We start from the raw sequence: 60,948 nt of genomic DNA on the forward strand, positions 1-60,948 counted from the left end.
GCGGTGGTACAGCCCCAGAACCTGGCATTGACCCTCCGGGCATACTTCAAGGTTCTTGATAATGTTCAATAAAGTTCTTTTCTGTTCAAACTAATTACATCATTGACTGATACACATTTTGCTTTTCAGAAGTAAAGAATAGGGGAAGAACTCATAAGTCCTTTGAAAACTGTAAGACTGTACCGATCTACGGTAGCAACTACAGTGCTTGGCTTTTAAAGGCAAGAAGCAGCAACCTAAGCTTGCAAATAAATAGACCACTCACAAGCTTGTTGAATGTTTAGAATTCTACAAAGTAAAACATGGGTCATGGGATTAATGTTGTAGATGTCCCCTCATAGCCAGATGGATGATGAGTTGGGTTTTCAGAAGTTTCCAAAGCTACTCTTAGTGTAGGAACTAACTGAGGCTATTTCTGTCCCCATGCTCTGACACTGGACACTTGTCCTTTGGGGGGCAGATAGCAGGAAACCCCAAGTTGGTGGGACGATGCAGGTTTTCAGTCTGGGCCTGGCTTAGGCCCCAGCCAAGAGCCAGCATGGCCCACCAGGGACATCACCCACACTCCTTCCTTTGTTAAGATGAATAATCTTCTATTGTAATTTATTCATTTATTGCATTGCAATTTTATTTATTTATTTATTTATTTATTGCATTTCATTTTGATATAATAATATAACATTGTGATAATATTTCATATATTATATGTAGTATATCATATCATTGGCTCTCTCCCGTCTCTTCCCATAAGGGCACTAATCTCATTGTTAGGGCCCTACCACCATGACCTAATAGTCTCCTAAAGGCCTTATCTGTAAATGTCATTACACTTGGATTAGGGTTCCAACATATGACTTTTTTTTAAGATTTTATTTATTTATTTGACAGACAGAGATCACAAGTAGTCAGAGAGGCAGGCAGAGAGAGGGAGGGAAGCAGACTCCCTACTGAGCAAAAAGCCCAATGCAGAGCTCGATCCCAGGACCCTGGGATCATGACCTGAGCCAAAGGCAGAGGCTTAGCCCACTGAGCCACCCAGGCGTCCCTCCAACATATGACTTTTGAGAGGGGACACAAACATTCGGACTATAGAAGAGCTATATTTTTTTAAATTATTTTTTAAGAAACAGGAAAAATTAACTAAAAACCATTAATGTAAAAAAATGATAAAAGTACATTGTATTACTGTAGATTTATTTTGTAACTGCTAATATTCACTTAATATAATCAATCACCTGGGATGATTAAAAAATGTGGACTCAACAGCCCTGGCTGACAATTTGAGTCGGCATCTAAACTGTATCTGTGTTTTATTTTGTGTGTACGTATATGTTGTGTCTTGAGAAAAATCTGTTTACAGAGATAAGTAACTGTAGATAAAGGCTGACTCGTGACAATTTGCCTTAAAATCTCAGAGCACCCCTTAATTTAACCCAAAGTCTTGAAGAAAAGATGAAAAAAGTCTTTGCTTCAAAGTTGAATCACTAAGAAGGTCAAATACGTGTTCAGATTCCTAAACAGAAACATGCACAGGGGCGCCTGGGTGGCTCAGTGGGTTAAGCTGCTGCCTTCGGCTCGGGTCATGATCTCAGGGTCCTGGGATCGAGTCCCGCATCGGGCTCTCTGCTCAGCGGGGAGCCTGCTTCCTCCTCTCTCTGCCTGCCTCTCGGCCTACTTGTGATCTCTCTCTGTAAAATAAATAAATAAAATCTTTAAAAAAAAAAAGAAAGAAACATGCACATTTTATTATGGCAGCAGAAATTTACACAGCGATGGGTTAGTCCCTCACTTGCTATTATATAACACTATCAGGTCCCGGAGGAAATCCCAGGGAGGAACATGAATCGAGCTACACCCATTGGGGCAAAATAGTGCACATTCAGCATCTTCGCCTGACGTTTTAAGGGTTACCAGAAGGAGACACTTTGGGCTAAAAACCAACCTGTGCTTTGCTCCCCAAGCAGTCTCCACAGCACACAGCTGCAACCATGCAAAGGAAGGTGCTTCTTTTCCTAATCCACACCCAGGCACCATACAAAGATAATAAGGCACCATACATTCAGCAGTGGGAGGGGTCCTTGTGTAATCAGGCATATTGTTTTGATTTTCGATGCACGGATATTTACAAGCCTGAATTTCTTAAAAGAGCAGTCAGAGTTTAAATTTTCCTGGTTAATTGTGTATTTGGAAGGTCGAAGATAGGCACAATAATGCAGAGAAAAAAACATATTCAATAATCAGTATGAGGATGAATGAACAATGGCTCTATAAGTGAATGTGATGGTGGAAATTCAGGATATATAGCACACCTCGAGTTTTGTTGTCATCATTTTAATAAAAAATATGAATAAAAATATTTTTAAGACACGTGAGTAAAGACTAGAAGTGCAGTCTTACAGGCTACCCACATCAAATGGGGTCACACATCCATTACATCGAAATTAAAATGGCTTCAAGTTCTCACCCTCTTCCCTCAAAGGAATCTGAAGGTTGAACATTGCTATGCTGTCACTTGGGATGCCATTGTTGGCGCTGTCATCTTGCAAGGACAGAAATATGCACTGGTTATATGGGATCAGAAGGAAGAGTCCCAGAAACCTGATTTAGGGGAAGAGGGTGAAAAAAATATCAGGGAAGAATAATTGAACTCTGCATTAGAAACTATTGATACACTTTACGTTATCTAATTGAATTTAAATAAAAGAAGTTTAAAAAGAAAAAAAAATCAGGGAAGACGAGTAACCGTCCTTTATTTTCCATATTTTGATACTTTGACCATCATGAGTGCTTGCTGAAGCTGGAAGGACTGCCCCTCCAGGATTGGTCAGCTCCTAGAGAGAGTTACCCCTCAGCTGGGAGTGAGGTTTTTAAATGCAAAGCAATGAATCTAGAGTCTGAATTCCTGACCACCTTCTCTGTGAAACTGTTACTCAGGGTCCGAATCACCCCAGGGCCAAGTACCAGACAACCAGGGACAGCCGTTATACCCCAGCTCCTGCTGAAAGTGTCCAAATCAGCCAGTCCCAACCTATCATCCCTACTTCCCCCATTCCTTCCTACAGAAACCACAATAAAGGCTCTTATGCTCAGTCCCATCCTGACGGAACCCGGTGCTCCCCTTTGTCCTCCCTCACCCCTCCCTGGTGGCTGCGCCAGCCCCATCCTTCTGGGATCTGTGAGTAACCAATTGTCTTTTCAACGGCAGTGATCTCCTGGTCTGTTGGCCTTACTATCCCTAAATGACAATAAAACCCCTAAGTCCAAACAAAGACTTCCTGGAGGAGGTGATGTATGAGGTGTACAATGCGTGAAGAATGTCTGGAAGTATTATCTTTGTATAACAAGCCTGAAAATAGGGTTTTAGGCACAGAGAGCAGCAGGTGTGGCCAGATGCAGGTAAGAGAAAGCCAAAGCCATCCACGAATTCACAGGGGTTCACTGTGGTTCAAGCACAGAACCTGCGGAAGGAGCAGGGCAAAGTGGAATCGAAGAGATCATGTAAATGGTGGAAACTGTGGGCTATGTGTTGTGCCTGACCGCTGTACTTTCTCATCTTCCTCTTTCTGGGTACACAACGCCGTTCACTCTGGATAATTTCCCCTGTGCTTCACAGTATGAAGGTTCCTCAAAGAGGAAAATAGAGTTACCCTAGGACCCAGCAATCCCACTACTGGGTATTTACCTAAAGATACAAATGTAGTGATCCAAAGGGGCATGTGAACCTGAATGTTTACAGCAGCAATGTCCACAATAGCCAAACTATGGAAAGAACCTAGATGTTCATCAACAGAGGAATGGATAAAGAAGATGTAATAAACACACACACACACACACACACACACACACACACACACACAGGAATACTATGCAGCGATCAAAAATGAAATCTTGCCATTTGCAATGACTTGGATGGAACTAGAGGGTATTATGCTACGTGAAGTAAGTCAATCAGAGAAAGGCAATTATCATATGATCTCTCTGATATGAGGAATTTGAAAGGCAGGGTAGGGCTCATGGGAGGTAGGGAGGGAAAAATGAAACAAGATGGGATGGGGAGAGAGACAAACCATAACAGACTTAATCTCACAAAACAAACTGAGGTTTGCGGGGATGGAGGGGGTATGGAGAGGGTGGCTGGGTTATGAACATTGGGGAGGGTATGTGATATGGTGAGTTCTGTGAAATGTGTAACACAGATGAATCACAGACCTGCACCCTTGGGGCAAATAATACATTATATGTTAATTTAAAAAAATTTCACCTGTGCTTTATGCAGTCTCGGGGAGGATGGGCACACATATAAACCCATATAGTGATTGGTCCACCTGACACCAATAGGACCAATCAGAGATTGGGATTGATATGTAAATGACAGGAAGACAAGGTTCTCTCTTTAGGCGAGTGACTGGCCTTGCTGGATGGGATGCAGGAGCTGGCAATGGCCATCTTCCTGGACACTTGAAGAGTCTGACCAGAGAAGAAAACAGCCATATGGAGACGAGTAAACATGAGACATGGACAAAGAGAAAAGTGTTTTGCCGGTTTCCAGGCCCTAGTTCTTGATTCTGAAATTTTAGTTCTGCAGCTCTTCTTTTGATTTTTTAAAAAGATTTTTTCTTTATTTATCTGACAGAGATCACAAGTAGGCAGAGAGGCAGGCAGAGAGAGAGGAGGAAGCTGGCTCCCTACAGAGCAGAAAGCCCAATGTGGGGCTCGATCCCAGGACCCTGGGATCATGACCTGAGCCGAAGGCAGAGACTTAACCCACTGAGCCACCCAGGTGCCCCGTCTTCTTTTGGATTTTTATGAACTTCTGTGGTATCCACCCCTACAGGAACCTGGACATTCCTTTGTTTTTTGTTTGTTTGCTTGCTTTTCCCTTTTGGTTCCTCCAGTATTCTTTGGATTGTGGCCACTTGCAAGCAAAGTGTCTTGTAAAAATACCATACCAAGGAAATTCACATGTCCTTAGGAGCTATTGAGTAAGTTCCTGTAGGGGAAGAACACAATGAGATGCAAATTTTAGAGTGATCATCTTAGAATAAGTTAAGAGGATGAATTGGTGTGAGGAGGGGAGGGAAAGGGGCATATTCCTGAAGATGAGATGACAGGTTGGAAGGCCGTTATGGTCATTCTGGCAAAGTATGGTGAGTGCCTGAAACAGAAGAGAAAAGGAGGCCGAGGAAAGATTAAACTTACATAAGGTGAGAAGACTAATGAGACTTTATGAAATCTGAGTTTGTGAAATAGGATATTGCTAGGCTTTTAGCACACTTACTTTGGGATCTAATCTTCAAAAATATTTAAATATCTCTGGTGGTGACAACACCATCGTCTTTCCAGTGATTAAGAACTCTGAAATCTTAATCTGGCCTGGGCTGTAGAATGTCAGCTGCGGCTTGAACACAACGAAAAGCCGTTGAAGGGTTTTACACTGGTGGGTGGAGGGTGGTCATGGGATTCCTTTTGCATTTTTAAAATGTGATTTTTGGCTGCTGTGTAAAGAATGGACAGAGAAAAGTCAAAAATAGAAACAAATCATTCTCCAATATTTACGGAACATCTAATATGTGTCAGGTACTGTTCTAAACCCTAAAGACAGAATAGTTAACAAGAAACAAAATGAATTTGATGTCCTCCTGGAGTTTTCATTTTAGTTGTTGAGTGAGAAATGAAGCAAATAAATATACATACATATCAGGGGTTGATGTGGGGTAGGAAGGAAACTAAGCTGAGTGAGTGGGCATGGGGTGTGGGGGTTTAGGGGAGCAGGTTGGTATTTTCTATGGGACTGTGTCAGGGAAGTCTCCCTCATTTGAGGAAAGACCTGGAGGAAATTAAGGAACGAGCAGTTGTGCTGTTTGGAGAAGAGCATCCCACACAAAGCAAACAGTAAGCCCAAGGTGGCAGCACATCTGGTGTGTTAAAAGAATGACATGGCGACCAATAATGCTGGGCAAAAAATGAGCAAGACGGCAAGTGGTAGGAGGTAGGTAAGGAAGGTAGTGGGGTCAGATCACATAAAGTCTTGAAGGCCATTGTAAAGATTTGCCTTTAACTTTGTGCCAGATGAGAAGAGCTTGGGTGGTTTTGAAGAGGCTTGACTTGATTTAGATTAGAAAAGGATCAGGGCGCCTGGGTGGCTCAGTGGGTTAAGCCTCTGCCTTCAGCTCAGGTCATGGTCTCGGGTCCTGGCATCGAGCCCTGCATTGGGATCTCTGCTCATCAGGGAGCCTGATTCTCCCTTTCCCACTGCCTGCCTCTCTGCCTACATGGATCTCTCTCTCGCTCTGTCAAATAAATAAATAAAATCTTAAAGAGAAAAGAAAAGAATCCCTCAGGCTGCTGTGTGCAGAACAGACATGTGGGGTTGTGGGGTGGGGATGCTACTTACATTAATGTAGACTGAGATTTCTATACTGCTGGCATTTGGGGCCACATTAATTTTTGCTATGGGGAGCTGTCCTGTGCACTGACCACTAGATCGCAGGAGCGCCCTTTCCCACTCCCAAGTTGTGACAACGAAAAGTGTGTCCAGACCCTGTCAAAATCCCCGGGGGGGGAGCAGGTGCACAAAACTCTCCTGGTTGAGGACCACTGATCTGGGTGAGAGGGGGTATTGGCCCAGACCAGAGCAGTAGATGCAGGGGTAGGGAGAAGGGGGGAGATTCTGGGTGTATATTGAAGACAGAACACGCAGGATTTGTAAATATATTAAGTGTGGAGTGTGCGGAAAAGACAAGAGTTGGGATGATTTTACAATTTTGAGGGCCCAAGGCCCTGGAACAGTGACGTTACCACTTGCTAAGATGGGAAAGACGGCGGGAGAAGCAAGTTTGATGGGCAACAAGTGTTTGGTTCTGGAGATGATGGCTGAATCCACATGGGGATGCCCAACCAGCAGCTAAACACACGAGTCTGGCATTCATGGGTGAGGTCCAGGCTGGAGGCACAAATATGAGCACCGTTAGGACATAGGGTTCAAGCTCTGAGAAGAAGTGGGCTTACCTACGCAGTGAGTATGGACAGAGGTGTGTTTGGCAACATGATAAGGCAGCTTCATGGTATCTGTCCCCTGGTATTTGTCCTGTGAGTATGGATGGGAGTGTGTATGGGACTTAGGACTTGCTTTTAACCAGTAGAATTTGGCAAGGTAAGAAGATGTCACTATTATGATCTCATTATATTAATTCAGACTGCTTTACTGATTGGAGTGAGAGGCTGTCCTGTACTTGAAGAAGCAAAGAGCCAAGTTCAGAATCACCTGTGGAGAGGTTATATGGCAGGAAACCGCAAGCAGCCTCTGGGTGCTGAGGATGGTTTCCAGTTAACAGCCTGGAGAATCTCCCTGGCCCACCCCAGCATGGGCTGCCCCCAAAATCATACAGCTACAAGGAAATGAGTTCTGCCAACAACCCGAGTGAGTTTGGAAGCAGAGCCTTCCCTAGTGGAACCTGCAGGTGAGAACACAGCTTGGTGGGCGCCTTCTCTCCTCCTTTGAGTGAGACCCTGAGCCGAGGACCCTGGTTAAGCTGTGTCTGGCCTCATGACAGCTAGAGATGGTAGGATAGTAAACTGAGCTGTTTAAAGTTACTAAACTTGTTATTATTTGTTATGAAGTAACTATTAAAAAGAAAACAAGAGGCCCAAAATGGAGTTGCTTATGCTAAGCCCCATGTCCCCTAAACCAGACTTAATTATGATTTCAGCTGTCCCAGAAATGGAATCTGAGCCCAGGCAAGCAGACACCACCTGATCCCCACTCCCTCGGACCCCTGCCATCCCCAGAAGCCAAGTCACCTGGCCATAACCAACCTGCCTTGTTTGCCTGACGTGACTTCCTTGCTCCTCCTCTCTTCTGCCTATAAAAGTCTTTCATTTTGTATTGCTCCTCTGAGCTCCTTTCAGTCTGCAAGCAGGATGCTGCCCATTTCGTGAATCATTGAATAAAACCAATAGGTTCTTTAAAATGTACTCAGCTGAATTTTTTTTTTTTTAACACAACAGAAAACTCAAACAGAAGGTCCGAGTCCCAGAGCACAGGACTGATGTCTAAAGGTCAGGAAACTCAAAAAAACCCAGCCAGGAAAGGAGCCATCATCACTGACCAGTGTGGAAGAGGAAGGGAGAGCCAATATCACGATGAAAAAGATAGAATATTTCCAGAGAAGTGGAGGGACTTCTATGTCTATAGGACTGACAGGTTGAGCCATTTGGATCTGAGGGTTAATCATTGGATTTGGCAACTTGGCGGTGATTAGCGATCTTGTAAAATATCTCTGTAGGTGTAGTCGTGGGACCAATTACTGTTAACAGTGTCCGAAGTGCAAAAAAAATTTCAGGGTTTGGATTCAAATGGGAGCAGTGGATATAAAGAGCAGTGAGCAAGTCTGACTTCTGTTTTGGAGGTCAAATCAGTTGGTTTTGCTGATGGATTAGATACAAGAAAAGGGAAAGGGGGAATTTATCCCAGGGGCTGAGGCTTTAGCCAGTAGGAGGTGGGGATGCTGTTTACTAAGATGGGGAGACTGGGACAGGAGCAGGTTGAGGAGGGAGCAGGATAGAAGTCATGGTGAAAATAAGACTCCTGTTACATATTCATGGAGAAATATGCTGCAGGCAGCTGGCCATGTAATTCTCAGCTCAAAGGGCGGGTTAGGATTAAAGACGTTAACTTCAGAGCCTTCAGCTTCTACAAAGAGCTTAAATCAATGATGCTGAATGGAATCGGCTAAAGCAGTGGTTTTTAAACTGGGGCTGGGAGGCAAGGAGTTTTGCTCCCAGGGCCGATTGAACAGTATCTGGCGACATTTTTGGTGGTCACCACTTGGCGGGGGGGGGGGGGGAGTGCTGCTGGCATCTAGTGGCTAGAGACCAGAGATGCTGCTAACTGTCCTGCAGGGTACAGGACAGCCCCACAGCAGAGAATCAGCCACCAGGTATCAATAGTGCTAGGTTGCGAAAGCCTGATCGAGGGAGAGAGAGTAAGAGAGCAAACGCATAGCTACAGAAGACCCAGAATCAAGCTCTTCAAAGGGGCGGAGATGAAATAGAGAAGCAAATTGAGAATACAGGTCCAGGATGGTAGGAAGAGAAACAATGTGATTAAGAGGGCACTAAGGAAGCGGGAACCTAGAGACACCGAGTACATCCACGTTTGCTAGTGATAGGCGTGTATGGTGCATGGTCCACCTATTAGAATTCACACACCTTGCACATTTTTAAGTGGGCATCTGAAACTTTTTAATCATAAACTTTTCATCACAATATATGTATATTTTATTAACTAGGTGTTGAAAATATTAAACATTTAAAAAATGAGATAGAGGGAACCTGGGTGGCTCAGTCACTAAGCAGCTGCCTTTGGCTCAGGTCATGATCCCAGGGGCCTGGGTGAAGGCCCACATTCCTGATCAGCAGGAAGCCTGCTTCTCCATCCCCCACTCTCCCTACTTGTGTTCTGTGTGTGTGTCTCTACCAAATAAATAAATCTTTAAGAAGAAAATGAGGAAGGAAAGGATTGACTTCATTGGAATAACATTTGCCTGCTACAAGTTGATTTTTTTTTAAGCAGAACAGTCTCATTTTCTGTTATTTTATTTCCCAAACCACACCGGAATGGAATGAAACCATTAAAACCCTTACTTGTGCTTTTTCCTATTATGTCCCTAAATATGGGTAGTTTAATTTAAATATGAAGGAATGAGTGTCACTAACCAAAACTGATTGTTATTCTGATGTCAGAGCACTTCCAACATCTGCCCAAATCCCCTTTCCAATGTTAACCTTTACCCTAATAAGGAGAGGAAGCCCTAAAGGCGGAGCCCCAGGACTGCCCACAGAAGGGCATTATTTGAAACAAAACTGGTATTTCAACTTTGGTATCAGCCCAAATCCTACACTCTAATAAGATCTGAGAGGAGTGTCTTGATCTTCCAGGAAGGAGAGGAGTATCCTGATATCAGACCCAAGAATGGGCATATCACCTATCCTACAGAGCACACATGGAGTTTGGATCTGGAAATGGACTCCCTTAAAATGATCTGCACATAAGGATTCTTTATAGAGCTTTTTCAACTACCCTTGGGGACATGGTACCCTACACCCACAGATGTAAACAAATATTTTACAAGCTATGCTGGGAATGAGGTGGGGAGAGAAATATGGAGGTTGTTATAGGAAGATAGAAGGTTAAAGGAAGTCTTTGTTTTGGGTTTTTTCCTTTTGTTTTTAAGAAAAAGGTCATTTGTCTTCTGACTGGAAGGATCCATTGGAACGAGAACTTGATATTGACCCTGGGAGTGGAGTCCTGGAGAGGGCTGGAGGGAGCAAATCCCAGGCACAAGGAAGAACAAAACCCAGCTGGGGATGTCTGCTCTTCTCAATAAACCTGCTCTGTCTTCAACTCTTTCTGTGTTTCTTGTACATTTCTCCAATTACCATGTAAATTCCATGATGCCAGGGACTTTTCTGTGTCGTTCGCCACAGATTTACAAACACTCAGGGCAGTGTGTAGCCCACAGTAGGTACTGACTAAATATTTGTTGAGTAAATGTCTAAAAACAAATTAAAAATGGATACAAATGTAGGTATAGATTTGATTGGGTGGTGGTAAGATAAGGGAATTCCTGCACAAGGGGCTTTTATTTTCTTGAAGTGTGACACTAGTGATGAAGTTTTGGAACACAGGTGAGGTTTGGTGGGGTGATGTCCAGAGCCAATGACCAAGAAAGGATTCTTGAGACGTCTTAGGTGCAAATGGTGGTTTTATTAAAACACAGGGACAGGACCCAGGGGCAGAAAGAGCTGCTCAGACAGAGGCATGGTTGACTGGGAGCTGAGGAAGGTGAGGACAAATGGGGTGTCCAGAAGGACTGTCATATGCTAAAGAAGAATTTCAGGATAAGGGAGACCTGGTTATTGTCAAGTCAAGGCTGTTTTTGCCTCTAATGAGGAAAAGCATGAAGATAGTCGGGAGTTTCCTGGAGATATGTTACATTCCTCCTATCACACATCCTTGTCAGTGGGCTTTGGGCTTAGAAGAAATTCAGTTTTATTACACTTCCCTCCCCCTTAGCCTCCCTCAATTTTATGGAGGGGAGGGTGATGTTAGGGCTTCCGGAAACTGAGGTATGGGTCTCTGGAAGTCAGGCTATTGATGAGAAAGCTTCTTCCTTCCTTGTAAGTCGCTAGGACATTTGTAGATGGAGGGAGACTCCTGTCCTGCAGGACTGGGATCTCTTATCAGTTAAGCATCGTTTTTCCTTTAGGGCAGCCGGGAGTGCACGAGGAATGTTACACATATGGCATGGGGAGAGGGTGTAGGGCGCCAGATTCTGCTTTGTCCTCAGCTTGCCTTCTGCTCCCTCATCCCTAGGACAGGAGCTGGGAGTGAGGTGACATAGTTCAGAAGAGGTGGGGGTAGGTATTGTTGAGGCAAGTCTTGAAGGTGTGAAACGGTCATCCATTAGAGGGAAAGCAAACTCACCGGAGAGACAAGGGAGTTTGAAGCCAGGGTTGAGTATCCACTGGAGAATTGTGGTCAAGTGTTTTAAAGTACAGCAGGTTGGCTCAGCTGTATGATTCCTTCCTGGTTTCTGGTGCATGCCGCTGGCATTGGTAGAATCATTTCTAAAGAAACAAAACAAAAGAGGATAAGCCATTCTTTCAGAAACGATGATGAATCAAGTTTTGAACATGCTGGGTTTTGAGGCACAGGTGGGACATCAGTGAAATAGCATGAGTAGGTAGTCAGTTACACGGGCCTGGTGGGTAGGAAAGAAACAGATGGTCGTGTATCAGTGGCAGAGATGTTGGCTAGGGTATGGGAGCTGAAACCAAGGGCACAGTTGATATCACTACAAGAGAGGGTAGCTTGGAAGAGAAAGGTTAACTGAACCCCTGGGGAAACCCTGATGGGAAAGTCACATGCATTTCTCAGGCATGCCAATGTTGACACAGATTACTGTAACTCCTGAGGGCCAGAAGCCATGTCTTTGAGATTCATTCATTCTCTGCCTCTGGCATAGCGTGGACCACATTGAAGGTAATTCTAAAATTCATTACTATTTGATTTCATTGCACTTTTCATTTACCAGAATCTTGTCATGGTTTGCTAGTGTATCATTTTCTCAAAAAGATTAAATAAGGACCGTTTTACAAATATGAGATGAATGCCTGAAGGGATTTTGTTTAATTCATTCATTAGCTCGGCACCCACTAAGATGTTACCACCACTTCAAGCAAGAATCTCAAGGCAGACACATATACAATCAGTAATACTTAAACGAATTTGATTTGATAGATGCAAATAGATATGCAAATAGAATGCAAATGGATGCAAAACTGCCTTCTACCAAAGGAAAGGGGGGCCAACTGTACTTCCAGTGGACAAGATTCATTTACATATAGCTAGACAAGTTCATCTGCATCCACATCAATTATGTACAATCTATCGAGTTGCAAAATAGCTCAAAGACAAGAAAGGCACAGAATATCCCATAGAATTGGTCAGCCCAGAAGGGTACATGAGACAACACTTGTTTTCCCTTGGAAGACACTATAATCTTTTAGGTTCATTTCAATGTCTTTCATGATTTTGCCTATGCTTTAAAAAAAAAAAAGTTACCCTTATCATTCTTATTAGTTTGAAAAAAAAAACTAATAAAATACTAATCTGTTATAAAATACACATGGAAGAATGTTCTGGCACTATCGTACCCAATTTGGGGTACTAACTGATTAGGAAGATGAGGCAGAATTTGGGAGCCCCTAGGATGAGTCTGTTTCTGGTTGGAATGGGAAACATTTAAGAATCAAATTAAATGATCTCAAATCCACTCTGGAATGAAACAGGTTATAAGGAAAATACAGAAGATGTTGAAATGGACCTGTTGGCTCATTGTGAGCTTTCCTGGTTGAATAGAGACATCTACCATGATGCTTGTCCTCCATGTCCCACCCGTCCCATACCTGCTATCCTGGCACCAAAGGGCCACCAAATTTTAGGCTCATTCTGCAGTTCCAAATGGAAACCCTCTGTTCCCACAGAAGTAGACAGAATGACTTTGGTTGCTGGAAGCGTCAGCTGCTTTAGTCCAACAGTTCAAGAGAGGATCAGAAGAGCTTAAGGACGATATTGGAAAAAAATGCTCGGACGAATTTCCAGAACACAATATTTCTCTTTGCAATTTTTGAGTGTTCTGTAGCCAACCTGCCCCCCAAAATTGAAAACTATAAATAGAGAGGAGTGGGAAGGATAAATGAGAACCTGTCACAGTGCCAGCAAAAATAGGGAACTGAGAATTTTCCAGAGATTCAGAGTCAAAGGGGGTTAATATTTACTTAGAAAAGAAGTAGTGGGCACAAGCTCTAGGATGAAATGAAGGCAAGAGAGGCAAGTTAGGGAATGGAGAGAGAGACTTGAAGATAAAAAAAAAAGTCAACTTAAAGTCTCATTCTTCATTAAGGAAAGTACAGATCAGAGAAGAGGGGAGAGACTAGGATATAGTTGATCACCGATTGTGTCTGGCTCTGATTAGAAGCTTTGTATCCACTTTTTAATTTCATCTTCCAGCCTGTTTCCTGGATTCCATCTTCTATTTCCTAATGAAATAGGTACCATCACCAAAGACGAGAGTCAAACATGTAACAGTAGTCAAATCTTTAACAGCGCGGACAACTAACTAACCAAAAGCTGGCCCGGGGACCCCTGCAGAGTCAAGTGTTACATGCCCAGTGCCTGGATCGCGAGGCCATGGTAGGGATCTTGGGAAGGGTTCAGGGTAGGGAGACACACAGCAGGTTCTGGCCAGAGGCTAGTCACCAAACTTTGTGTGGCTGAAGGGGTGTGTACCAGCTGAATGTCAGCTCCCAGATGAAACTGAGGGAAATGTCCTTTGGGAAGGTTTCCGCTGACTCTCTGCCTTTCCTTTGTCCTCCCCAGGGTGTTCCATTAGCATTTGGGGTCTGGTGTCTTGCCTGTTGCTCCTGGCTTTGGTGGGCCATGCCACTGCCACAGCCAGGGCTCCAAGTGGCAGTGCACTGTATGGGGTCTTGACTATTCCCTCCTGATTCTCGGAAGGAGAACAGGCAGTAGGGATTTTCATTCTTTATTGGCACCTGCTCTCTTCAGCAACCCCAAGATCAGTACCCCAGGCTGCACAAGCTCAGGTTCATGTCTTTACCAAAGGCTGGCAATAATTTCAGAAAGGAATGACAATGAAGGTAAAAAACAGTTCAACTACTCGCTCATCTGGACTTCTAGGGCAGGTGGGTTTCCCAGACAACTTTGTTCCGTTGGTCTGGCACCCTTGCCCCCCCTCTCAGTGCCTTGGTGATGAGTGTGGGCCTTGCTGTTTGCGCTGCCTGAATTTGCCCTTGTTGCTTATTAGCACTGTGGCCCTGGGCTAAAAGTCATGCCTCTCAGAGCCAATCGGAATAGCTTATTAGACCTATTGCTTCTGGCATAGTTGGCCTGTGCAGAAATCTCTCTTCTTTATCCCTCCTCCTTCTCAGTCTTCCCCTCCTCCACCTCTTCCTCCTCCTTCTTTGATGTGTAAACCAAGGTATTTGGGGAGCAGGGAATGATGTGATGTTTGGGATTTACTTTAAGATATATTCCAGACCTCCCCCCTCCCCAAAAAACAAAAATACAGGCACTTTGGGGGCAGTAGAAGGAGGAGGGCCTATACAACAGTTGGGGAAGCAGAGTGATAAGTACTCGGAAGGGCCGGGATCCTTCTGCTCTACACACTTTGGTGTATGCTTGAGAATTTTCATAATAAGAGTAAACAACAAAGACCAAATAATGAGGCTTTCATTCCCTATATCCAAATGACCACAACAGGGCATAGAATGCACTTTCATAGTTGCTCCCCTGGCAATTTATTCTGATTCTCCAAATAAGATTCCAGCTCTCATCCTTCCTGTCATGGTCTCTGGATATTGACTGGGAACGTTTTCCTCAAGAAGGCCTTGCCAGGCCCACTTCTTTCAGATTCTGTACTCACGTTTTAAAGATTTTTTTAAATTTATTTATCAGAGAGAGAGGGGGGGGGAGAGAGCGAGCACAGGCAGACAGAATGGCAGGCAGAGGCAGAGGGAGAAACAGGCTCCCTGCTGAGCAAGGAGTCAGATGTGGGACTGGATCTGAGGACGTTGGTATCATGACCTGAACCAAAGGCAGCTGCTTAACCAAGTGAGCCACCCAGGCGTCCCTGTACTCACGTTTAAAAAAAAAAAAAAAGTGACCAGTTTCCCGTTTGGAGTGACTGGAATGCAACTCACTGTAAGCCATTGTCTTGCTGTGTCCCATCCCTTTCTAAGGACTGCTCCTGCTATCTCTGGGAGATCACAGCATTGGGAGGGGCAGCCCAGGCCTGGGCTATTACAGCAAAGCTGCAGCCTGAAGGGCACGCCTGAGGTCTGTGGTTTGAGCTGTCAGAGTCTCACCGAGCAAAAAAAAGAGAAATGAATCATCATTTGACCATGACATTCCCACTAAAGGGGAGGACAGTGGGAGAAAGAGCAAGGGAAGAGGAAAGAAAAATCTCAAAATAAATGTGGGGTGGATGGCAGGAGGAGGAGGGGGTCTCGGAAATTGGGGGCAGGTGTGGCGATCGAACCAATGCTAGCCACAAACACACGATTCCGCCCATTCTAGAGCTGACTGGACATAAACATGCTCGCGCATCTACTTGTCGGCTGGATTTTGTCGGCCGGCCAGTTGCGAGGTGATTCTTTAAGAACTCTGAGAACCCAAACTTGTGGCCGCCCTGCAGCTGAGCCTAAGTGGAGCTGGGAACTGCCCACACGACCCGAGGCTGCCAGCTGACCACCTTCCTCCCTAAAGATCGCTGGAGCCAAGCTCGGCGGGGGAGAAGCCACGCTGGCGGGTGGGTGCCAGGGCTAAGGGCGGAAGCCGGGTTCCCACAGAGGCCTCCGCGCCCAAGCGGCTGCAGCGGCGGCGCACGGGGACCAGAGGCCTGACACCGGGACGCGCCCCCCACTCTGGACAACCGGCCACAGAAGTAAAGGGCCAGCATCCCGCCACGGCTATGCTTCCCGCGGGACAATCTCGGGAGAAGGTCCTGGAAGAGGCTCGCAGGCCGATTTTCCGAGGGAAAGGGCGAGGTGGGGAGGGAGCGCCCCTGTCCCTCCCCGCCCTCCCCTTTCCCGCTCACCCGGCATTACCAGCGGAGGGGCTGCCCCGCAGAAATGTACGCGAGGTTGTAGTGTCGCCCTCCGCGGCAGGGAGGCAGCATCACCTGCTGGCTGCGGCAGCGGTCCTCGGGCCTCTCTTGGCCGAGGCAGGCGGAGGCGGGCCTGCGGTGTCCTCTTTCATTGGGCGCGGCTCAGGCGCTGCCATGTTGGAGGAAGCGGTGCTTTCTGTGCGTGGAAACGCCGTGGCTTCACCCGTAGCGTCGGGGAGCGCAGCCTCCTACCTTTCCTCCTCGCTCGAGTGTCGGTGCTGAGAGGCGGCTGCCAGCGGGATGGAGAGAAGTAGGATGAACCTGCCCAAGGGGCCGGACATGCTCTGCTTCGACAAGGACGAGTTCATGAAGGTGCGCGCCTGGGCTCTGCTCCCCGGAGCCAGGCCGTGGGTGGCCTGCCCTCCTCGGCCCCCCGGGGCCTCTCCTCGGGCTTCTCCTGCGGGCTTCCTGGGTCCCCGCCCCGGACGGTTCCTCGGCGGGGACCTCACTGCACTTTGCAGTGAGTCTCTTCGCCTCGGGTGGGCTAGGTGCAGCCTGGAGAAAGCAGTCCTGTGAAATCGTGCACATTGAATGAAAAGGCCTGAAAGTTCAGGGCAAGTGGTTTTGAGCTAAATGTAAAAGCCCCGGATCCGTAGGACCCGCCTCTCCCCCGGCCTGACAGAAGCCTCCCAGTGCCTTGTGCCTAGAAGCTGAGCTACTGTGCGTTGAACACATCTCTGAACGCACGTACTTACCAGGAATCGGGTCAAAAAGGCACTTAACCTAACGGTTATGCCTGACTTTCGACTTAAGCTCCCGGAATGAGAAATCTGAAAGACTGTACTGTCCTTACTGGTTCTGGTCCAGTACTACAAAGCATACCAAGCTCCTTTTCTAAAGTTGCCCTACTTCTCTTGGTGAGGTCAGCCTGGAGCTGGCAGCAGATAACTGTAGGACATAAACTTACAGAATAGAAATTTAAACTGAAAAGACTTTACTGACAGACATAGCCTTGAAAATGTCCCAAGGTTTGAATCAGAGCCAGGAGGAGCTTTATCAGTTTTCTGTATCCCCCTGGGTCTGTACTTAAAGTATCAAAACGTATATGTTTAATTTCTAAGGATTGGGATTTAGTAGCTGGTTTCAGTGTTAAAAAGTTTTGGCTCTGTAGGTACCTAAAATTCTGAAAAGAGTTTGAATTTCTTGCTTTTTAATGGCTTCAAGTCATAATATGTTTTTTTCTTTTTTGGGTTAACCAGCTAGTTCCTTTTTGATACTTGCATTCAGATCACATCTCCCAAACTCTGGCTTTAAAAGTGCTTATGTCTGGATCCTCTGCGGTGTGGCCATATCATTTTTAATATGTAGGGATGCCTAGACGAAGGTATATTGTACTCTTGTTCTTGTATGGTGATGTTAAGCCACTGTAATAAAAGGTGTAAATTGAATGGAGTGTCTGAAGGAGAGCACAGAGTGAATTCTCTGATCCAGAAACCTTTTGTTAACGAAGGACACGTGATAAGGAGAGAGGTCATTGGAAGAAGAAAAGGCACACACACAGACTTAAAGAATCTCAAAGCACGGAAGTCTCTTTAGCTTGACTGTCTTTGGACTTCGTCAGGCTTTCTTTGGGCCTAACACTAGCATTTTCTCACACTTCCTCGCCCCGCCATCTTTCTCACTCTGTGCTGACAGAATGCCTTTGGTCAAAGCAGCTTCAGAAAATAGAAATCTCAGAATAGCAGTTTTAAAGTAGGACTTATAGGTAGGAAGAGAGCAAACTGGGAAAGTGGCTAGAATGCCAGCAATTCCATATTCTTTCAAGACTCTGAAATTTCTGAATATAATGTACAATTTGTAGTGTTAATGAACATGACCCCTTCATACATAGAAGGAAAATACATGGAACAGCTGTTCTGTGTAAAGTGGTATTGATCTTCTATGTGGGAGCTGGAGATAAAGGTTATTTGCAATTTGTGTTTCCGTCAGAGAGATGTTTTGTTAAGTTACAGTTCCGAGGCAGAAATGAGTGGAGAGCTTGCTGTCGGGGTTGTATTTCTACATAGGTGTCTTGTTTGGCACATTTTGGAATGAGACTGGGATGGTAGAAAGGGAGATGGGGTGGGGCTGCGGGTTGCACCTTGGACACTGCATACATTGAGGGGTCCACGTTGATGCAGTTTTCATGGTAGAGCTGCAGTCAGGTTTACAGCAGGAAGTTGCATGGTCATATCTGTTGAGTTCGAGCTGACTGGTGGCAGGAGACTACTTAAAAAGTCATGTTTATGAGATCTAATGAGAAATAGAAGGGGGAAGGTATGCAAAAGAGGTAGGTGATCAAAGTGCAGGAATGGCAGATGGGGAAGGGTCACCTGGGGCACAGGCACTGGCAACATCATACTTTGTCAGCTTAGAAATACGAAAATCCTTTGGGTTGACAGCCAACTAATAGATGAGCAGGACATAAGGTATTGGTAGTAGGGGGAGAAAGTGGCATAACAGATAAATTAGACCATTTACATGGGTGTGCTATTGACATCACATGTAGCCTTCCTCTTCCATCTCAACATATGACTTCATCTCCAGTAGTACAGAAAAATTAGCAGCCATCCCACGGGACCTCCTCCATCCTGCTGATCATGATCCCATTTTTGTATTTGTCCCCTTCTCCTCCTTGCCTGGTATGGGGAGGGGCTCTCCTTCCTCCTCGGGTTCAGTCTCCACTCTGGCTCGGAGTTCATGCCCTCCCGCCCTTCCAGGAGCCTGCGAGGATCCTCTCCCCTGCACTCCTTCCCATCACGCGCTCCTGTTTGATCCTCTCCCACTTGACTGCCCCACCTCTAGGTATTGCCCTGTCACTGTCGCGCATCACAGCCAGTGCTCAGGGGTTGACTTGACTTTTCCACCTTCCACCCTTCAGGCCCTGTCGTTCCACTAAAGAGTTCTTACCAAACTGTTTCTAAGTCAACGCACCTGACCTTTCTCTCTCTCCTTACTCAACATCGCAGTAGACCAAATGCTCTGCATTGCTTCCTGTCTTTCTTCTACCTCTCTGATGTGTCTCCTGTGCAAAGTCATGCTCCTGCTAGCCACTGAATGCTGATTATGGGCTCAGCCCCGTGTTCCTTTCTTTCCCTAGATGACCTTTTGTGCAGCTTCATGACCACCTATCAGCCGGTAAGGCAGATTCCTGTCTCTGGCCCACACGCCTCCTGAGCACCAGTTCTGTGTATCGGGCTTGCTGACCTTTCTTCTCGGATGTGTCTATGGCTCCTCAGACTCATCAGGTTCAAGACGGAATTCATGAGCACCTTCTCCACTGAAAACCACCTTTCTTATTCTGTTGCCTCTCTCAGTAAACACTTCATCCGTTTAGCCTGGAGTCGGGAAACCAGAAGTCAACTCCTACTCTGTCACCTTTCCAAAATCTAGTCTGTCACACCAAGTCCTGTGGATTTCGCTTCCTAAACCTCTTGAGTCCATTTACTTCCTTCCATCTCTTCTCGTACCTTTGCAGTGTGCCCTTGCCATCACACCGTAGAAGCTTCTCACCCAGTCTCCATGTGCCTTCCTTGTCTTTCTGGCCCCTGGTCTACACTGCAGGCAAGACACTCTTGTCAGAATGCGGATGTGATCTTGTATGTACCAGGTGACTGGTCAGTCCACCAGCTCTTGAAAAACCATTTTCCCACGCACTCGAATGTATTTCAAAGAGAATCAGTCCCGCATGGGGTAGTTTTCCTTGGTAGATCGTTTGTTTCTGCGCTGAGCCATCTGCCTCCTTCGAACTTCTCTGTGTCAGTTCCTCTCTGTAACCTGTGGCTTCGTTGGCACCCCAGGTAGGCACATGATGACCTTTTCCATGAGAAGTGAAGGCAGGAGCCCTCTGGATGGTGAATGTATGTACTCTCATGTTCCATAGGTAAAAGAACCGTGTGTGTGGGTCGGGGGGTAAGTCCTTGAGGCTCCTTCCTGTTCTAATTGTGTGAACTGGGAATTTTGAGACAGAAAGCAGGTCCTGTGTGTCCTTGTTTGCAGGGAGCATGCATTCTGATGGACAAAACGGAAAAGGGGAAGAATGAGCAGCTACTCAGATCTGTTTGTACTGTGCTGGCTGATTAGCTGTGACCTGCAGATGTGGGTCCCATCCTCGGCTCTGCTCTCTGCCTGCTTATGTCTAACTTGGGGCAAATCACTGGCCTCTGGCCTTCTGTTTGCTTGTTAGTATAATGAGGTGGTGCTTATCTATGTCATCTTTGCCAGCTCCTCTGAAAAGACTCCAGTCCATCCTGGCTTGCAGATAAGGAAACTGAGGCCTGATGTGTGATGACTTTCTTTAAAGCCACACAGCTTGTTGGGGCCAATCACAGGCCAGATCTCCTGACCCCCACGCATCAGTCCTTGGAAATCCTACTGTAATATGTTCCTTTCCAGAGGCCACAGGTGGGAACTGAGGGAAGTGGGACAATCAGAACATTAAGAATAGCGCAGGAGATGGCACAATGTCCGCATGCCTTGGCACCTGCATTTCACCAATAGGGCCACCTCTTACCTTAGAAGAAGTTCCCACAGGGCTGGTGATCTGGATGCCTGTCCTGGAGCTTAGCTAGTGTAAACGGGGTGAGAGGGAAGTGATGGCTGTTTGAGGTGGATTTTGTTGATGGCGGCTGGAGATAGCAGCTGACAGAGGAGGAAGAGGGAAGAGTGACAGATGGCAGATAGCCGCAGGCCCTCAGGTCAGCCACTGCTGCTCAGGGTCGCCCATCCCCAGGAGCCGTCTTCGTATCACAGGAGCTGAGTGCTTACCCTGTGGGTTCTTAGTTCGATGTCACATCTTGGTGACAAGATTCCATTCTCTTCCGCATCAGTTTGAGACAGACATCGTAATGAAATTCTAATTAGCCAAATATGGAATGTAAGCCTGGAACTCATTTTATAGCAAAATTTTCTCATGTGAACTACTTTCCCTGATGATAGAGGAGTTGTGACGATGTAACATCAGATAAAGTTTATCTGATTGGCACTTGTAAGAAGGGTTCCCGGCAAAAAAGAACTGTTTTGTTGTTGTTGTCCTCCCTTTTGATCTTTCCTTTCCATTCTTTTTTTTTTTTTTTTTGTCTTCTGAGCGGTCATCTGATTTGTAAAAAGATGCAACAAAAAGTAAAATGGTACAAGATAATCAGTTTCAAAACATAAAAAAGTGAATATCTTTAGCCATAGCTCAGAACAGAGGAACTGGGTAAGGAGAATTGCTTGTATGGACTGGCAACAGGAAAAGTTGGTAAAGGAGAGCTGAGGAACTCTATTAAGACATAGGAGTGAGGGGCTCTGTCATCATCTGGCATTCGCTCAGTGTCGTCTATATGGTTAGAGATGTCCATGATGGGAACTCCAGCAATCTTCTGGGTCTGGGTCAGCTGATGCCACAGTGTAACACTCTGAATGACTTCCGTACTGAGCAGTCATCTGCATAGTTTGTCTTGTGTGTACGTGGTAATCGTTTGAATCTTGGCTCTTTCGCAATCCTTAGAGCCTCTTGATACTTTCACCCCGGTTTCTCAGTTTCAGCCATTACACAGTCAGTTGTACAACTGGTACACTTGGCACACAGCCCGTCCATCATTGACCGGTCAAGTTTGGCCTAAATAGAAAAGTTGATAAAGTCGGTACCAACCAGGATGTGGTAAGTCGGCCCAGCTGTGTGTTTATATTGGAAAAAGCAGGAGGAATGTTGGGGGACTTCTCTTTCCTTGAGTGCATGGGATCCTTCTTTTCTTTCTTTTTAGGTTTTAATCTGTCCTTCTCTCAGAGAAGGATCTCAGAGCTAAGCATTCGCTTCCCGGTCACATACTTGCTTGCATTCTCTTGCTTCCCCATGTTCACACCATGCCCATTTCTCCTTGCTTTTGATTTTCTAATTCACTCTTTGTAGTACTATAAAACTTATTTAAATAAAATGTTGGCCTACTAAGTTCTTTGTTCAAAATTTGGGAGCAAGAAATATTATGTAAATATATCTTTTTGTTATTTAACTAGTCTTACAACATTTAGCATCAAATTTCTTGAAACATTTAAACAAATTAATCACAAACTGGGGCTTGGGCTCTTTTTTTTAAAGTAATCTCTATACCCAACATGGGACTTGAACTCACAACCCTGAGATCAAGACCTGCACGCTCCAGTGACTGAACGAGCCAGGTGCCCTTTGCGCTTTTTGTTTTTAAGTTCCTCAGGTGAGGGGGTGCCTTAGTGGCTCAGAGGGTTAAGCTTCTGCCTTCAGCTCAGGTCATGGTCTCAGGGTCCTGGGATCGAGCCCTGCATGGGACACTCTGCTCAGCATGGAGCATGATTCCCTCCCTCTCTGGTACTTGTGATCTCTCTCTCTGTGTCAAATAAATAAATAAAATCTTTATAAAAAAAAGTTCCTTAAGTGATTCTAATGTGTGACCAGTGTTGAGAACTCTAGGACTGGATAATTCCTTTAAATAGCTCAAGAAATTAATTTTTAAAAGCAAACTAAAAGCCTACATAGATTATGATTGGTGATAAATTGAGGGGAAAAAAGAGATAAAGAGAAGTCAGCTGGAACAGAGTGTAATTAGGTACTCAAATATTTGTTAGATGGATAAATACATTTACGGAATGTACGGGTTTTTTTTTTTTTGTCTCTTCATAAATATGTCAAATGGGTACATAAATTCAACAAAGGAGTTTGATATAAAATTGATTAAAATGTTAGAACAGAAGTTTTTTAGAATTTCAGTGTTACTATTTCATGATGCTTTTAAGATGATCTCTCTGTAGATGGTAGGAAGATCTTGTTAGCCTATGTTTTTAATTTCTCAAGCTTGAATAATTTAGTCACCGAACAAAGATTTAGAATGAGTTTTGGGAGACCCACCTAGCTGGGTCAGAGATTTGAGAGCAGGGGCTGGAGGGAAGAGCTCCAAGGACATTTTTGTATACATGCTGATACCTTGGGCGGGATACTGTTGGTATCCCACACTTCCTGTGGCTAGCTCCTTTGTGTCATTTGGATCTCAACTCATTGTTCTATATTTCCTGGTTCATCCAAGTTAAAATACATCCCATTTGTCACTCAGACCTTTACTGTGTCCTGTTTTCTTTTTAGCTGTGATCACTATTCATTAATCACTATTTGATCACTGTTCATTAATATAATGTTTGTTTACATATTTATTTTCTCATTTCTGCATTAGAATATCTGCTCCTTAAAAGCAGAGACCTTGTCTTTTCTTTTCATGACTGTGTCCCCAGGTCTTCGAGCAGAGCTGGAGTTGCATGATAAATATTTGAGGAATATTTATGGGATATACAGGGACATTTATTCATCTCTGTTGTCCATTGTTTTCAAGAATGGTTGGAAACACACACATACGTGAGCTCACACAAACTTTCTATGTCTTTCAACCCCTATGTAGTGTGCAGATTAGTGCTTAACTATTTTGGTTTTTGGTCTCGATGAAATGGGACATGTTTCAGGGCAGAGCTCATAAATTTCATATGCCCTCTTAGTACTTCTCATCATTACAGAGTGATGGTTCTGGGGGATTCTGCTTCTCGTGGAGATAGTATATAGGGATTTTATAAGTCCATGTATCCGGGAAGGAGTGTTTTACTTCTTGGCAGCTTAGAGAACTTCAATCTTTCCAAATTCCATGTAATTTTCATAGCATTAAAGCTACTAATTTCAGATTATTGGTAAGTTTTAAATGATTAATTCCCAGGTTACTTTGAATTAGTCTTTGCTTGCCATCCCTGATTGCAGCTAGTTAGTAAAGTAGTTAAACTGTTAAATTCTACTTGGGTTTAATTTTGAGCGATGTCACTGCTTCTCTAATGCTTAATGGTTCTTAATTACCTGCAGCTTGTCTGGTTTGCTCATTTATTTTCCTGTGTTCCAACACCTCTTGTGATCTCCCAACTTCTGGCCTTTTGGGGGATTTGTACTTTAACTGGTACAAAGAGAAGATATTTTTCTTCTAACTTCACTATCTCCTATTATTAATGTATTACATTATTGTGGTACATGTGTTACAACTGATGAACCAGCATTGATACAGTATTAATTAAAATGCATGGTTTACATTAGGGTTCACTCCTCTTTCTATAGTTCTGTGGTTTTTGACAAATGTATAATGTTATTTACCTACTGTTGGTATCTTACAGCCTAGTTTCATTGCCTTGAAAACCCCTGTACCTCATCTATTTGTTTCTTCTCCTCTCTCTGCACCCTCCTCGCTCACCCCTCAGCCCGGGATCTTTTGACTGTCTATAGTTTTAGCTTTTCAGAGGCACCTGGCTGGCTTAGTTGCTAGGGCATCTGACTCTTGATCTCGGGGTTGTGAGTTCTAGCCACCACATTGGGTATAGAGATGACCTAAAAAATAAATAAAAATAAAAATGTTGGTTAATTTTTACCTTTTCCAGAATGCCGTAGAGTTGGAATCATATAATATTTAGCCTTTGAGACTGGTCTTTCACTTAGCAATATGCATTTAAGGTTCTTCGAAGTCTTGTGGCTTAATAATTCATCTTTTAATTGTCGAATAATCCATTGTGTGGGTGTGGCACAGTGTACCTGTTCACCTACTGAAGGAGATTTGGATTGCTTCCAAGTTTTGACACTTCAGAGAATAAAGCTGCTGTAAACATCCGTGTGCAGGTTTTTGTGTGGACACTAGTTTTAAGCTCTTTTGGGTAAATACAAAGGAGCACAATTACTGATCTTATAGCGGGAATGTGTTTAGTTCTGTAAGAAACTACCAAGCTGTCTCACACAGTGCTTCCCATTTTGCATTCTGACCAAACAGTGAATGATGTTCGGTTGTCCCACATCCTTGTTAGCATTTGGTATTACTAGTGCTTTGGATTTTTTATATTCTACGTGATATGTAAGAGTACCTTGTTTAAATTTGCAATTTCTTAATGACATACAAAGTTGAGCATCTTTTCAGATCCTTTTTTTTTTCTTTTTTAAAGATTCTATTTATTTATTAACAGCACAAGCACACGGAGAGGTAGCAGCAGGCAGCGGGAGAGGGAAAAAAGCAGGTTCCTCACTGAGCCGGGGGCCCAGTGTGGGGTTCAGTCCCAGGACTGGGTTTCCCAACCACCGCTCTTTTCACATTTTTAAATTAGGTTTGATTTCTTGTTGCTACTAAGACATCTTTATATTATATTTCTTATTTTAAGTCCTTTACCATGGATGTGTTTTGCAGATATTTTCTCTACTCTGTGACTGGTCTTTTCATTCTCTCTCTCTCTCTCTCTTTTTTTTTTTAAGATTTTATTTATTTATTTGTCAGAGAGCGAGCGAGAGCAAGCACAGGCAGAGAGTGGAGGGCAGAGTCAGAGGGAGAAGCAGGCTCCCTGCAGAGCAAGGATCCCGATGTGGGACTCAATACCAGGACGCTGGGATCATGACCTGAGCCGAAGGCAGCTGCTTAACCAACTGAGCCACCCAGGCATCCCGTCTTTTCATTCTCTTAACAGTGTCTTTTACAGAAAACTTTAATTTTAACAAAGTCCCTCTCATCAATTTTTTTCTTTCATAGATCATGCTTTTGGTTTTATATCTGAAAAGTCATTGCCAAATCCAAGGATCCCTACATTTTTTCTTATGTCATCTTTAAGAAGTTTTGCATTTTACGTTTAGGTTTTGTGAAAGGTGTGAAAAGTTTGTTTTTATTCTTTTCATTTGTTTGTTTTTTCTTATCAATGTCCCATTGTTCGGTTCCATTTGTTGAAGACTGTCCTTGCCATTGAGTTGCCTTTGCCTGTGTGTGTGGATGTTTTTCTGGGCTCTCCACTCTGTTCCAAGCGCCTGTCTCTTTTGCCAGGCACCTTCTGTCTTAATCACTATAGCTTTAATAGTAAGTCTTGAGATTGGGTGGTGGCAATCCTTAATTTCCTTTTTTCCCCCCGCTCTTTAATATTTTGTTGACTACTCTGGGACTCTTGGTTTTCCAGTTTTCCATCCAAATTTTAGAGTCAACATGTTGGTATCCACAGAATAACTTCCTGGCATTTTGATTGGGATTGCATTGAGTCTGTCGATCAGTTTGGGAAGGACTGACCTCTTAACAGTATTGAGTGTTCTTACCCAAGATTATGGACTTTCTTTCCACTTCACATCTTACCTTGCTTGTTATCTTTCATCAGAATTTTATACTTTTTCTCACATAGATCTTGTGCATATTTCGTTAGATTTGCACCTAAGTATTAATTTTTTTTGGTATGCTAATGTAAATGGTCTTGTGTTTTTAACTTCAAATTCCACTTGTACATTGCTGGTATATATGAAAGCAATTGACTTTTTAAATTTTTTAATTAAAATTCAATCTCATTAACATATAGTGTACTTTTAGTTTCATGGTTAGAATTTCGTGATTCATTGGTTGCATACAACACCCAGAGCTCATCCCAACAAGTGCCCTCCTTAAAACCTCTCACCCAGTTACCCCAACTTTCCCCTCTCCAGTAACCCTCAGTTTGTTTCCTGTAGTTGTCTCTTGTGATTTGCCTCCCTGTCTGTTTCTATTTTTCCTTCCCTTCTCCTATATTCATCTGTTGTTTCTTAAGTTCCACATGTGACTGAAACTATATGGTATTTGTCTTCCTCTGGTTCCATCCATGTCCTTGCAAATGGCAAGATTTTGTTCTTTTTGATGGCTGAGTAATGTGTGTGTGTGTGTGTGTGTGTGTGTATACCACATCTTTATCCATCCATTTGTTGATGGACATCTGGGCTCTTTCAATAGTTTGACTATAAACATTGGGGTGCTTTTGCCCCTTCAAATCACTTTGTGTACTTTGTATAAACATCTAATAGGGCAATTGCTAAGTCGTTGGGTTGTTACATTTTTAACTTTTTGAGGAGCCTCCATACTGTTTTCCAGAGTTGCATTCCCACCAACAGTGTAGGAGGATTCCCCTTTCTCCACATCCTCGCCAACATCTGTTGTTTCCTGACTTGTTAATTTTAGCCATTTTGACTGATGTAAGGTGGTGTCTCATTGTGGTTTTGATTTGTATTTCCCTGATGCTGAGTGATGTGGAGCCCATTTGGATGTCTTCTTTGGTCTGTTCATGTCTTCTGTCCATTTCTTGACTGGATTTTTTTGTTTTTTGGATGTTGAGTTTGATAAATTCTTTATAAATTTTGAATACTGGCCCTTTGTCTGATACATCATTGGAAAGGAATTGACTTCTGTATTTTAGCTGTGTATCGTGCAGTCTTGCTGTAATCACTTGACTAGTTTCAGGAGGGTGTGGGTGTGGGTGTGGGGTGTGAAGTCTTTGTATTTTCTGTAGACAGTCATGTCATCTGTGAACAAAGTTTTATTCTTTCCCAGGTTGTATACCTTTTGTTTCCTTTTCTTACCTTATTTCATTAGTTTGGCCTTCCAGTATAGTATTGAATAGTAGTAGTAGGAGGGACATCCTTGGCTTGATTCCCTGTCTTCTATTTTCTCAGTATTAATATCATGTTAGCTGTGGATTTTTGGAGACATTCTTTATCAAGTTGAGGAAGTCCTCCTATTCCTAGTTTCCTGAGGGTTAATAATGAAGAGGTGTGGATTTTGTTAAATGTTTTTTTCCTCCCTTCATTGATATGATCATGTGATTTTTTTTCTGTTGATATGATGGATCACATTGATTTTCTAATGTTGAACATTTTCTAATGTTGCATACCTGGAATAAATCCTACATGATCCTGGTGTATAATTTTTTAATATAGTGTTTGCTTTTATTTGCTAATTTTTGTTGAAGATTTTGTGTCTGTGTTCATGAGAGATACTAGTTTGTAGTTTCTTTTCTTGTAGTATTGGTTTTGGTGTCAGGGTAATAATGTACTCCTAGAATGAGTTAGGAAGTATTTCTTCTAGTTCTAATTTATGGAAGAGATTTTAGAGAATTGTGTAGTATTCCATAAATGTTTGGTTAAATTTACAGTGATTGGGATTGTTAGCAGTAGCCCTCCATTCTTTCATATGATATTAGTAATTTATGTCTTCTACCTTTTTTTCTTTGTTTGCCTGGCTAAGGGTGTATCTCTTTTATTGATGTTTTCAAAGAAACAGACTTGGAGTTTATTGATTTAAAAAAAAATTCCTGGTTTTAATTACATTGATTTCTGCTCAAATTTTTATTTTTTTCTACTTCCTTTAGGGTTTTTTTTTTATGATTTTATTTGACACAGAGAGAGTCCGTGAGAGAGGGAATACAGGCAGGAGGAATGGGAGAGGGAGAAGCAGCCTCCCTGAGCAGGAAGCTCTGATGCAGGGCTCTGTCCCAGGACCCTAGGACCATGTCCTGAGCCAAAGGCAGATGATTAACCAACTGAACCACCCAGGAGCCCCTCCTTACTTTAGATTTGATTTTGTTGTTGTTGCCTAAAATGGAAGTTTAGATTATTGACTTGAATCTTTTTTTTCTATTATTTGCATTCAGTACTGTATTTTCCCTTTAAGCAGCATTCCACACATTGCTACATTGTATTTTGTTGAGACTGGTCTCCTGTCATTTAAAAGTGTGTCATTTAATCTCTATGTATTTTGGACTTCTTCAGCTATCTTCTGTTACTGATTTTTAATTCCATTGCGGTCTGAGAACATACTTGGTATAATTTTTATTTTTAAAAATTTGTTGTGTTTTGTGGCCCAGAATTATTCTGTCTTGATGAGTGTTCCATATGAGCTTAAGAAGAATGTGTGTTGCACTAATACTGGGCAAAATTGTCTGTGTACATCTGTTGTACGGTAATTGATGGTGGTGTTGAGTGTGCCATGTCTGGACTGAATGTCCACATCTCTCAGATCCTTGTTGCCCTGCTGCTGGATCGGCCCATTACTGATGGAGAAGTGTTGAAGTCACCAGCTGTGATAATGGAATTGTTTATTTCTCCCTGAAGTTCTGTTAGGTTGTATCTCACCTGTGTTGATCAGGCACACATACGTTAAGGATAATTGTGTCTTCTTGGTCAGTCGATTTCTTTATCATTATGTAATGCTGCTCTTTATGCCTGATAATTTTCCTTCTCTGAAATCTGCTTTGTCTGAAATTCATGTAGCTACTCCATTGTTCCTGTGATTAGTGTTACTTTGGATTTTTTTAATGTATCCTAGCATTTAACTTGTTGATATTTAAGTCGTTTCATTTTTCATCAAAATATAATTCACAAAGCATAATAGTTGCCATTTTAAAGTGTACTCTTCTCTGGTTTTTAGTATATTTACTATGTATATGGTACACATACGTCACTTCTGTCTAATTCCAGAATGCTTCCATCACCCGAAAAATAAACCTCTTAGTTCCAATTCTCCGCTCCCCTTATTTCCTGGCAATCATGAATCTACTTTCTGTTTTTATGGATTTGCCTTTTCTGGAACATCTCATATCAGTGGAATTGTATAACACGTGACCTTTTGTGTCTGGCTTCCTTTAACCTGAGAGTAGAATGTTTTCAGACTTCACTCGTGTTTAGCATGTAACAGTTTAATCCTTTTTATGGTTGTGTAAGAGGCTCTTCCACATTTTATGTATCCATTCATCAGTTGATGGACGTTGGGTATATACTCTTTTGGCTGTTACGAGCAGCGCTGCTGTGCACATTCATGTACAGGTTGTGGCAGGAACATCTGTTGTCAGTTCTGTCAGTGTCATACCCCTAGACGTAGAACTGCTGGTTAATTGTACGTGTGTAACTGTTTGCTGCCTTAGCCACACTATTTTACATTCTCACCGACAATACAGGAGGGTTCCAGCTTCTCCGCCTTCTTGCCAGCACTTTTCTTCTTCTTTTTTTTTTCTTTTTCTTTTTCTTATTTTACCATAGTTGTCCTAGTGGGTGTGACGTGGCATCTGCATGTGCTTTTGATTCGCATTTCCCCAATGACTAAGGATGTCGAACATCCCGACATGTGCTCTTGACCGTCTGTGTATCACCTTTGGAGAAATGTCTATTCAAAAGTCTTTGGCTTGTTTTTAAATTAGGTTATTTGTCTTTTTGTTGTTGAGTTCTAAGAGTATATTTGCATATTCTGTTTATTCGGTCCTTGTCAGACAAATGATTTGCAGATCTCTCTCCCATTCTGTGGGTTGTCTTTTCACTTTCTCCATAGTGTCCTTTGACACACGAAAGTTTTTATTTTGATCAAGTTCAGCTTATCTAATATTTCTTATTGCTTTGTGTATCATGTCTAAGAAAGCTTTGCCCGATCCAAAGTCCTACAGATTTTCACCTGTTTTCTCTGAATGTTACAGTTTTTACTCTTACATTTAAATCTTTGATCCATTTTGAGTTATATTTTTGTGTATGTGTGACGTTGCTGTTCCAAGTTCATTCTTTTGCATGTAGATATTCACTTGTCCCAGTAGTAGGCACTCGAAAAGACTGTTTTTCCCTCCATTAAATGGTCTTGGCATCCTTGTGAAAAATCAGTTGACCGTAAATGTATGGGTTGTAAATACTTTCTTTTTGAATACTTGGGAAATCTACACTATAAAGTAAAACCATTCCTAAAGTAGTAAAACCATTCTTGGTTAAGTGAAATGGGTCTCTATTATGGCACTGTGAGTTTGGGTTTGCTTTTCACAGCAAACGCTGCCTAACCCAGTATTCACAGATGTTCCGAGTTATTTAGTCATGTGTTATGCAACTTTTGTTTATCTGAGAACAAATTCATAAATGTTGAGTACTAATATTACCTAATAGCATTTGTTCACTGAGGCTAAGTTATATAATTTATTTATTTATTTAAGATTTTATTTGAGAGTGAGAGAGTGCAGGAGCAAGAGGAAGGGACAGAGGGAGAAGCAGGCTCCTTGCTCAGCAGAGCGCCTGATGTGGATCTCAAACCCAAGAGACTGGGATCATGACCTGAGCCAAAGGCAGATGCTTAACCAACTGAGCCACATAGGCACCCCAGTTATACAATTTAGAATGCCATCATGAAGTTCAAGAACTTCAACAATGTGTAACTGAGGCAGGGAAAGTGATCGACCTAAAGGTATACAGTTGGTGAGTAGGATGGCCAGGATTATGAACCGAGACCCCCTCCCGTGATGTACTACATAACTATGATGTAAGGTCTGAGATGGTCTCAGGAGAGAAAGGTCCAGGCTAATTTGGTCACCAGTGTAAGAAGCAGGTGGCTTTCTGTAGATGACTGTGAAATTACGGTTTGGTATGAAGTCCTTGTGTCCGACACTAGCAGGGTCAGTCTTTGGTTGATTAACTAAGAAAGTCAGTTTAAACAAGTACTCTTAGGGAATGGTACATACAGTTTTTAGCATTTTATTTGGAAAAAATATATGTACATTTATTCTCCATTGAAACAGTGCCAGGTCTTTTCTCTGGAAACTGGCCTGCAGATTAGATTTCTGAGTTATCACAGCACTTGGGTCGCTCAATAGGTTAGGCATCTACCTTCGGTTCAGGTCATGACCTCGGGGTCCTGGGATGGAGTCCTGCATTGGGCTCCCTGTTCAGCAGGGAATCTCCTTCTCCCATTGCCCCTTTCCCTGCTCATACTGTCTGTCTGTGTCTCAAATAAATAAAAAGAATCTTTTTTAAAAAAGCTTTCTATGTTGTCTTTTTTTGCATTCAGTTTCAGTTTCTTTAACTGAATTGAGTGAGAATCCTGTGATCACTCCCTCCCTGCCTGGTACGTGGTCATCTCACCCATACCTAACTTAGCAAAAATTTTCTTATTGATTTCTTTGTATCAAATCTTTCCAAAGTAGCTGTGTTAGTTTTCAAAAGCACAGTGATTTTTTTTTTGCAGTCATATTTTGTTGGTTTACATAGTGTTTAATGAAGCTATATAATTATGAAGTAAGTGTAGGTGTCCTTAACTAGTTTGGGAATCATCACATTTGATTCTTGCTGACTAAACAGGTCATGGAGTAGCAGAGTCACAGGGGAAGTAGATGGTAATTTATTGCCTCTAAGCATATAAGCCTACCGGGGTATCACAGTATTGTAAAGGGGAAACACAGGATAGCTAATCCTGTGAGACCAATACTTGGAAATAGGTTATGAAAGATTTGGAACATATGTTCAATGGGACACTCAGCATGCACATAAAATATTAATAGAAATGTATGTGTTTTACATAAAGACATTCAAGTTATATTTTTAGATGGGAATTTTTTTTAATAGAATGGGTTTTTATTTTTTATTTTTTTATTATTTTTTTAAGATTTTATTTATTTATTTGACAGAGAGAGAGGTCACAAGGAGGCAGAGAGACAGGCAGAGAGAGGGGGGAAAGTAGGCTCCTGGCTGAGCAGAGAGCCTGATGTGAGGCTTAATCTCAGGACCCTGAGATATGACCTGAGCCGAAGGCAGAGGCTTAACCCACTGAGCCACCCAGGTGCCCCTAGATGGGAAATAGATTAGAAGAGCATGAATATTTGTGTGTGTGTGTGTGTACACATATGTGTGTGTACACACATACATAGAGAAGGTCTGGGGTTTCTATTCAAGATGGTGGCATAGGAGGATCTTGAACTCATCTCTTCTATGAAATAACACACTGAATCTATAGCTCCATATGGACAAATTTCCTGTGGAAAAAACCCTACAACTAGCTGAGTGACTCCTACACATTAGGTGAGTAAGGAAAAAAACCTATGTTGAAGTAAGAATCAGTCTTGCCATAAACCCCACCCCTGGTACAGCAACCTGGGATTGGGAGGGTACTCACAACCCCAGGCTTCTCCCTGAGGAGCAAAGGGTTTGAGCCCCACTTCTGGCACTCCAACTTTCAAGACGTACATCTAAGAGACAAGACCCCAAAACATCCAGCTTTGAAAGCCATCAGAGCTTGCACCCATGAGACCCACAAGGCTATAGCAAACTGAGAAACAGTTCTTAATGCAGTTGCCGAGTAGACTTACCCACCCTGGAACTCAGCACGGAACTAGCAGACTGAAATGCATTCAGATTTCTGTGAAAGAGGCTCATTTGCTTATCTTAAAGCCCTGAGGGGCAGGCATCTAATTTAACATGGATCTAGGAGCCTAGTAAGGTATTCTCCAAAGATGGAGCTGATGGGTACCATCTTTGCGCTGTCACTCTGCCTCGCTTCTGCTTTCTGGTATCTCTTGGAAAGGAGCTTGAATGCACGTATGATGCCCCAAGGTTTGCTGTTGCTACCCAGGGTATACCTCTAGATCACCTGGCTCTAGCGGCCAGCAAGACTCAAACTCACAGTAGTGAGTATCGCAGCATTTACAACAACCAAGACTTGGAAATAACTAAAGTGTCACCAACGGGGTGAATGCATAAGGAAAATGTGTGTGTATATGATGGAATATTACTCAACCATAAAAAGAAGGAAGTCTTGCCGTTTGCAACAACATGGATGGACCTTGAGGATATTGTGCTGAGTGAAATAAGTCAGACAGAGAAAGAGAAATACTATATTATCTCCCTCACGTGTGGAATCTAAAAAACAAAACAAAATGAAGTCATAGAGAACAGATTGGTAGTTGCCAGAGGCGAGGTTGTGGAGGAAATAGATGAAGGGGTCCAGTGGTATAAACTTCCAGTTAATAAGATAAGCCCTGGGGATGTAATGTACATCATAGTGACTGTAGTAAATAATACTGTGTATTATTGTATATTTATTTTATTATTTTTTATTAGAAATATGTATTTTAGCCCCAGGGTTACAGGTCTGTGGATTGTCAGGCTTACATACTTCCCAGCACTCAGCATAGTACATACCTTCCCCAATGTCCACAACCCCACCACCCTCTCCCTACACCCCTCCCCCCAGCAACCCTCAGTTTGTTTTGTGAGATTAAGAGTCTCTTATGGTTTGTCTCCTTCCCAATCTAATCTTTTTTTTTTAAAGATTTTATTTATTTATTGGACAGACAGAGATCACAAGTAGGCAGAGAGGCAGGCAGAGAGAGAGGAGGAAGCAGGCTCCCCGCTGAGCAGAGAGGCCGATGTGGGGCTCGATCCCAGGACCCTGGGATCATGACCTGAGCCAAAGGCAGAGGCTTTAACCCACTGAGCCACCCAGGTGCCCCCCTCCGAATCCTATCTTGTTTCATTTTTTTTCCTTCCCTACCCCCACACCCCCCACTTTGCCTCTCAAATTCCTCATATCAGGGAGATTGTATGATAATTGTCTTTCTCTGATTATTTCACTCAGCATACTCTCTAGTTCCATCCACATCATTGTACATGGCAAGATTTCATTTCTTTTGATAGCTGCATAGTATATTTTATATATATATATATATATATATATATATATATTAAGATTTTATTTATTTATTTGACAGAGATCACAAGTAGGAAGAGAGGCAGGCAGAGAGAGAGGAGGAAACAGGCTCCCTGCTGAGGAGAGAGCCTGATGTGGGGCTCGATCCCAGGACCCTGGAATCATGACCTGAGCCGAAGGCAGAGGCCTTAACTCACTGAGCTACCCAGGTGCCCTATATCATTATATATTTAAAGTTGGTAAAGCTTAAGAGTTCTTAGCACAAGAAAAAAATGTATATGTTTGGTGATGGATGTTAACTAGTTTTAGGGTGGTCATTTCACAACAGATAAAAATATGGAATTTTTATGTTGTACCCCTGAAACTAACATGTGTCCATTATATGTCAGTTTCTTTAAAAAGTAATTGATATATTATTTTTTTAAAAATTATTGGGGAGGAGTCAAGATGGCGGAGAAGTAGCAAGCTGAGACTGCTTCAGCTAGCCGGAGATCAGCTAGATAGCTTATCTAAAGATTGCAAACACCTGAAAATCCATCGGCAGATCGAAGAGAAGAAGAACAGCAATTCTGGAAACAGAAAAACAACCACTTTCTGAAAGGTAGGACCGGCGGAGAAGTGAATCCAAAGCGACGGGAAGATAGACCCCGGGGGGAGGGGCCGGCTCCCGGCAAGCGGCGGAGCAACCGCGCACAAAATCGGGACTTTTAAAAGTCTGTTCCGCGGAGGGACATCGCTCCAGAGGCTAAACCGGAGCGAAGCCCACGCGGGGTCAGCGTGGCCTCAGGTCCCGCAGGGTCACAGAAGGATCGGGGGTGTCTGAGTGTCGCAGAGCCTGCGGGTATTGGAACGGGAAAGCCGGCTACAGAGACAGAGCCGACAGTAAGCTCGCAGCTCCGTGTTACCTTGAACCGGTCGCAGGCTCGGTGAGCTCGGAGCGCGGCTGGAGGTCAGGCAGACGGGAGTAACTGGGCGCTGTTCTCTGAGGGCGCACTGAGGAGTGGGGCCCTGGGCTCTCGGCTCCTCCGGGCCGGAGACCAGGAGGCCGCCATTTGTATTCCCGTCCTCTGGAACTCTAAGGAAAGCGCTCAGGGAACAAAAGCTCCTGAAAGCAAACCCGAGCGGATTACTCACCCCGGCCCCGGGTAAGGGCGGTGTAATTCCGCCTGGGGCAAAGACACTTGAAAATCACTACAACAGGCCCCTCCCCCAGAAGATCAACAAGAAATCCAGCCTAGACCAAGCTCACCTACCAAGGAGTGCGGTTTCAATACCAAGGAGAGCAGCAGAATTCCAGAGGAGGAGAAAGCCAAGCACGGAACTCATGGCTTTTTTCCTGTGATTTTTTTTAGTCTTGCAGTTAATTTAATTTTTTCTTTTTCATTTTTTTTTTTTTTTTCTCGCCTTCGGGTAAAATTTTTTTTTTTTTTTTTAACTGTTACCTTTTTCTTTTTTAACGATTTTTTACTAGTTTATCTAATATATATATATTTTTTTACATTTTTCTTAGGTGTTTTCTTTTTTTAAAAAAAAATTCTTTTCTTTTTTTTTTTTTTTTTTTTTTTTTTTTTTTTTTTTTTTTTCTTTTTTCTTTCTTCCTTTTTGAACCTCTTTTTATCCCCTTTCTCCCCACTCACGATTTTGGATCTCTTCTAATTTGGCTAAAGCATATTTTCCTGGGGTTGTTGCCACCCTTTTAGTATTTTACTTGCCCCTTCATTTACTCTTATCTGGACAAAATGACAAGACGTAAAAATTCACCACAAAAAAAAGAACAAGAGGCAGTACCGAAGGCTAGGGACCTAATCAATACAGACATCGGTAATATGTCAGATCTAGAGTTCAGAATGACAATTCTCAAGGTTCTAGCCGGGCTCGAAAAAGGCATGGAAGATATTAGAGAAACCCTCTCGAGAGATATAAAAGCCCTTTCTGGAGAAATAAAAGAACTAAAATCTAACCAAGTTGAAATCAAAAAAGCTATTAATGAGGTGCAATCAAAAATGGAGGCTCTCACTGCTAGGATAAATGAGGCAGAAGAAAGAATTAGTGATATAGAAGACCAAATGACAGAGAATAAAGAAGCTGATCAAAAGAGGGACAAACAGCTACTGGACCACGAGGGGAGAATTCGAGAAATAAGTGACACCATAAGACGAAACAACATTAGAATAATTGGGATTCCAGAAGAAGAAGAAAGTGAGAGGGGAGCAGAAGGTATACTGGAGAGAATTATTGGGGAGAATTTCCCCAATATGGCAAAGGGAACAAGCATCAAAATTCAGGAGGTTCAGAGAATGCCCCTCAAAATCAATAAGAATAGGCCCACACCCCGTCACATAATAGTAAAATTTACAAGTCTCAATGACAAAGAGAAAATCCTGAAAGCAGCCCGGGAAAAGAAGTCTGTAACATACAATGGTAAAAATATTAGATTGGCAGCTGACTTATCCACAGAGACCTGGCAGGCCAGAAAGAGCTGGCATGATATTTTCAGAGCACTAAACGAGAAAAACATGCAGCCAAGAATACTATATCCAGCTAGGCTATCATTGAAAATAGAAGGAGAGATTAAAAGCTTCCAGGACAAACAACAACTGAAAGAATTTGCAAATACCAAACCAGCTCTACAGGAAATATTGAAAGGGGTCCTCTAAGCAAAGAGAGAGCCTACAAGTGGTAGATCAGAAAGGAACAGAGACCATATACAGTAACAGTCACCTTACAGGCAATACAATGGCACTAAATTCATATCTCTCAATAGTTACCCTGAATGTGAATGGGCTAAATGCCCCTGTCAAAAGACACAGGGTATCAGAATGGATAAAAAAACAAAACCCATCTATATGTTGCCTCCAAGAAACACATTTTAAGCCCGAAGACACCTCCAGATTTAAAGTGAGGGGGTGGAAAAGAATTTACCATGCTAATGGACATCAGAAGAAAGCAGGAGTGGCAATCCTTATATCAGATCAATTAGATTTTAAGCCAAAGACTGTAATAAGAGATGAGGAAGGACACTATATCATACTCAAAGGGTCTGTCCAACAAGAAGATTTAACAATTTTAAATATCTATGCCCCCAACGTGGGAGCAGCCAACTATATAAACCAATTAATAACAAAATCAAAGAAACACATAAACAACAATACAATAATAGTAGGGGACTTTAATATTCCCCTCACTGAAATGGACAGGTCATCCAAGCAAAAGATCAGCAAGGAAATAAAGGCCTTAAATGACACACTGGACCAGATGGACATCACAGATATATTCAGAATATTTCATCCCAAAGCAACAGAATACACATTCTTCTCTAGTGCACATGGTACATTCTCCAGAATAGATCACATCCTCGGTCCTAAATCAGGACTCAACCGGTATCAAAAGATTGGGATCATTCCCTGCATATTTTCAGACCACAATGCTCTAAAGCTAGAACTCAACCACAAAAGGAAGTTTGGAAAGAACCCAAATACATGGAGACTAAAGAGTATCCTTCTAAAGAATGAATGGGTCAACCGGGAAATTAAAGAAGAATTGAAAAAAATCATGGAAACAAATGATAATGAAAATACAACGGTTCAAAATCTGTGGGACACAACAAAGGCAGTCCTGAGAGGAAAATATATAGCGGTACAAGCCTTTCTCAAGAAACAAGAAAGGTCTCAGGTACACAACCTAACCCTACACCTAAAGGAGCTGGAGAAGGAACAAGAAAGAAACCCTAAGCCCAGCAGGAGAAGAGAAATCATAAAGATCAGAGCAGAAATCAATGAAATAGAAACCAAAAAAACAATAGAACAAATCAACGAAACTAGGAGCTGGTTCTTTGAAAGAATTAATAAAATTGATAAACCCCTGGCCCGACTTATCAAAAAGAAAAGAGAAAGGACCCAAATAAATAAAATCATGAATGAAAGAGGAGAGATCACAACTAACACCAAGGAAATACAAACTATTATAAGAACATACTATGAGCAACTCTACGGCAATAAATTTGACAATCTGGAAGAAATGGATGCATTCCTAGAAACATATAAACTACCACAACTGAACCATGAAGAAATAGAAAGCCTGAACAGACCCATAACCAGTAAGGAGATTGAAACAGTCATTAAAAATCTCCAAACAAACAAAAGCCCAGGGCCAGACGGCTTCCCGGGGGAATTCTACCAAACATTTAAAGAAGAACTAATTCCTATTCTCCTGAAACTGTTCCAAAAAATAGAAATGGAAGGAAAACTTCCAAACTCATTTTATGAGGCCAGCATCACCTTGATCCCAAAACCAGACAAGGATCCCACCAAAAAAGAGAGCTATAGACCGATATCCTTGATGAACACAGATGCGAAAATACTCAACAAAATACTAGCCAATCGGATTCAACAGTACATTAAAAAGATTATTCACCACGACCAAGTGGGATTTATTCCAGGGCTGCAAGGTTGGTTCAACATCCGCAAATCAGTCAATGTGATACAACACATCAATAAAAGTAAGAACAAGAACCATATGATACTCTCAATAGATGCTGAAAAAGCATTTGACAAAGTACAACATCCCTTCCTGATCAAAACTCTTCAAAGTGTAGGGATAGAGGGCACATACCTCAATATCATCAAAGCCATCTATGAAAAACCCACCGCAAATATCATTCTCAATGGAGAAAAACTGAAAGCTTTTCCGCTAAGGTCAGGAACACGGCAGGGATGTCCATTATCACCACTGCTATTCAACATCGTACTAGAGGTCCTAGCCTCAGCAATCAGACAACAAAAGGAAATTAAAGGCATCCAAATCGGCAAAGAAGAAGTCAAATTATCACTCTTCGCAGATGATATGATACTATATGTGGAAAACCCAAAAGACTCCACTCCAAAACTGCTAGAACTTATACAGGAATTCAGTAAAGTGTCAGGATATAAAATCAATGCACAGAAATCAGTTGCATTTCTCTACACCAACAGCAAGACAGAAGAAAGAGATATTAAGGAGTCAATCCCATTTACAATTGCATCCAAAACCATAAGATACCTAGGAATAAACCTAACCAAAGAGACACAGAATCTATACTCAGAAAACTATAAAGTACTCATGAAAGAAATTGAGGAAGACACAAAGAAATGGAAAAATGTTCCATGCTCCTGGATTGGAAGAATAAATATTGTGAAAATGTCTATGCTACCTAAAGCAATCTACACATTTAATGCAATTCCTATCAAAGTACCATCCATCTTTTTCAAAGAAATGGAACAAATAATTCTAAAATTTATATGGAACCAGAAAAGACCTCGAATAGCCAAAGGGATATTGAAAAAGAAAGCCAACGTTGGTGGCATCACAATTCCGGACTTCAAGCTCTATTACAAAGCTGTCATCATCAAGACAGCATGGTACTGGCACAAAAACAGACACATAGATCAATGGAACAGAATAGAGAGCCCAGAAATAGACCCTCAACTCTATGGTCAACTAATCTTCGACAAAGCAGGAAAGAATGTCCAATGGAAAAAAGACAGCCTTTTCAATAAATGGTGCTGGGAAAATTGGACAGCCACATGCAGAAAAATGAAATTGGACCATTTCCTTACACCACACTCAAAAATAGACTCAAAATGGATGAAGGACCTCAATGTACGAAAGGAATCCATCAAAATCCTTGAGGAGAACACGGGCAGCAACCTCTTCGACCTCTGCCGCAGCAACATCTTCCTAGGAACAACGCAAAAGGCAAGGGAAGCAAGGGAAAAAATGAACTACTGGGATTTCATCAAGATCAAAAGCTTTTGCACAGCAAAGGAAACAGTTAACAAAATCAAAAGACAACTGACAGAATGGGAGAAGATATTTGCAAACGACATATCAGATAAAGGACTAGTGTCCAGAATCTATAAAGAACTTAGCAAACTCAACACCCAAAGAACAAATAATCCAATCAAGAAATGGGCAGAAGACATGAACAGACATTTCTGCAAAGAAGACATCCAGATGGCCAACAGACACATGAAAAAGTGCTCCATATCACTTGGCATCAGGGAAATACAAATCAAAACCACAATGAGATATCACCTCACACCAGTCAGAATGGCTAAAATCAACAAGTCAGGAAATGACAGATGCTGGCGAGGATGCGGAGAAAGGGGAACCCTCCTACACTGTTGGTGGGAATGCAAGCTGGTGCAGCCACTCTGGAAAACAGCATGGAGGTTCCTCAAAATGTTGAAAATAGAACTGCCCTATGACCCAGCAATTGCACTATTGGGTATTTACCCTAAAGATACAAATGTAGTGATCCAAAGGGACACATGCACCCGAATGTTTATAGCAGCAATGTCCACAATAGCCAAACTATGGAAAGAACCTAGATGTCCATCAACAGATGAATGGATCAAGAAGATGTGGTATATATACACAATGGAATACTATGCAGCCATCAAAAGAAATGAAATCTTGCCATTTGCAACAACATGGATGGAACTAGAGCGTATCATGCTTAGCGAAATAAGTCAAGCAGAGAAAGACAACTATCATATGATCTCCCTGATATGAGGAAGTGGTGATGCAACATGGAGGCTTAAGTGGGTAGAAGAATAAATGAAACAAGATGGGATTGGGAGGGAGACAAACCATAAGTGACTCTTAATCTCACAAAACAAACTGAGGGTTGCCGGGGGGAGGGGGTTGGGGAGAAGGGGGTGGGATTATGGACATTGGGGAGGGTATGTGATTTGGTGAGTGCTGTGAAGTGTGTAAACCTGGTGATTCACAGACCTGGGGATAAAAATATATGTATATAAAAAATATATGTTTATAAAAAATAAAAAAAAAATAAAAAAAAAAAAAAAAAAAAAGATACCACAAAAAAAAAAAAAAATTATTTATTTATTTGACAGACAGAGATCTTAAGTAGGCAGAGAGGCAGGCAGAGAGAGAGACAGGGAAGCAGGCTCCCTGCTGAGCAGAAAGCCCAATGCGGGGCTTGAACCCATAACCCTGGGATCATGACCTGAGCTAAAGACAGAGGCCTTAACCCACTGAACCAGCCAGGCACCCCAAAAGTAATTTATATTTTAAAGAGACAGACTAGGGCACCTGGGTGTCTCAGTCAGTTAAGCGTCTGCCTTCGGTTGAGGTCTTGATTTCAGGGTCTTGGAATGAACCCTGGGATCAGGCTCCCAGCTCAGCAGAGAGCTGGCTTCTCCCTCTGCCCCTCCTCCCACTTGTTCTCTCCGTCTCTCTCTCTCAAATAAATAAAATCTTAAAAAAAAAAAAAAAAAAGTAAAGAGAAAGACCAAAGCAAAGTCTGGAAGGATGTGAATCGCTGTGTTAAATAGTGAAGAAAAATAAACATTAACAGTGCTTAACTGCAGAGCATTAGAGAGTGGGTGATTTTTTTTTTCTCTCTTACATAAGTATTTCTTGCTTGGTTGAAAGTTTGACAGTGAACATTTGTTACTTTTAAAATTAAGAAGAAAAAGCTGTTTCTATTTTGAGAAGAGCCTCTTTGAAATGTATAATTAAAAGAAATAAAATGCCTGTAGAGTTAGGCAACAGGAGAGAATGGTCTTGGTGAGGGGCCCTCTTTCCCATAATCTTAGGAAGTGAGCAGACCCCCTGATGTCCCTGTGTGTGTTCCCTTGCAGTAATACGGCCTCTTATTCTTTCTCTGATCTTATTTTTCTATGTAAAATGTGGTATCAGTGCAATCATTTTTTCTTTCTGGTTTGATTTTCAGGAAGATTTCGACGTCGATCACTTTGTGTCTGACTGTAGGAAGCGTGTCCAGCTGGAGGAACTAAGAGGAGATCTGGAACTCTACTATAAACTTCTTAAAATAGCCATGGTCGAGCTCATCAACAAGGATTATGCAGATTTTGTCCACCTTTCCACAAACTTGGTAAACCTGAAATTCACAAGTCCTACACACACACACACACACTTTCTCTCTCCTTCATATTTATTAAAAGGGCAGAGTTTTTAGAAACCTTTTAGTTGATTACCCCAACAACCCCACCAGAAACTTGAAGAAATTACCAATTTCATTAATAAAAGAACTAAACTTTTTGGAATACATCTTTTGTTTGTTTTAGTTTTTATTCATTTAAGGGTGCTCTAGTTTGATTATGTTTCAAATTCATTAGTCAACAGTGAAAAGTAAAGGATAATAATACCCAAGGGGTTGTTTTATTAGTTGCGAAGTGATTACCCTGAAGTGTTCCTTGATTTAGACTAATTTGTAGGAGCAAATGTCCACCACTCTTACAATGTTTAATTTACTCCCAGGTATATCTTTTAGCCAGAGCTAGGTTGAGGGAACATTGGCCAATATTGATATTTAAAAAGTTTGGTTTTATAAAAATATAAGAATGATTTGCAGTGAGCTTATCAATTGTTTGTAAAAGCCGTTTAGAAATGTTGAATTTTGTTACTTGGCAGAAAAGTCTCCTTGTTGATGCTTCATTTTGTTTTAAATCTGTTTGTCCAGAGAAGCACAGAAAGTTGCAGCTCCATGGGAATTTCAAGAAGCATTAAAATTAATAATGCACATTTGCTTTTGGGAAATATACCACTAAGATAAATATCCCATTAGGATTTAAAACCTAGAAAATTTTACTTCTGTTTAATTTCTATTTTTCTCAAGGCTCATAATAATGTTTAAGAGAGACGTAGCCCGTCAGACTTTCACATCAGCTGGCTGAGTATCATCAATTACAGACAGAGAACTGTTCACCTTCTGTGAAAATTTTTCACATTCATTTAAAATGTCATCTAAAGGCAAATTGTTCTAAAGGAAACTTTCGTTTCTCATGACTTCCCTTATTTTTATAGTTTCATGTATTTCAACAGATTTTTTTCATATTCTATGAACTACATTAATGGCCAAATAACACTTCTGTTGTTTATCTAGTTATGTAGCAAAATACGGTTGTGCCAAAAAAATAACTTAACTCTGGTACTGCTTTGATCGTTAAATAGATACATCACTATTACTCCTTATCGTGATGTGTTTGTGCCAACCTGGTTTTGCCTTTAGGTTGGCATGGACAAAGCCCTCAATCAACTTTCTGTGCCTTTGGGACAGTTACGAGAAGTTCTGGTAAGTCCCCAATTAATGAAAACAGTCTGCTGTGATGCCTGTTGTCCTCGTCGGCTTTTCTCTAAGAATTCTTTCATCTGTTAGTTGGGTGGTACTGGTGGATTTATTGTAACGGTTCATGATTATAATATTCACCTTCAGAAGAGTTGTAAATGATTTTGTTTTTGCATATGCTAAAAACCTCAAAAAACATGTTCGATTTGAAGAAGACATATTCTCAGAGTAGACAACCTTAAGATGTCAGGGGAGAGGAAGCATATTTCCAAATTCAACTTATTAATGCCACTTTGGTCATATGTAAGTGGTTTCTAACTTACGAATGACTTGTATTTTAACATTTTGTAATCTTGTAAATACCCCCCCCACACACACACACGTAATCTACGTGTGATTAGGTTCCTGGGCTGATCTACAAAAACTGTGTAATCCTTAATGGAACTGAAGGATAATATAAATAAAATGTAATACTTAATAAGTGTTACATTTGCATGTTCTCTCAGAAAAATCTCTGTTGTGGGAATGGGACTCCCCACCTCTAAGCCATTGGGAATAGGAACTCCACCTGGGTGAACAGTGGAGGGGGAATTGTGGCATCACTTCTAACAGAAAACTGTGCTGCCCTGTCTCCCCCCCCCGCCCCCCCCATCTGTGTCTGGTGCCCTGACTTCTGGCCTCTGTCCGTTCTGATGCCCTGTCGTAAACTTGTCATAAACGACACCATCCTTCCTTGTGTGTCTCCTCTAGCTTTAGTGGCCTCGTGCATCCCTCCCCTTAAACAGTGCCTGCATCCTAGAGAGAATATAAGGAGAACATAATTTAAGGGAAGACACAGTACATGGTTAGAACCAAGAAAAATGCAGAGTCACGGAAATATCAGTGCTGAGAAGCCTAGGGGAGGGGCAGGCAGGAAAGAGTTCGTGAAATAGGTAAAAATCTTGAGTTGTGCCTTGAGGTAGCCAATACTTTCCATGGTTTATGTCTCATTTGAATTTTACAAAATCTTGTTAAAGGTACTTTTTCTTGGAATGGAAGGGATTTTCGTGGTCCACTGTTGGATTCCACACCAGCCGCTGTGGGGCTCTCCCACTGCCTCCTTGGTGTGCCTCTTCCTCCCGGGGCCTCATAGTGGTGTTGTTTCCCAAGCCTAGCCTTCCTTTGGCCTCCCACTCTTCTCTCAAACCCCCTCCCTAGAGGCAGATTTGCTCTACTCACACAGGCTCCCGTCCCGCCTCACCCCCTGCCATCACCGTATCCCCTCCCTTTTCCATGGCCTGTCTTTATGGCCACTTTGGTCCTGCTCAGCCACAGGCCTGACCTGCCTTTCTGGTCCCAACTCTGAAGCTGTTCTGTGAGATTCTCAGACCACTGAGGGATCCGACTATATCTGTCTTCATTGTATCCCTGTGGGCTGCCACAATACTGACGTCCAGGAGGGGTTTCATAATGTTGATGGAGTGAATTAATTCACCTTCCTGTGGAATTTTTGTGATATGCCTACTTCATTCTAGTTGTTTCTGTTAACCTTTGTTTTGGCCCTACTTCCTAATTATCTCTTTATTCATTAGCTTCTGGGCATGTTTCTCCACCTCTGCGCTCTGCCTTTTTCTGGTCTTCTGTTCTTCATTCTTGATTCCTGGTATTTCCATACCCACATTTCATCATCATGCATCAGTGCTTTGACATTCTCTCGTTCTCCAAAATAGGCAGAATCTAAAGACCTCATCTCAGTGAAGTTGGCCCTCCATTCCTATTTCTGCTTCTCTCCAGAAGGAAGCCTGAAGTGCACATGGCTGTGTGCCTGTCTGACCCTGCCCCTGAGTGTGTCTGCACTAACATCTTCTCCCCATCCCCTACCTACCTCGGCAGCTGTGTACACATGGCTTTCAGAGTCTGATTCGAGCCCCGTCGCATTTCCAGACTCTCCTGTACTTTGCTTCATATTATCTGTTCTCCATTCTAAGCCCCCTCATCCCCCTAACTTTCACTGTATATGTGTCATTCTTCTTCTGGCCATGCGACCCTGCCTTCGTGTCATTATGCCCCCAGATCATGAGTCCCCTCAACAGTAACTGTGTCTGGTATATCATTTTTTTTTTTGGACAATATCTGCATAGTACTGGTGCACAGGTATTAAGTTCTGTGGAATTGAATGAGATGTAGGAACTTGATAATGTGACAAAACAATGTCTGTAATATGTTTTTTTTATTATTCTTTTAAAGAGTCTCAGGTCATCTGTCAGTGAAGGAATTCGGGCAGTAGATGAACGAATGTGTAAACAAGAGGACATAAGGAAGAAAAAGGTACCCTCCAGTAGATTTCTTATGCTGCCTGCCATTTGAAGCCCTCTCCTCTTGTCTCTACGAGCTTGTCAGCACTATTCAGGTTTTTTTCAAAGCTCTCACGCATGTGCATTTTATGCATTATGTCACGTTATCTACCTGAAATAATAAGACAGAATTTTAGAGGTACCCACACGATCTCAAGATCACCCACTTTTTCCGGAACAAGAAACAGTGATAACTGTTGTCGGTGCAGCACTTGACAGTTAACGACTGTATAAATTGTCAGCGGCCCTGTAAAGAAAATAGGCCTATATTAGAGACTAGGGGAGAAGTGGGCTTTCCAAAGCAAACTCAGGATTCTGCCGTAGGTTTGTTGTTATTTTCTGATCCTGTGTTCTTTATGTTCTGGTGTTCACTTTAATTTTTTCGATTCCCAGTAGTTAGCATGCGGTGTTGGCTTAGTTTCAGGTGTGTGAGACAGGCAACGGCTCTGTACATCTGAGGGCTCACCCCGGGAGTATGCCCCTTAGTGCTATCTCCAGTTTCAAGTGTCCCCGATGTCATTCATGATCATAATGATGTAGGGGCACAGCGGGCATTGGGAGTCTGGGCTTCTGACTCTCGCCTGCTGTTCTGTACAATGTTTTCTATGTGTATTATTAGCATATTTGTTAAAATCTCAGTGGGGAGAGAGCCTGTTTGAGGGATCTTCTATTTAATTCGCCTCTGGATCTCCTCACAGCTTTTATCCAAAGAATGCTTGTCATGTGCTTCCAGACAAAACAGTAAGCTTTATGAGAGCAGGGTGTATTTCTTGCTTTATTTTCTCGTATTCCCCTCCTCCCCCACCCCCCGTCAGAATGAATGTCGAGCTCCCAGGGGTGTTCAGTAACTATTTTATTGAATGGATGACTTTGTATTTTTTTGTTCTTTAAGGATGAGAGTTTTCATAATGTTCCTCAACCTCTTTGATAATATTTGTAGTGTAAAAGGTCTTTAATGATTTGGTGCTTGGCCATATAGGTATATGCACATGTAAACTGAGACGGTCAGTACGATCGGAAGCCAAGGTTAAAACATGAATAAAGGGCCATAAGAAAACAAATGGAGGGGCGCCTGGTGGCTCAGTTGGTTAAACGTCCGACTCTTGATTTTGGCTCAGGTCATGAGATTGAGCCCCACATTGAGCTCTGTGCTCAGCAGGATGTCTGCTCGAGATTCTCTCCCTCTGCCCCTCCCCTGCACACACACATGCAGTCTCTCTCTCTCTCTCTCTCAAATAAACAAATCTTTTTAAAAAAATAGGAAAGAAATACCCATAGAAAGATTCAGGATGGGGAAAAGAAGAAATAGGAGTATAGAATATGAGAAAGCAAAGTCTAGGTTTTTTTTTTTTTTCTTTATAAACTTGCAATAGAATATGGAAGTATGCTTATTCTAGAATTAAGATTTGAATTCTTGAGAATTCTGTGTTTCATAGAAATATTCAAAATATAGCATGCCCTATATATTTGAAGTTAACTTTTGGTCTTAGATTTTCCTGCATTTAGCATGGGAAATAACGATGATTAAGAGTAAAGATGGTGACGTTTTTTGTTTGCTTAATTTTTATTTTTATAGATGTGTGTGTTGAGGCTTATACAAGTTATTTGATCAGTTGAAAAGATTGAAAAAATCTTAAATTCACAAAGTTCTAAAGAAACCTCTGCACTAGAAGCAAGCAGGTAAGCATTTTTTTTTTTTAACTAAGTAGCACATAAATTATTACTTCACATCCAGTCTAATTAGGCGGGGACGGCTTAGTTAGAATTCATTTCTGAACAAGAAGAAAATCCAGGTTTGTGGCTAGAATGTAGCTCCAGGAGAGTGGAGAGCATGAAATGGTGAAATCTATAACACGTTCCTATAAACCCTTTGGTTATAGACCACAGTTCCAACACGTCATCATGCTTGCAGTGGAAAAGGATATTTGGAATCACCTTCCCTGAGGAGTAGCAAAGTCCTGTTGATCTTTAAGGCATACCTACCATTCATCTTGGTTTTTCTCCATCTCATTTTTTTTCCTAGACATGCCCAGAGTATTACCATTGATGTATTTTGCACCAGCATTATATTATTATGAAACAGTATAGGACACATCCAGTTGAAATTTACAAACAGGAAAGAAAAAGCTTATGAAATAGGAAAAAGATGATGGCTCTCTTTGTTATACTGTGATTGTCTTGTTCCCTTCCTGGTGTGAATTTTCAATCAGCCAGGGTAGATGAGTGACTCAGAAAATGAGTAGTTAGGTCCTGTCAGCACCATGAGACGCACAGTGGTGCAGTGGGAGTAGCCCGGGCTGGTCCTGCACATACCAGCTGGGCTGCCTGCGTCAAGGTCACCTGGTGCCCTGCATGCTCTGTTGTGTGAGGCTAACAGTCCCTCCCCCTGCAGGCGGAGTTAGGTTTCTAAATTTTAGGAATTAAGGTTTTAGATTTGGAAGGAACTTGAGAGACCATATGCTCCACATGTCTCATGATGGAGATTAAGAACGGACACATCCCAAAGGAAGCGATTCTCTGGTCCTAGGTCTCTGCCCCCTTTCACATCAAGGCATTCAACTAAGTGGTCAGCCTCCACTCTGCTTGTGTCTCTAGCCCGTAGCACTTGTGCTTCTGCCCCCATTCGTCCACACTTAGCAGACAGTCTGTACGCGGCCCTTCTGCAGCCCGTGTGTCTCCAGCGGCTCTGCTTCACTGCGGCACTTGGCAGTGCCTGCAGCCCCTCCAGCCATGTCCACGTTCGGCCCCTGGGGAGCTGGCCCTCCAGTGTTCTTCCCATCTTTGCTGTTGCTGCTGTGCTCCTCGGATAGAAACACCTCAGTGAGCTCTGTGTCTACAATCCTGTCCCTTTGCAACACTGTCCTCGATAAACAGACATTGTGCGCTTTCTTGCTCAGAATTACCTTGGAGGACTTTTTTCTCCAGAAGAGCAGCTCTGAGCTCTGGAGTGAGGAAAGCCAGAGCAGCGTCAGCGCACGGTAAATCCATCATGCTCTGCCAGGCCCAGAAATGCCGAGATAAGGATAAATAGGACATGCGCATGGGATCAGTCAGTAGAGGTTGGGATTAGGCTTCAGTGTTGGTCATGTGGAGCGCTTGCCTTCCCTCCACACCAGTTCTGATGCTCTGGGACGGGGCACATCGTGGCAGGTCTCCAGACATTTTGGGTTTCCTTACAGTGTGTTTCCTCACTACCTGACTGCCCATCCTCAGATGTGGGATGCCTCATAGAGCCCAGCAGGGGCTTTGGGGCCTTTGTTGTGTTTTGTTTTGTTTTTTTTTTCTTTCACTGTTCAGCTTCCTTTTGAATGGGGTTGACGATTTCTAATGTGGGGGGCAAGAGGGAAGTGTATCCAGTCCACTTGATGGCAGATGCACTGTGAGTGATTTCTCACCAGCTCCCGGACCCACCGAGCTTGCTCTTTCTGCCGTTGGGTAAATGTAAACTTGGATTCCGCTGCTCTGAGCGATTTCCCAGGTTACTGCTAGGCGGTCAGTTTTAGCTGATCGAGGAGACAGCAGTAGTTGGTACTGGGGAGGTACTTGGGAGGGAGAATGAGGCAGGCGGAGAAGAAGAGGGGGATTCGGGTATGAACAGTAGGACAGGGCAAGAGAGAGGAGGGGGTTAGAGAATGGGAGAAGAAGGGAGAAGAAGGGTACGAATGGGAGAGCCCGAGGAACGTGGTGGAAACATGCATTTGTACCCACACTGACCTAAAATAGCTCCATCCCCTTGCCTGGGCCCTGTGGCCCGGGCCAGGCTGCGTCGGTGGCTTCTACGACCTTCCCGATCCTCACCCCTTGCACCTGGGGCCTGCTGCACAGACAGTTTGTCCTGAAAATTGATGGCGTGCAGGTGCAGGTGCCTGAGAGCTGTAAAGCATGGGGGGCGGTGGGGGTGGTAGGTTTTAACTTTCGGAATTGCACTTCTCTAATTGTCTCTACTAGCCCTCTCTGGACTAGAGAGATTTTGGAGAGAATTGCCACAGAATTTAACCAGTTACAGTTTCATACTGTTCAGAGCAAAGACATGCCTCCTGGACAAAGTAAGACCAGTAAGTGTTGGTTTCGATTTTCAATTTGCTGTTTGCGAATTTCCTGGATGATTTTGGTTTGACCTAGCATTGCCCCCTGATAATTGCTACTCTACAGGATTTTGAAGCTAGCTTTGAATTTTTTTTTTCAGTGTCTCCTGCTTGGGACCCTGCTTCCATTATGTCACACTAGATAGATTTTGTGTAAAGACACAAGCGTAGTTTCCAAACTATGCAAGTAAAATTAATTCTGAATTTCATGTAACTTGACACATTATATGATGTAGTCAGAGTTCATTTATCCAATGCCCTTGACTGGGTTTAAATGCACATTCGTCAGATTTACTCCGTAGCTTAAGAGGCAAATAACTTTTTGTCGTTCAGTAATTGTCTAAACTTCACTTTGATGAAGCCGACTTACTTTCAGCGAAATCATAGGGAGGGCATGCCTCAGTGGCTCAGTCAGTTAAGCCACTGCCTCTGGCTTAGGTCATGATCCCAGGGTCCTGGGATCGAGTCCCACCTTGGGTTCCTTGCTTGGCAGGAAGCCTGCTTCTCTTTCTGCCTGTGCCTCCTTGTGTGCTTGTGCTCTCTCTTGACAAATAAATAAATAAAAACCTTTTAAAAAGAAAGAAAGAAAGAAAGAAAGAAAGCAATCATGGGGAGAAGAGATTCATTGTTATTCTCTAGGAAATGTTGGGATTTTAATCTTACATATATTCTGGTAGAATTAGAGGCTCGCTTTATATATATAACACATATGTATATAAATTATACACATATATTTGAGCTTTTAGAAACTGTTGTGCCTGGACCTTCTTTCCTGGTCTCTCTGTTCTTGCAGCGTATAGCCCACATTACAGCCATGCTGCAGCAGTCCCTGGGAGGCCTGCTGCTAGAAGGGCTTCAGACTTCCAATGTGGACATCATATGGCACTGCCTTCGGACTTACGCTACAATTGACAAGACACGGGATGTAGAGGCGTTAGTCGGTCAAGTACTGGTGAAACCGTACATGGATGAGGTTTGTGCCCCCATGCACCTCATTCCGCAAACAGAGTATCTAATCTGGCTTCGTTTCTTGACTGGGTGCGAGAGAGCTCAGGGCTCTTCCTTGAAGATGCTCCTAGTTCCTGCTCTTCTGGTTGTAAGAAAAGGTTGCTCCCGCTTGGTGCCCCTCAGCATGGCAGGAATCAGGCATGCGCTCTGGTCTCTTCCAGTGATGCCATAGCTCAGGGATCATCTTAATTTAGTAGGGGTGAGGGACTTGCCTAGGAAGAAGGTACGGATCAGAACATTTTCAGGTCAATTTCCATTTCCCTAAGTTATATGTTAATGAAGTTGCCGAAAAGCGTGACCCCACCAAGGCGCCTGTGCCCACTGGAGGAGCTGGAAGACAGCTCTGTGCGCAGGGAAAGTCCGTGAGGGGAGGCGTCTTCGCAGAATTGATGTGACCTAAGTCTTGAAGACCATGGGGGAGTTTGCCAGGCTAGGAAGGTGGGAGGGAGGGAATATTCAAAGATAAAGGGCTTTTAAGGGCGAGTTAGCGGGGTAGTACCTTAAGTCTGGAACTTGGTTACCCAGTGTTCTTGACCTATGAGGATACAGTTAAATACAGGGAGTCAGTGTATCCTGCCTCTGAGCAGCCGGAGTATGGGCTGCACCGTGTGAGGCTGCCAGCAATCAGCAGCTTCCCATTTAGAGAGCATTGGTTTCATCTAGTTCAGGCTGACAGAAGTCATGAAGCCAGTCTCAGCGTTTGAGGGCTTTCTTCCAGTCACCTGCCAGTGCGAGTGTTCTTTCTGTCCGGTAAGTATAAAGCTACCCACCATGACTTCAGGATGAAAGGCTTCCAGTTTTAAAACGGGACAGTATCCCAGTGATAGAAGTGAAATTGAAGGATTAATTTCAGTAATCTTCTCAGCTTCATTAGGACTACTAAAAGTAAATGATCTGTCAGTTCTTTGTATGTATCCTATTATATAGTTCATAGCTCTCTCTGTGGGGGTGAAAAAGATCACATTATTCTTTGTCACTAAATGAAAATATTTTAGTTATTTAATTTATGCCCTTTTCATTGAACTGAATCTAATATGCTAAATTAGGGAAGTACTTTACGTTTCCGTGTCATTAAATGAACTGTGGCCACGTTTGTAATTTAAGTTTGTATGCTTGTCATTCACCTCCTGCAACTCAGCCTCTCCAAAAAAAAAAAATAAAATACTAAAGCAAAATACGATGTGTTTTCTTCCATCACTTTCCATCTCAGCCCTTTCCCTGTTCTGGAGATGGTATAGGATAAGGCCAGGGTGAAGATGGTACAGAGCTGTTGTCTGCAGATACAGTATTTCGCTTTTAAGCTCAGAAGGGAAGCAGATGAGTGTGTGTGATGTTTTAGCTTCAGGCCGTCTCTGTCCCTCAGCCTCTGTGTCCCCCAGGGTTGGAGCAGTATTCCCAAATCCCGGGACCTAGATTTTTGTGCCGTTGTTAATTACCTCCTGTTTAGAAAGCATACTGAGTGGGGAGGAGGAAGGACGAAGTGCATTTTTAAGGTTTACTCGATTCTTTTCTCTGTAGTGTATAGTTCATACTTCTCTTTTAGGTGCTTTAAAAACAAACAAAACACAAACAAACAAACAAATAAATAAATAAATAAATAAAAATAAAACGCTCTTCCTTCTGCTCGGTGATTGTAGTGCAGATTGTTGAGTCTCATCCGGATGGCCTGAAGATCATGTATGCTAATAAGCTCCTGGAGTTCGTTCCTCACCACTGCCGCCTTCTTCGAGAGGTCACAGGAGGAGCCATCTCAAGGTGACGTAAACTGCTGTGTATGCACCTGAGCTCAGTTTAGTGACCACCTGTCACCTCCTCATGTGCCGCTGATCCCTGGCTGTCCTGTCTGACCCAGGAACATGTGCTCTTCCCTATTTGTTACCAGTGCTGTGAGGCAGGTGTCGCTTGCCTGGGTTTACAGGGAAGGGAATGAAGAGTGGGGACGAATCTCAACGGTGACATTTGTGTGACTCCAGAGCCTCTGCTTTTCTCTTGTCTATACTTTCTCCTTAACCAGGTTCAAAATCAAAATTGGTTTCCTTCCATTATTGTGATGTCATCATCGGTCTAGAAATACCAATTCATTTTAATTCAACATGTTTTATACTGATGGCAATTAAAGTCATGTTCGGTTTTCCCTCCCTCTCTTATTTCATTTCCATGGCTTTCCAGTTCTGTTTCATGAATATCCCATTACCTTCCACCATCTCCGTCATCCCAGTCCAGACCTTTGTCACCTTTTTTTGTTCAAGGGTAGCGGGCTCTCCCCACCTGGTCTCCCAGCTCCACCTGTCCCTCTTCATTGCAGCCCTCAGCTGTCCCACCTGCCCAGAGCTCTGCAGCCTTCCTGAGTCGCTCGTGGTTTCTCATCGCCCACAGTCTTCCTGGCGCAACCTGTGACCCTTGGTGCTTGAGTCCTAGTGGTTCTCCACTGTAGAACTTTCTACTGTGGAACTTTCCCCCATACCACTATGGTTCCTGGCCAGACAGGAGCGCTTGACCTTCCCTAACACACCTGGTACAGAAGATCCCTGACTTCACCTTGGTTCAGTTTATGGTTTTTTGACTTTTTATAATAGTGCAGAAGTGATATGCATTTAGTTTGGATCTTTTCCCAGGCTGGCGATCTACAGTAGGGTCCTCTTTTGTAATGCTGGGCAGGGGCAGCGAGCACAGCCCCCAGGCAAACCACGTGATCACGAGGGTCAGCAACCAACACACTTGAACCGTCCTGTTCTGGCTTTCAGTGCAGTGTTCAGTAAGTTACATGAGATACCAGACACTTTATTGTGAAATAGGCTTTTTGTTAGAGGATTTTGCCCAACTGTGCAATACTGTAAGTGTTCTCAACACATTTAAGGTTGGCGGGGCTAAGCTCTGATGTTCAGTCGCTTAGGTGTTTTCCATGCATTTTCAACTAAAGAGATTTCCAGCTGAACACTGGGTTTATTAGAAGCCGAGGCCGTCATAAGCCGAGGAACATCTGTCTGTACTGTGCACCTCTGTGTTTTCCTTCATTGCTTCCTGTCTCCTATCCCTTTGTCTTTCTGTTGATCTGTCACTCCACATGAAGCTCCAGTCAAATACAACTTCTTTTTTTTTTAGGTTATTTATTTATTTACTTATTAGAGAAATCATAAGCAGAGGGGGAGGCAAAGAGTGAAGCAGGCTCCCCACTGAGCAGGGAGCCCAATGTGGGACTCGATCCCAGGACCCTGAGATCATGACCTGAGCCACCCAAGCGCTCCCAGGCTATGGTTATTTCAAGAAAAAGTCCTATTTGTGAATTCTTCATCTAGTGAAGATGAATTAAAATCAGAAAGTCAACTCTGCCACCTTTAAAAACCCCGGAACAGAAAAAAATTCCACGAGCATGTATAACCCTATCCACAATAAATCACTTTCAATCCAGTCCTGAAAACTAATACAGAGTAGGAAGAAAGCATTACAGAAAAATTTTGTTTTTATTAATCAAGCTGGAAAATAATGGACCTTACACGAATGCCCTTTAGGAAGACAGTTCTTATAGTTTTATGTTGATGGAAACTAACATTACATTCGAAATGCATGTTAAAACCATGACTGTAGACTAACTACCACTTTCAGTCGTCAGAAGATGAAAAACGGTCAAGAGTCACCCAAACTGAATCCTGGTTCCTCCTGGAAAATGTGTTCCTAAATATTTTCCCCCTGAACTACTGTGCTCTTTCTGTATCTTACACAGCAGACACTGCGATGCACAAACACATCCAGAAGGCCTTTGAGGGCTGACAGCCTGCTGGAACAAGGAGGAATTCACCCGGGTTTCTGCCTTTCTGCCAGGCCCAGAAAGTTCTGGGTAACCCAGGTGACGTGTCATGAGAATACAAGTGTGCCTCACACCGTACGTATCATCTCCTCAGGGTAGACACCAAAATCCATGTTCGTATATGAAAATCCGAGATGCATACAGAAATCAAGAGGGATTCTGTCATCTTGAAAGAAAACCTGTTGCGCTGCCACATGCCTCGTATCTCCTCGAGTGACTGCAGGAAGTAGCGATTGCAGTCAGAAATCTCAGAAAGAAAAATTAGAGTAAGGGCAACCCCTGAAGTTTACTCCTGAAAATACTTGGAGAACGACTGTGACCAATAAACCAGGGCTTAGTTCATGAGACTATGTCAATGAGCTTATACCATCTCATGTCCTGGTCAAACCCTCATGTCTGGGAGATGGAGGGACGTCTTCATCTTCCAGAGCTACTATTAGGGAAAAAGGTGGAGACAATACTGACAGGAGTCCCTACTTCAGCAGGAGAGCCAAAAACACCTTGCCCCTCCATAATCCCAAATGAAAATAAACATCTCGGGGCGCCTGGGTGGGTTAAGCTTCTGCCTTTGGCTCGGGTCATCTCAGGCTCTTGGGATCGAGCCCCACGTCAGGCTCTTTGCTCAGGGGGGAGCACACTTCCCTCCTTCTCTCTCTGCCTGCCTCTCTGCCTACTTGTGATCTCTGTCTGTCAAATAAATAAAATAAATAAAATCTTTAAAAAAGAAAAAAAAGAAAAGAAAAGAAACATCTCATTTTACTAGTGTGCAGCAGTGACTATGCAGGAGAAATTATTATTATATTATTATTAGATGATATATTATTATTATTATTATACTATATTGTTAACCTTTTGAATTCGGACACCTAAAAGTTTTAATAAAATATGAAGACCTTTTTTTTTTTAAGATTTTATTTATTTGAAAGACAGAGATCACAAGTAGGCAGAGAGGCAGGCAGAGAGAGGGGGAAGCAGGCTCCGCACTGAACAGAGAACCCAATGCGGGGCTTGATCCCAGGACCCTGGGATCATGACCTGGGCTGAAGGCAAGAGGCTTTAGCCCACTGAGCCACCCAGGCACCCCATGAAGGCTTTTTTTAAAGAACAAAAACTTCAGACTATATCTTTATCCTAGAAGTTCCCACTACAACTGGCTTCTGTCTTGGCCAACATTTAGCCATTCAGATAAAGTCCGTATTTAGTGCTTCGTGTGTACGCATGTGTAAAATAAGAGGACAGTCATAAATCTTTAAGATTGTGTATAATAACCGTGAAATAAGGATTCTTGATACACAAGGTCTCGTTCTGGGGAAAACAGCTGGAGAACAGTATGCAGTTTTCAAATGACGGAGAGAAAATACGCATTCGGTTATGAGAAAGGGAAGGAGAACAAGACCAAATATTAATAAAAGGGAAAAAAGCTTTTTCTGCCATCTTTCCGTGCTGCAGTAACAGTGTGAACAAATGTCCCACAGATGCCCTCAAGAACATTAACACTGCTGAAAGGGGAGGCGAAGGCCAGGTTCTTAGGAGGCCCTGCACCAAAGTCACCGTCCCATTTCCTCAATGTGATGAGGAAGCATGAGTACATTGGCAAATTTGAAATTATTGATGACCACAGAGCTGGGAAAACTGCTGTGAACCTCACGGACAAGTTAAACAAATGTGGCATGACCAGCCCTAGACTTGTATAACTGAAAGATCTAGAAAAGTGGCAGAATATTTCCATCCCCTCAGTTTGGTTTCACTGCATGGAAAAATTCTTCTGGCATCATGCACCATGAAGAAGGAAGAATCCAGGCAGGAGGGAAAATCCTGGGATTCTTTTTTCCTAGAAATATAATATACATGGCACGTGAAATGCCTCAATGGGAAAAAAGAAAAAGGAAAATAAATTACAGTCAACTAATGTTTGACAAGGGTGCCAAACAATTCAATGGGGGTAAGAACAGTATTTTACTCCCAAGCAGCCACATGCAAATAATGAAACAGGAGTCCTGCCTCACACCATACAGAGAAAATAACCCAAAATGCATCAAAGACATAAATGTAAACATTAAAATGATAAAGTTCGGGATGCCTGGGTAGCTCAGTTGGTTGGACGGCTGCCTTCTGCTCAGGTCATGATCCCGGAGTTCCTGGATCGAGTCCTGCATCAGGCTCCCAGCTCCACAGGGAGTCTGCTTCTCCCTCTGACCTTCTCCTTGCTCATGCTCTCTCTCATTGTCTCTTTCTCAAATAAATAAATAAAATCTTTTAAAAAATAAAAATAATGGGGCGCCTGGGTGGCTCAGTGGATTAAAGCTGCTGCCTTCGGCTCAGGTCATGATCTCAGTGTCCTGGGATGGAGCCCCGCATCGGGCCCTCGGCTCAGCAGGGGGCCTGCTTCCCCCTCTGTCTCTGCCTGCCTCTCTGCCTACTTGTGATCTCTCTCTCTGTCAAATAAAATAAATAAAATTTTTTAAAAAATAAAATAAAATAAATAAAAATAAAAATAAAATAAAATGATAAAGTTTTCAGAAGAAAACACAAAGGTAAATGTTAGTGGTCTTGAATCTAACAACGGCTCCTCAGCCATAACACCAAAGTACAAGCAACTTAAAAAAAATAATAAACAAATAAATGGGACTCAACCAAAATGTCCCAGTTTTGTGCTTCCAAGGACCCCATTGACAAAGTCAAAAGACAAGCCACTAAATGGGAGAAAATATTTGGAGGTCATATATAAGGAACATCCATTCAGACTGTGTGAAAAATTCTTACAACTCAAATAAAAAGACAACCCAGTTAAGAAATGAGCAAAGAGGGGCGCCTGGATGGCTCAGCGGGTTAAGCTGCTGCCTTCGGCGCAGGTCATGTACTCGGAGTCCTGGAATCGAGCCCCACATTGGGCTATCTGCTCAGCAGGGAGCCTGCTTCTTCCTCTCTCTCTGCCTGCCTCTCGGCCTGCTTGTGATCTCTCTCAATAAATCTCGCTCAAATAAATAAATAAAATCTTTAAAAAAATGCACAAAGAACTTGAATACACATTTCTCCAATACTCAAATGTATACATTAATATATAAATGTATATATAAATATATTTTACATTATCATATATTTATATAAACATATTTATGTAAATATATTTACATTCTTAAATATGTATTAAATATAATAAAATAAGAAATATATAATATATATTTGAAGATACATATAAGGTATATATAAAATATATGGGACAATAAGCACGTGAAAATATGCTCAACATCACTAATCATTCGGGAAATGCAAATCAAAACCATGGTGAGATACCACCTCCCACCCACGTGGATGGCTACTATCAAAAAACCCAAAAGCAGGTGTTGGAAGGATGTGAAGAGCTGGAACCTGTAAATTGCTGGTGGGCTTGGAAAATGGCACAGCCACATTAGAAACAGTTCAGTAGCTCCTCAAAATGCTGAACACAGAGTTGCCATAGGACACACCAATATCACTCCTCTGTATAGAGCCAAGAAAAAAACTATGCCCACACAAAAACTTGTGCATGAAGGTTTAGGGTTTATTCGTAATAGTAAAAGGTGAGAACAACCCAGATGTTCATCAACTGACAAACAGATAAATAAAATGTGATCCATCCAGCCAGTGGAATATTATTCAGCCTTGAAAAGGAATAGAATTTTGAAATGTGCCACGACACAGAGGAGCCTTGAAAACATTCTGCTGATTGAGAGAAGTCAGTCACAGAAGACCACATATTGCATAATTTGACTTATATGGAATTTCCAGAATAGCTAAATCTACAGAGACCGAAAGTAGATAGCGGTTGCCTAAGACTGGTGGTGATGGCTAAAGTTTTCTTTTGAGGATGATGAAAATGTGTAGGTAGTTCAGTATAGTATAGTTAACTATAGTGAAAGCCATTAAATTGTCCACATTAGATGGTGAGTGGTATGGCCTGTGAATTATATCTCAATTAAGCTGTCATCGAAAAATGCAAAGAACTTCTATATTTATCAAGTAGAAAAAGAATGAACTTGATTAAAAACATCAAAAATGGGGAAAATAAAAACAAACAAAATAAGATGGGAGGAATAAGATCATGACTGTTTATCATTAATTTAAATGTGTACAGACTGACTTTTTCTATTAAAGTTCCTATCGGGGGGTTACAGATCCACGCTGTTCAAGAAACATACTTAAAATGCAAAAGGGATTGAGAATGTATCAGGTGAGGAGATACCATGCAAAAGAGAAAGCCGGAATGGCAAAATTCATCGCAGACAAGTTGGTTCTAAGATGAAGAGGGACATTTTTAAAGGCAGAGTTTGGAAAGAAGATGTAAAAGGTATAAGCAGGTATACATCTAACAACATAATACCTACAGACTCTAAAAATGCAATAACAAGGTAAAATTTTAGCTTTTCAAATGGGAGTATCTATTAGAAGGAGGGAAAAACAAGGACACACAGAAAATAGACATCCTGGGGCGCCTGGGTGGCTCAGTGGGTTAAAGCCTCTGCCTTCGGCTCAGGTCATGATCCCAGGGTCCTAGGATCGAGCCCCACATTGGGCTCTCTGCTTCGCAGGGAGCCTGTTTTTTCCTCTCTCTCACTCTCTGCCTGCCTCTCTGCCTACTTGTGATCTCTGTCAAATAAATAAATAAAATCTTTAAAAAAAAAAAAAGAAGAGACATCCTTATTTCCCTCGGAAAACATTTCTTTCTTACACCTAAGAAAAGCCATATTTGTAAAGATTAATTGCATACTAGGCAACAAAGGAAACCTTTACAAGCCTTCCAAATTAAAGATTTAAAGAACAGTTCTTTGATCACAATCCAGTAGAATCAGAATTAGATAACCTGGTAACAAAAAATTGAAACTACATACAAGTTAAGAAATAGTCTTCAGTCAAAGAAAAAATCATAAGATGACTGAAGAAAATCTTGAAAGCAATGGAAAGGAGACTATTTCATACCAAAACTTACAGAAGACACCAGAAGTTATACTCTAAGGAGACTTTAGTGTCAAATGTCTTCAATTTCAAACATTTTTTTGAATAAAAGAAACTACTCACTTAAACCCATCAGAAAAGGGCAGCTCAATCAAAAGAAAGGAAGTAATTATAATGAAGATAAATTTTTAAACTAATAAAAAATATGAGGGGCAAATAAACTCAAAGTTGTTTCTATGAAAGTCTAATGAAATAATAATAATAATAAAACTTCACATGTCCTATTAAGGATAAGAGAGGGGGAAGATGGGTTGTGGGAGGAGGTGGGGAGAGAGGGAAGGGGGAAGGGGAAAGGGGGGACAGAGAAGGAGAGAGAGAGTTGCAAAACAGATAAGGATTGGGAACAGATATAAAAGCAAATGCATAATATAAAAGAATCACTAAACTGCAAGGCACTTTATACTAATCAATTTGATAACCTAGAAGAAACGATGATTTCCTAGGAAAACAAAATCATCCAAATGATTCAAGAATGGAAAATTCAGAAGATGAGTTCCAAGATCAGACAGGTTTGCAGCTGGATAACTGTCATTCTACTGTTAAATGGCAACAGGCAATTAAACAATAATAAGTCAATTCACTTGATGACACTGAGCACAATATTAATACCTAAACCCGAGAGGGAGGAAAGGGGAAGCTATTAACAAATCTGTCTTAGGACAGATTAGTTAACAGAAACTGAACTAATGTTAGCAAATAACAGAAGTCAGGCATCTATCAAAGGACTATATCCTGAGACCAACTTGGATTCATTCCAGGAAAATAAAGGGAGCTCAAGACCAGAAAATCAATAAGATTTACCTCATCACTAAATTAACTGAAAAAACTCTTAAGACCATAGCAATAAATGCATTTGATAAAAAATAAAGGCACCTGATAAAAGGTGAGCAGCCATTCTTTATAAAAATGAAGATAAAAACAGAAGGATGTTATGCAGGAGGGATTATTAACCGGGAAGCACTAGATCAAGAGGTAGATAAAATGAGCCCATATTTGTTAAGCAGTGACAGAGCCCCATGCGTGCGTGGATAGAGGCGAATGAGCTCATGGATGAGCACCAGGCTGTCAACAGGTATTATAGCGACAAAGGCAGCGGTGAGGAGAGGAGAGTCTTAACAACAGGGAAGAAGGTAAAAGGAGGATTGCAGTTAAAAATTGTGCATGATACA

At 42.4% G+C, this 60,948-nt stretch overlaps 1 protein-coding gene across 3 annotated transcripts; it reads left to right on the plus strand.

Moving 5' to 3' along the window:
• Nucleotides 1–16,381: 16,381 nt before the first annotated feature.
• On the plus strand, nucleotides 16,382–52,580 carry LOC131835656 (conserved oligomeric Golgi complex subunit 2-like). Of its 3 annotated transcripts, XR_009355299.1 has the most exons (8): nucleotides 16,382–16,565; nucleotides 34,524–34,671; nucleotides 42,201–42,362; nucleotides 43,500–43,562; nucleotides 45,783–45,863; nucleotides 47,466–47,569; nucleotides 48,556–49,944; nucleotides 50,768–52,580. XR_009355299.1 is itself a non-coding variant. In XM_059180087.1 (7 exons), exons 1-5 carry the CDS (start codon nucleotides 16,494–16,496, stop codon nucleotides 47,496–47,498), a joined length of 411 nt encoding a protein of 136 aa, XP_059036070.1. In that variant the 5' UTR covers nucleotides 16,382–16,493; the 3' UTR covers nucleotides 47,499–47,569; nucleotides 48,556–49,944; nucleotides 50,768–52,580. The 3 variants fall into 3 exon arrangements, 2 of the variants coding, with proteins under 2 accessions (XP_059036070.1, XP_059036071.1); XM_059180087.1 differs by lacking the exon at nucleotides 34,524–34,671; XM_059180088.1 differs by lacking the exons at nucleotides 34,524–34,671; nucleotides 48,556–49,944.
• The last annotated feature ends 8,368 nt before the right edge of the window (nucleotides 52,581–60,948 follow it).

Source organism: Mustela lutreola, chromosome 7, assembly GCF_030435805.1.
Source record: "Mustela lutreola isolate mMusLut2 chromosome 7, mMusLut2.pri, whole genome shotgun sequence".
Classification (NCBI taxonomy): domain Eukaryota; kingdom Metazoa; phylum Chordata; class Mammalia; order Carnivora; family Mustelidae; genus Mustela; species Mustela lutreola.

What these genes read in the sequence shown, in the direction of transcription:
- LOC131835656 (XM_059180087.1), top strand. Translation starts at nt 16,494, where the DNA reads ATGGAGAGAAGTAGGATGAACCTGCCCAAGGGGCCGGACATGCTCTGC. An exon ending in TCCACCTTTCCACAAACTTG is followed by an intron (nt 42,363 to 43,499) that starts GTAAACCTGAAA and finishes TTTTGCCTTTAG; the next exon opens with GTTGGCATGGACAAAGCCCT. An exon ending in AGGACATAAGGAAGAAAAAG is followed by an intron (nt 45,864 to 47,465) that starts GTACCCTCCAGT and finishes TTATTTTTATAG; the next exon opens with ATGTGTGTGTTGAGGCTTAT.